The sequence below is a fragment of the Rhinatrema bivittatum genome, chromosome 5 (genome assembly GCF_901001135.1).
Source record: "Rhinatrema bivittatum chromosome 5, aRhiBiv1.1, whole genome shotgun sequence".
Classification (NCBI taxonomy): Eukaryota; Metazoa; Chordata; class Amphibia; order Gymnophiona; family Rhinatrematidae; genus Rhinatrema; species Rhinatrema bivittatum.
Genome location: NC_042619.1, coordinates 325,885,409 through 325,957,497, shown reverse-complemented (window position 1 = coordinate 325,957,497; position 72,089 = coordinate 325,885,409).

Here is a 72,089-nt window from a genome sequence, read left to right as displayed (position 1 = left end):
CACTTCCCCCCATTCCCAATCCCCAGCCACTATAACTGACTGATATAAAAAAAAAAGATTTTGTTTTTCAGCCTCAGATAATATATACTACTGTACTGGCCGTGCCAAGAGATATATTATTTCCTACCTAGACCACTACTTGTTGCTGCCTCCGTCCTTCTCTGATGACAGCTCTGCCTCCCACTAGGCCCAGGAAGCCCCACCTCGTCCCTGCCTGGGTGTGGTTCTGTACAAGACAAATCAAAATTCAGAGAACAACAGTTAGAATTTTAAAAACAAGAATGAGATCAGACACAATGATTCATTCACTGTTATAGTAAAGAAACATTTTTAAACACAAATTCCATTACAATTAATTGAATACTTGTGTAATGTGTGTTGTTCTTGTGTAGTATTCTGAAAACAACTTACCAGGCACGGAACGGGCCAAGGTTCGGCGGATCTCCTTCAGCCACCTACCCTCGTGCAATCGCAGATGGCGACCTGAAAATTAGAGGAATATACAGGAAAAAGAATAACATTGATTAATTTTTACAACATGCCCATGTTTTGCCTTGACCTACTAGATTATTTTTTATGCAACATACAAAAGTTAGTTATACATAAATACTATTTTATTTATATTTCAATGTGGCTTTCAAAAAAATCCCAAATACCACCATTTCAAAACGATAAATATAAATATCAATAATATACCACAGATAATTTTATTTCCTTTCTAGTCTAGTTATTAAGTATTAATACTAGTATAGTATAGGGTAAGGGTGGTACACTAGTAGCTAGCTAGCTAGTAGCTAGCTACTAGTATTTCTGTTTTTTTAAAATATATTTACTTAACATTATAACTTTTATTACTTATAGTAGTTAATTATTACATTATAATTATATAACTCACTGTATGCTACTAGTAGCTACTGTAGCTAGTATTACTATCATACTCTATTTAATTTTCAATGACAAAATAATATACATAATTTATAATTGAATAATATGATCAACATTATTATTTCTCACCTTTCTTTTTCAGGTCTTCCACCTCACGAGGGTAGGAGGCCCGCCGGCAAAACTCCTCCTGGAGAGAGGCCCAGGCAGCAGTCTCCCTTTGCAGGTTAGGCCTGCTGCCTGGGGGGGTGTAAAGGTTCCTCTCATCCAGGAGCATGAGCCGGGCCAGGAGGTCCACGTCGGCCTGGGTAAAGCGGGGCTTCCTGGACCTTGCTGCCACCTTGGAGGAGGATGGTGGGGAGGAGTCGGACTCCCTCCCCCTGTCACCACCAGACTCCCTTTCACGTTCCATCCTACCATGAGAAAATAAAAAAGAAGATGAAAAAAAGTATGTGCTATAGGACAGCTGTTTGTTCAGAAGCTCACACACTAATGCAGGGAGGAGCTAGGCAGCTCCCCCCTGTCTGTGAAGCCAGCCCTCAGCCCTCACCCACACAGTGACAGTACACTATTCAGTTCAGTGTCTGGGACATGGGGGGAGGGGAGGAGTGAGGGTCAGGCAGCTGAGCTCCCCCCCCCTGTCTGTGAAGCCAGCCAGCCTCTCACTACGTAATGCAGGCAGGGAGGGAGCTGTCTCAGCCCTCACCCTCACAGTGACAGTACACTATTCAGTTCAGTGGCAGGGACATGGGGGGAGGGGAGGAGTGAGGGTCAGGCAGCTGAGCTCCCCCCCCCCCCTGTCTGTGAAGCCAGCCAGCCTCTCACTACGTAATGCAGGCAGGGAGGGAGCTGTCTCAGCCCTCACCCTCACAGTGACAGTACACTATTCAGTTCAGTGGCTGGGACATTGGGGGGGGGGGAGGAGTGAGGGTCAGGCAGCTGAGCTCCCCCCCCCCCTGTCTGTGAAGCCAGCCAGCCTCTCACTACGTAATGCAGGCAGGAAGGGAGCTGTCTCAGCCCTCACCCTCACAGTGACAGTACACTATTCAGTTCAGTGGCAGAGACATGGGGGGAGGGGAGGAGTGAGGGTCAGGCAGCTGAGCTCCCCCCCCCCCCCCCCTGTCTGTGAAGCCAGCCAGCCTCTCACTACATAATGCAGGCAGGGAGGGAGCTGTCTCAGCCCCCACCCTCACAGTGACAGTACACTATTCAGTTCAGTGGCTGGGACATGGGGGGGGGAGGAGTGAGGGTCAGGCAGCTGAGCTCCCCCCCCCCCCTGTCTGTGAAGCCAGCCAGCCTCTCATGCAGGGAGGGAGCTGTCTGACACTGACAATCTCTGTTAAACTTTTTTTTCACTAAATTAGCATAACATTAAATGAAGTACTTTTGTGTGTTAAACTTTTAATTTCCCCTAATGTAAGTAACTTCATTTAATATTATTTTTATATTATTTTATGCTACTTCACCGAAAAAAAGTGCATTAACTATTTAACTTAACCAACTAAGTAACTACTAGTAAAGTAATACTGTATAAAAACTAAAACAAAATCTTATATATTTATTATATTATACACTTACAGTGGTAGAGTTGATGATAATGTGGTAATGAATCAACGATAACGTTGTACTGTTGATTACTGTTGATTTGCTGTGTACTACTGCTCAGCTCACTGCTCAGCTCACTCAGCTCTGTCAGAGACAGCACGTAGTAAGAAAATAATTATTAGTGCGTGTATTTTAAGCAAAATGGCCTCTGGGGACCTCACAGAGCATGCTCAAGGTAGCGCGCACTAATCCGCGGTAGTGCGCACTACCCAGCGGTAGTGCGCACTAACTACGGATGAGTTAAAATACTGATTCTACATTCCCATTGTCTGTTTTCCAGGTGGTGCGAACCAGTTGGAGCCCAGAACCGTACATTTAGCTAACGAACTCCTTAAAAATTGATACGTTTTACTTAAAAGTTGCAATTTTAGGTAGTGCGCACTAGCATTAGTTGGTGCGCACTAACGGGAAAACTGGGCGCACTAACCCCGGTAGTGCGCACTAACCACGGATGAGTTAAAATACTGATTCTACATTCCCATTGTCTGTTTTCCAGGTGGTGCGAACCAGTTGGAGCCCAGAACCGTACATTTAGCTAACGAACTCCTTAAAAATTGATACGTTTTACTTAAAAGTTGCAATTTTTGGTAGTGCGCACTACCATTCGTTAGTGCGCACTAACGGGAACCTTGGGCGCACTAACCCCGTTAGTGCGCACTAACTCCGTTCATAAAAAAAAACCAAACCACACGCGAAAAACTAAACTTTTAAACGAATCGGTCGACCGAAGCCCGACCCGATTCCTAAAAACGAAGCACATCTCTACTCGGCGCTGGAACTGGCCAACCTCTTTACCCAGCATGTATTTCGTTTCCATGGTTTACCATTGCATATCTCTTCCGACCGTGGGCCGCAGTTTACGGCTAAGTACTGGAGATCCTTGTGCAGGAAATTTGGGATATGCTTGGATCTTACTACAGCCTTCCACCCACAGGCCAATGGCCAGGTTGAGCGGACCAATCGGACATTGAAGGCTTTTCTTCGAGCATTTGTTGGGGACTTGCAGAATGATTGGGTCACCCTCCTACCTTGGGCCGAATTCTCATATAATCGTCATAAACATTCAGCTACCAGCCAGTCTCCATTTCAACTGGTTTATGGAAAGACCCCTAGGCCTCCTCTACCGTTGTCTCTTTCAGTCTCCTCTCCGGCAGCCCAGCTCACTGCCCAGCAGCTACACTCCTTGTGGACTTCCACCCAAGAGAAGCTCCAACTTGCCTCTGCTAAAGCGAAGAAATATGCCGACCGCCGAAGACGGCCAGCTCCAGTCTTCCTCCCAGGCAGTAAAGTTTGGTTAAGTACCAGGAATCTTCACCTACTGCTCCCGTCCATGCGCTTAGCTCCCAGGTTTGTGGGTCCATTCACGGTTTTGGAACGGGTAGGGGCAGTATCCTACCGTCTACGTTTACCTTCCACGCTGAGGATACATAATGTATTTCACGTATCCTTGCTTAAACCGTTGGTGCTTTCCTCCTTCCATGACAGAACCCCAGTGCCTACCACCACTGAAGCTGAAGCAGACAGCATTTATACAGTAAAGGAGGTTTTGGATGTCCGGTTTCATCATCGCCGGTGGGAGTACCTACTCTCCTGGGAGGGGTACGGGCCTGAGGAGAATTCCTGGGAGCCATCCTCCAATATTCTGGACAGGAATCTTCTCCACCAGTTCCATCTCGACCACCCAAGTAAACCCCGGCCTCCTGGGAGGGGGCATAGGAGAGGGGGTACTGTTGCGGTCCCGGGCTGTGCCCCAGTCCCTCCACCTACCTCGGGGGCATCCCGGGCCGTTTCGGGTCTTCCCCGGGCCTGCAGGCCCTCCAGCATGTCTCTCCTTCCCCGGGAGAGACGTCGACGACTCGGCACGGCTGGCCCCGCCCCCTGACGTGCACACGCGGGGAGGAGCCTTTCTTAAAGGGGCCAGCACGGGAAAATCTGCTGAGCAGCTGGGGATGACATCAGACGCCTTCAGCCTTAAGTATCTTGCTTCTAGGAGCCTCCAGTGCCTTGCAACAAGGTTCCTGGACTTGTCCTGTGTTTGCTGCATTCCTGGTTGTCTTCGTCCCGCCTCTGCCTGCTCCCCTTGCTGTGGATTCTTCTGGTATTGACCTCTGGACTGGCTTTGGATCGCTCTCTGGCTCTGACCCCCGGACTGGCTTTGGATCGCTTTCTGGCTCTGACCCCTGGACTGGCTTTGGATCGCTCACTGGCTCTGACCCTGGACTGGCTGTGGACTGCTCTCTGGATACCGACCCCTGGACTAGCTGCGGATCATCCTCGGACCCTGACTCCTGGACTGACTTCAGGATTTCCTACGACCTGCTGGAGGCGCCAGCCGTCCGGAACCACGACCTGCAGGAGGCGCCTGCATCCGTACCATCCACATCATCAGGAAGTCGCCTAAGTCCCAGCGGCCGTGTCCCTATGGGCTCTTCCTGGGGGGACTTCGGCTTCCAGGGTGAATCTCCTAAAGTCCCAGCGGCTGGACTCCTAAGGGCTCCTCCCGGGGGAGTGCCGGTCTCCAGGGTGAAGACTCTTCTTCCTCTCCGGTCCAACACCGTCCATCCATCCAGGGAGGGTCTTGTCCTTGGTCGCAAAGGACTTCACCGTAGACCAGAGCGTCAGCCAGCACCGAGCTCCTGTACCGCCTCCTGGTTGGGACATTCGCTGTGGACTTCCACAGCACTCCATCTCCTGTCCCAACCAGCCCAAGGGTCCACGAACATAACATTCAGTTCCTCTGAATCATCCCCTTTGAATATCATTTATAGCATAGGTAAAGCTTTTTCATCTTCTTCAGTGAATACTGAAGCAAATAATTAATTTAGACTCTCTGCTATGGCTTTATCATCCATAAGTGCTCCTTTTACTCATTGATCATCTAATGGTCCAAATGAGTCCCTCGCAAGCTTTTTTTTACCTTGAATATACCTGAAAAACTTTTTATTATGAGTTTTTGCTTCCATGGCAAGCTTCTTTCCAAATTCTCTCTTTGCCTTCCTTATCAATGCTTTGCATCTGACTTTCCAGTGCTTATGCTGTTTCCTGTTTTCTTCATTCAGATATATTTTCCATTTCTTTAAAGATGTTCTTTTAGATACTATAGCCTCTCTCACCTCACCTTTCAATCATGCCAGTAGTCATTTAGCCTTCTTTCCACCTTTTCTAATGCATGGAATACATCTGTTCTGGGCTTCTAAGATGGTATTTTTAAACAATATCTATGCATGAGTTGCTCCTTTCAGTTTTTTCCTAACCGTTTCTCTCATTTTATCATAGTCACCGTTTTGAAAGTTAACCTTCATACTACCAAATGGGGTACAATTGGACCCCATGCACTAATGTGCTTCCACTATATAAATACAATAAATTATTTTCATCTGCCATTTTAGGAATTTGTCACTTAGCCTATGGTAAGTCTGATTCAAATGTTTCTAAACTATTCTACTTTATTCTTCCTACAGCAGCTGTTTTGGGGTCCAAAAAGACTCCAGAATTTGCTACTTTAAATTAAGCACGTTTAAAAATGTATAATTACTGATTCTTTGCATGTTCAGTTGGTAAAAATGTCTACAAGAAGGTCTTCTAGGCAGAAATATGCTTGGTATTCTACTGTAGATGTTCTGAAAGCAATTTTCAAGGATAACGATGACTCTGATTTTGAAGATACAGACAACTCTGATGATGAGGTTGATGGACTCTCTACCTAGGTAACATCAAGCTAGGTTGAGAGAACATTGTACAAATCTCAGCTTTGTTGAGTTTCCTCACTCCAAAGGACATTAAATCTTCACAAGAGTGTACTGTTCTATTCGTATGTCTCACTCTGAATGTCAAAGTGGCCCCTAACCCCTATACTACTACCTAACCTCACCTCGAGTAACTAGGTGAGCCTCATATAGAGGTATAAAGAAGGGCCTTATAGCTAGGTGCTCTCTCTCTCTCCCCCCCCCCCCCCCCCCAGTGGTTGTAGTTAGGAATTGCAACAATTGTGGAACTTATCGTGAGAAAGGTATCCCACTCTGCAGTAATACCTATGTGAAGCACTAAGATAGCACACTTTGCGATAAATAGGTTATTACCATAAAACACACCCCTCTTTCTATCGCATGCAATAGCTTGATGAATCCTGGCCTAAGTTTGCAATTGAGCATATTTTATTTATTTTATTTATTTATTTATTAAGGCTTTTATATACCGACTTTCTTGATACAAATCAAATCAATTCGGTTTACAATGAACTAAGTAGAATATACAATTAACCAATCAACAAGAGATACAGAGCATACAGTTACATTATAACAAGGAAGCCTTAACTTGGAGTAGGAAAAAAAGAAGGGGTGAGCGGAGCAATAAATATATAAAGTGCAATAAAATAGAATAAATACTATATACAGAGGAGGGGGCAAAGAGCCAACCTCTCTTTAATGGATATTATGCATGAAAATTTGGAAAGTTTTGTTTACAGAGATGTGCGGTGTACAATTCTAGATCAGGGAATGGAGTTTGTAGTGGGGAAGGCTTGGCTGAACAGCCATGTCTTTAGTTTCTTTTTAAAAGTTGTTAGACAAGTCTCCAGTCTGAGGTCCGGAGGCATGGCGTTCCACATGGAAGGGCCTGCAGTAGAGAATGACTGGTCTCTGATGTTTGCGTGGTGCACTAATTTGATTGTAGGAACGTGTAAAGATCCCTTGTAAGCATCCCTTAAAGGCCTGGCTGTCGAGTGCAGTCTGAGAGGATGAGACAGATCAAGCGGGGTTTGATGGTGGATATTTTTATGAATGATTGTGAGAGATTTATGGAGGATCCGGAAGTTTACTGGGAGCCAGTGGAGATCTTTTAGAATAGGAGAAATATGCTCTCTCCGATTGGTATTTGTCAGGATCCTTGCCGCTGCATTTTGTAGCAGCTGGAGCGGTTTAATGGTAGAGGCTGGAAGACCATGCAGAATGGAGTTGCAATAGTCGATCTTAGAGAACAGAATGGCTTGGAGGACAGATCTGAAATCGTAGTGGAATAGGAGCGGTTTGAGTTTTTTGAGTACTTGTAACTTGTAGAAGCACTCCTTAGTAGTGTGTTTTATAAAATGCTTTAGGTTCAGGTGACTGTCGATTAGGACTCCAAGATCTCTGGCGTGTGATATATGTGGAATATTTTGTGATTGGAGAAGTATGGGACTACCTTCTGGAGTAATTAGTAAGAGTTCGGTTTTAGAAGTGTTGAGCACAAGGTTGAGGCTGGATAAGTAGTGGTTTATAGTTTGTAGATGAGCGTTCCATAACCTGAGTGTTGAGTCCAATGATTTGGATATAGGGATTAAAATTTGAAGGTCATCTGCGTAAATATAACATGGCATAAAGTGACTTGCCCAAGGAGCAACAGTGGGACTTGAACCTTGCTCTTGTGGTTTGTAGCCCACTGCTCTATCCACTAGGCTAGTCCATTGCAGGTAGTTTTGTTATGTTCATGAAACCTTGGGCCAGCTAAGACTTCAGGTGTCGTGCTGTGGATACCCACAGTGGGCATCACAGCTGGGAGGCAGCACTGAGGAGAGATTTTGAAGACGGCTTCACCACTGGAAGCCCGAGGTCCCCCCAGGAGGAGCCCGTAGGGACCCGGGCCTTTTGGTCTTAGGTGGATCCTATGCAACCAAGGATCATAAGACCAGCCTGCCGAGGTAATCCAATGATAAGATGGCATCCAGGAAGTCAGGAGAGACTTCACCCTTGGAAGCCCGCGGTCCCCCCGGGAGGAGCCCGTGAGCACCCGAGCCACTGGGGCTTAGGAAAACCCTCTGGGTGGGGATGAACAAGTACCTGCAGCAGTGGGAAGAGATGAAACCGAAGTCCAGGAACAAGCCAAGATCGGGAGCCAGAAGTCAGATATCGGATGCCAAAACCAGGGACGGAAGCAGGAGCCGGAGTCAAAGAACGAATCAAGGTCAGGAGTCAGGAATCAGACGTCAGATGCCAAAACCAGGGACGGAAGCAGAAGCCAGAGTCGAAGAACAAAGCAAGGTCAGGAGCTAGGAATCAGATGTCAGTTCCTGACATCTGATTCCTAGCAGGAACCGGGAAGCAGGAAGCACAACTATCCACTCCGAAGAGTCAGCCTCATTGCAAGGCACTGGCTAGCTGTGGCTGCTGGGTTTAAATAACCCGACAGCATCTGACGTCAGCACAGAGGCGTCCTCTGTTTTCCCACACTGGGTCCTTTAAATAGAGAGTCCCTGCACGTGCGCGCGCCTAAGGGGCAGGGCCAGCAGCAGATCGCCGACGACATCTCCCTCGCAGGGGGGACGCCACAGTAGGCCATTTCTCAGGCCTGGGTGGCCACATCTTGGGTTTGGCGGGCCAGAGGGGGCTTCCGCAGACAGAGCGGACCGGGTGGTGAGTGGAGATCCCGGGGTACGACCCGGGATCGCAACAGTTTAGAAACAAACACTGAACAACACTAGTGTTTTATTTATTTTTTCAAAATGAAATGCTAAATTTCATGTCTAAGTCAATTTTATTTGTTTTGTTTATAATTTGTGAATAAGAAATGAACAGATTTCTCTTGTCATGTTAATAATATTTAGAAAAATTGGTCAAAACTTTCTTTTTGTGTTTTCCATATTGAAATAAATAATAAAGCATGATCGATGACAATGATTTTCAAGGTCAATCAACAAAACTGCATGGGGTCCATTTGGACCCCAGGTGGTAAGATTGTGATGTAAAATATGTTGGTAGGATGAAGGTTAAATGCTGTTGTTAGGTAAAGGCACTCTTTCTACATTTCTTTACCCGAGTTTCAGCCTTAGAAGCCCAAGGTTCTTTCCCTAAATAAAGTAAAAAAAAAATAGGAACAACATCATATCATGCTTTCCCTTCCCTTTTTATTCCACACCCTAAGAAGGTGGAAGGAGGAAGGATAAACAATGGTACACTGTGAAAGCAGGATACAAATTATATTGAAATGATAGGATGGATCAAATTGGTGAAGGGGTGACACTATATGTTAAAGAGAGAAATGAGTCAAACAGAAAAAAAGTTCTGCAGGAAAAAAAATGCAAAGTTGAATCTTTATGGATAGAAATTCCAGGTGAAAAAGGGAATAAAATATTAATGGGGTTATATTACCATCTACCTGGCCAGAATGAACTAACAGACAATGAAATGCTAAAAGAAATTAGGGAAGTTAACATAATCAGCAGCACAGTAATAATGAATGATTTCAAGTATCCCAGTATTGACTGGGTGAATGTTACATCAGGACATTCTTGAGAAGTAAAGTATCTAGATGAAATAAATTACTGATTCATGGAACAGCTGGTACAAGAACTAACAAGAGCAGGAACTTTTATAAATCTAGTCCTTAGTGGAACACAGGATTTGGTACAAGAGGTAATAGTGTTGGAGCCACTTAGTAATAGTGATAACAACATTATTAGATTTGATTTAATAACTGGAGAGAATGCAAAAAATAAATCTACTAGGACAGAATTTAACCTTCAAAAAGGTGACTATGATAAAATGAGGAAAATGGTTAGGGACAAATTGAAAGGAGCAAAGGAAAAAGTTTACTTCAGGCATGGATATTGTTTAAAAATACCATCTTGGAAGCCCAAAACAGATATATTCCACACATTTGAAAAAGTATTAAGAAGGCTAAATGACTACTGGCATGGTTGTAAGGTGAGATGAAAGAGGTTATAATATCTAAAAGAACATCTTTCAAGAAATGGAAAAGGGATCCAAATGAAGAAAACAGGAAACAGCATAAGCACTGGCAAGTCAGATGCAAAGCAAATAATTTGAAAAGAAGCATTCCGCAGAAGCAAAAACTAATAATAAAACCTTTTTCAGGTATATTTGAGGTAAAAAGCCTGTGAGGGAGCCACTTGGATCATTAGATGATCAAGGGGTAAAAGGAGCACTTAGGGATGTCAAAGCAATAGCAGAGAATCTAAACAAATTCTTTGCTTCTATATTCACTGTGGAAGATGTAAGAGATATACCCATGTCAGAAATGATATTCAAAGTTGATGATTCAGAGGAAATGAAACAAATCTCAGTGAATGTAGAAAATGTACTAGGCTAAATTGACAAACTAAAAACTAGCAAATACCTGGACCAGATGGTATACATCCCAGAGTGCTGAAAGAATTGAGAAATTAAACTGTGACTTGGTTTTGGAAATTTGTAAACTATCAATAACATCATTTATGGTACCTGAAGACTTGAGGTTTGCCTAAGTAATGCCAATTTTTAAAAAGGGATCAAGGGGTGATCCAGGAAATTACAGAACAGTGAGTCTGACTACCAGGCAAAATGGTAGAAACTATCAGAAAGAACAAAATTTCTGAACATATACATAAACATAATTTAATGGGACAAAGATAACATGGATTTAGTCAAGGGAAGTTTTTCCTCACAAATTTGCCACATTTTTTTGAGGGCTTAAATAAACATGTGGATAAAGGTGAGCCAGTTGATATAGTGTATCTGGATTTCTAGAAAGCATTTGACAAAGTCCCTCATGAGAGACTTCTTAAGAAATTAGACAGTCATGGGATAGGTGGCAGTGTCCTATTTTAGATTGCCAACTGGTTAAAAGATAGAAAACAGAGAGTAGGACTAAATGGTAAATTTTCCCAATGGAAAAAGGTGAATAGAAGAGTGCCCTAAGAATCTGTTCTGGGACTGATACTTTTTAATATATTTATAAATGACCTGGAAATGGGAACATCAAGTGAGGTGATCCAATTTGCCAATGACACAAAATTATTCAAAATTGCCAAAATTACCAACATTCCTCACAGGAGACTTGTAAGAAATTGCAAGTTAATATTGCAAAACTGGGAGACTAGGCATGAAAATGGCAAATGAAATTTAATGTAAACAAGTGCAAAGTGATACACTTAGGAAAGAATAACCACTCAGGGAAAGGATCTAAGTGTCATCATTGAAAATACTTGAAATCTTCTGCTCAGTGTGCAGCAGCAGCCAAGAAAGCAAATAGAATGCTGGGGATTATTAGGAAAGGAAGGGAGAACAAAACAGAGAATATCATAATGGCCTCTCTATCGATCCATGGTACGACCTCATCTTGAGTATTGTGTTCAGTTCTGGTAACCACATCTCAAGAAAGATATAGCAGAATTAGAAAAGGTACAGAGAAGGGCGGCCAAGATGATAAAGGGAATTGAACAATTCTCCTATGAAGAAAGGCTAAAGAAGTTAGGACTATTCATCTTGGAGAAGAGACAGCTGAGGGGAGATATGATAGAGGTCTATAAAATAACGAGTACAAGTTAATTGGTTGTTTACTATTTTGAAAAGTACAAAGACTCTATTAAGCTAACTAGTAATATATTTAAAACTAATAAGATAAAATATTCTTTTACTCAGCACATAATTAAGCTCTGGAATTCATTGCCAGATGATGTGGTAAAAGCTATTAGTTTAGCTGTGTTTAAAAAAGGTTTCAACAAGTTCCTGAAGGAAATGTTCATTAACAATTATTAAGGTAGAGTTGCAGAAATCCACCACTTATTCTTGGGATAAGAAGCTTGGACTCTATCTACCCCTTGGTATCCTGTCAGGGTTTTGTGACCTGGCTTGGCCATTGTTGGAAACAGGATGCTGGGCTTGATGAACCTTTGGTCTCACCCAGTATGGCAAGTCTTATGTTCTTATGTTGGTCCCCATGTGGGAGCTCACCATCTCAGGTTCCCAAATAGGGGAGTTACAACCCACAACCAGCTACTTCTTTTCCCCCATGAACCATAGAACATTCTTCTTAGTAGAGATCCTTTAGATTCTCTCACATACATCTCAGTAGTAGCTTGTAACAAAAGTGAATATTCACATTATAATATCTGCCCTTCTTCGTAATTGCTGAATACAATATCGGGGTCATGTTAATCTCTCCTCACCGTATTTTGGATGTTTTCACATTTCAAATACCAATCTGGTTTCATTACACACTAAGCAAACTGTGACTCAGTTCTGAATATAGTTGCATCTATGGATTCTGAGATAGTGCGGGAGGTAGCCTATGGAATTTGAAAAATAATGACTCAGCTGCAAAATTGTTACTTAATAAAGGGTGATGAAAGGTTAGTTGTATCATATGCTGGGTGTTCTTTTGACATATCTTCCAATATACTGAGTGCAAAGCTTTCTTCTCATGATAACTGCTTGACTAATAGAACTAATACTTACTATAAAGGGCCTCTTTATCTTTAATTATGTAATATATATGCAGTGAAGTTAAACGAGGTCATGAATGTAATACCATCAAGTGTTCAGATGGTGAGAAATACCTCTTGAACTTTTATCTATAGCACACCAAATTATAGTTCAGTCAGATTAACAGCACTGTTTAGTGGCACTGTTTTTCACTTTTATATTAAGACTATAGCAAACTTTTCTTGTCAGTGTTTTATACTTCAAATGGCAAACTTATCACAGTGAGTTACAAAATAAACTTGCTGGTATTTGCCTATCATGCTTGTGATAAAGTTGGCAAAAATATGTACAAATGAAATGAATGCCAGGCCAGCAAGAAATGGTGTTCATAATTGTTATATGCATATGTACACATTGCTTCGGCTCCCAGAACTAGGGAAAAATACAGTACTGCTGGGTTCCCATCAACCTACATAGCTACCTAGGAGGACAGCAGTAATCCCACTACTGCATAAGAGCATGTCTGAAGGGCTTATTTATTTATTTATTTATTTGTTTGTTTGTTTGTTTATCCATTTATTTATTTATTTTGTATTTTTATATACCGATGGTCGTTGGGAACATCCCATCGGTTTACATTTGAACACAATATCACAACAGGCTTTACATAGAACAATAACATGAGAAATTGTAGGGAGGAATAGGAGGAGTAGAAGGTTCAATCCAACGACAGTAACTACAAATATAATACTCAGAAACAGTAATCATAACCAATATATGTATAAAGAGAGGCATCATGAGGATATTAGGATATTAGTGAAAACATTGCTTTATGAGCTGAATTTTTGTTTGTTGACTTTTTCTTTCTCTCTTTTTTCCTTCTTTGTTAAGAGTATGTCTTGTAATGAATATGCAATGTGCCAGGTTGAAAGAAAAGAGTACACATGATTAACAATAAACCTTCCCTATTCTATCCTATTAAGGTTCAACAACCAAGTTCTGGAAAAGAAAAACTGTTGTGTAAGTTTAATTATAGTCATACCAGTCTATTATAAACTGCCCTGAATTATCTCATGTAATATCCAGAATTGCCAATGGGTGGGGCTGAACGTCCATGAGTATGTGATACCATGAGCAGACTTTAGCTTGCCTGAGGACAGATTCAAGCTGGATTCTGGCTATTCTCTCAGAAACTCTTTTTTGGTTACAGAACAATAAACAGCAGTTTTCAAAAGCAAAAGTCACAAATGCAACTCATAGTAAGGCAGTGTTAGCCTTCCCTAGACTTCTGGGGGCTATTCTCACCCTCTGGGCCCTGGCAGCTTATTCCTCTCCTCAGGGGAACTGACCCTCAACCAGGATTCCCTTATGGCTGTCTTAAAGTGGCCTGGACCTTTAAGGAGGGTCTAATGTACACTCCTTTACAGGGTAATTTAGTAACATCTGATGGCAAATACATCGATAAATTGCACCAATTTTCAAAGTGGGCTTACTGGCAGAAGTCTACTTTGAATAGTATCCCACCAAATAAACCTGCATACAATTACACCTGCTAAAACATCCCACAAATGTGCCAAGATTATTTATGCACATACTGCACTTTTGAAAATCCAGAAGTTTCATATAAGTGGAAAATACACGTCAACTCCATTCCCAGAAATGCTTTTGCTTATTCCAGGTAAATGTATGCATATACACATATGTCTATCCACATACTGGGCAGAAAATTTAGAGAAGACCATTACTGTGAGTAAAAAAAGCACAGAAATGTTTTTCTTAAATTACTTTCTGTATGACAGATAGACATATTGTACCCCCACTGCTATCATGCTGAGCAATGCACTCTCTCCCCCATCACTTTTCTATTGATTTAAATTGTCACTATAATTAGAGGTCTATTTAGCAAACCATTATTTATGATAACATGTGTTAACATGTGTAATTAATAAAAAGATCCCATTGCAAATAATAGGAACTGCAGTAAATAATTCTTTTTAACATGTGTCAGTCAGTGTAGTCGGTGTGTACAGGCATATTTTCTAGACTTCTAAGTTAATTTAATGGCTAAAATATTCTCTATACCAAAGCATAAAATGTTCACCAAAATCAATAGCTGCTTAGAAAAAGCATAACTATCAGGATACACTGTGCTTTCTGTGGAAATTTGCTGGGAACATGTGCTAGCCTTCATGCCCCCTGCTAGGGACAATTTATGAACCATACAGTAAATCATTCTTTTTAACTTACTTTCCTTGAAAATTGGGATGTACAGTGTATCTATGTTGCTTGTGGCAATAACCATCATTTCAGAATTCTGTAGAATTAAATGTATCCAGATAGTGCAGAGTCCAGTAGATGCACTAGTCTTGGAGAAAACTGGATTCCTTGCCATGATTAATATTTTTTAATAGATCAAAATAAGACTTTCCTTCAAGGTCAGGAAGACCACTCTCATTTTCAGGATATTAATTTGCAGAGTCCTGTTCTCTACAGACTAGAGTTACTCCTTTGGCTCGTGGGGAAGGGTTGCTTCCCAGATCCAGAGCCTTAAGTAGTGATCTGTATTTCATGAGTTCATATTCTCTCTGAACAGACACCAACATAAGGAATCCTTGATCTCATGTGTAATATGATTTGGTCAATATGGCAATCCAGTTTTACAGGCAGGACTCCTCAGTTAGTTAACATTGTAAATTCTGGCCTGAGTGTTTAAATGGTCTTTTCAACCCAGTTTATTTTACAACATAGAAATGAAAGAAGACGCCAACAAAATACATAGTTTCCTCAGTGCACTACTTAAACAACTGAACAACCAAGCTGACCTGGTAGGGCTGAACCTGTATCAATAATGCAGGAACAATTTCAATAGAAACATTTTCCAAACAAAACCACAGTAGTTACAAACAGACCACCAGACATACAGCTTTTCACTCTGATGTTCCATGTCTTTATTGCAAAACAGAGTAGAAAATTTCTTTTAAAATATTTTGTATCTAATTAGCTAGAACTGGTAAGGATTAAATCTGTACCTGACAGACCATTTCCTCAGATACTAAAGCAGAGGTATTTAATCTCACTCAAATATTCCTTCTCACCCACCCTAACCCATATCACTTTGTTCCAGGGTCTGTCTGCACCACAGTTAGAATGTCGCCAATAGCATTCTACTTACCAGGTCATGGCTGTAACTTAAACAAGAATGGTTGGAGAGTAAGAAACTATCTCATTACTCAGGCATTTGACACCTTGATTTTGTGCATCTATTTTAAAGGTGCATGGTCTGATTCCACGTCAAATTGTGATCCAGAGATTGTCTTGCCCATTTTATTGCCAAACATCCATGTTCTAGGACTGAGTAATTAACCTCAGAGAGAAGAAGTTGTATACTTACATTTAAAAATGGAAAATCCCTTTTTTTCAAGCAATTAAATAATTACACCTTAGCTGCATCAGTCTGCAAGATAAACATGGGGATGGTAACTTTTAAATCGATGTGCAGAAGCACACTTTCACACATTTGTCGGCCCGTGCCCAGGGATGTGGCTACTTTATAACATACGCGTATATATGTGCCTGTTATAAAATAGCTTGACCGCATGCACATGTGCAGTCAATTTTAAGTGGAAATGCGCTTGTGTGCACAAATGCCACTTCTACTGCATAAGTGGGAGGGATTTTAAAAGGCACGCGCACCGATGCCATTGCCAGTTTTCCCAATTCATTCTCATTCCATCCAGTTTAGGGATAGAACTACCAAAATCCCCTAATTTGGGTAATTGCCAGGTTCTTGTGGCCTGGTTTGGCCTCTGTTGGAAACAGGATGCTGGGCTTGATGGACCCTTGGTCTGACCCAGCATGGCATGTTCTTATGTTCTTAATAGCCTCCCTTCCCCTCTGGTAGTCCCGACCTTTAAAACCCTGCTGATGTGCCTAGATTTTATTGTTTTATAAGTTACATATCATCCATAGCAGAAGTAAAGTTTTGCAGCAGGGAACTCCAGCTCGCTCCAGTGCGTGTAAGAATTAATGTGCAATTTTTAGGTTAAAATCCTGGGACGTCCATGCCCCATGCAGACCATGCCCTTGCCTCGCCCAGATTATGCCGATGCTCCTTTTTATAAGCTTTTCATTTGTGAACATAGTGGCATTTATGTGCATATACAGGCGGCTTTTAAAACCCACCCAGCATGCGCCAGCCCACATATTCACACATCCCCTAATTTTGAAACATAGAAACATAGAAATGACAGTAGAAAAGGACCAAATGATCCACCCAGTTGGCCCAGCAAGTACATGCCAGTATACACTGCACTGTGCAGGTTACCCTCGTGCTTATCAGTTTACCAGACTGTAAAAGTCAGGGCCCTGGAATGCTGTTTGAATCCAATTTCCCTTAATTGTTGCCATGAAAGCAGAGAGAATGTGGGAGTTGTATCAAAAGTATCAGGCTGAGTGATTAAGGGGCAGATTTTCAAAGGGTTACGTGCGTAACTTACGCCCGTAACCCTGAAAACCTGCTCCTGCGCGTGCCAAGTCTATTGCATAGGCTCTGTGACGCCTGCAAGCCCCAGGACGCGCATATGTCCCGGGGCTTTGAAAAAGGGGTGGGAAGGGGGCAGGGCAGGGGGGGGGGCGGTCTGGGGGCGGTCCCGAGTCCTCCAGCACAGCGGCCGTGCCGGGGGATGGCACGCCAGCCGCTGGCCAGCGCACGCAAGTTACGCCTGCCAGAGGCAGGTGTAACTCCTGAAATAAAGGTAGGGGGGGATTTAGGTAGGGCTGGGGGGTGGGTTAGATTGGGGAAGGGAGGGGAAGGTGGGGTGGAGCGGAGGGAATGGGGAAAGCCATCGGGGCTCCCCTAGGGATCGGCACGCGCAAGGTGCTTGCGTGCGCAGACCCTGGATTTTGTAACATGCCCGCGGCTATGTGCACATGTTATAAAATCAGGCGTACATTTGTGCATGCTGGTTAGCACGCACAAATGTAGGCCGCGTGCACAGGTTATAAAATCTGCCCCTAAGTGTATAGTCCTGGGGGAATTCTGTGCTACTGTGTATAGAGAGGTGTGTGTGTGAGAGGGGAGGAGGAGGGGGCTGTGAGAGAGAGGAGGGGATGTGGGGGAGGAGAGTGAGAGAGCAGAGAGGGGGAGGGAATGTGAGGGGGAGGGGAGAGCGGAGGAGGAGGGGGAGGGCAGGGGGAGGGAAGAGGAGGAGGGGAGGGGGTATGAGAGAGAAAGAGCAGGGGAGTGAGCTGGAGGGTGTGAGAGAGAGAGCAGGGAAGGTGAGAGAGACCAGGGTGGGTAAGCAGGGGGGGGGGGGGTGAGAGAGAGTGTAGAAGGAGTGAGAGAGATCAGGGGGGGGTGCTTGAGTGTGAGTGCCAGAGAGAGGGAGCCTATATGAGGAGATTGTGAAGAGTATGTGTGTGAGAGATCGGGAGCTGGTGTATAGAGATGTGAATCGGAACCGGAATCGGTTCTGATTCCGGTTCCGATTCACATCGTGTTTTTTTTTTCGTCCAGCCCGATCGTGGTTTTGTTTATCAGCTGCGCCCGAGCCGATAAACAAAAAAACCCACCCCGACCCTTTAAAACTAATCCCTTAGCTTCCCCCACCCTCCCGACCCCCCCAAAAACTATTTACAGGTACCTGGTGGTCCAGTGGGGGTCCCGGGAGCGATCTCCCGCTCTCGGGCCGTCGGCTGCCACTAATCAAAATGGCGCCAATGGCCTTTGCCCTTACCATGTGACAGGGTATTTGTGCCATTGGCTGGCCCCTGTCACATGGAGGGAGAACTGGATGGCCGGCACCATCTTTAAAAATGGCGCGGGCCATCCAGTGCTCCTACCATGTGTCACATGGTAAGGGCAAAGGGCCATCGGCGCCATTTTGATTAGTGGCAGCCAATGACCCGGGAGCGGGAGATCGCTCCCGGGACCCCCACTGGACCACCAGGTACCTGTGAAAAGTTTTTTGGGGGGTCGGGAGGGTGGGGGAAGCTAAGGGATTAGTTTTAAAGGGTCGGGGTGGGTTTAGGGGTTATTTTTGTGTGCCGTTTTTCCCACCCTCCCCCAAAATGATAAGAGAAACCCCACGAACAATATCGTGGGGTTTCCCATCATTTTGGGGAAGCCCCCGATTTCTGATGATTTTGAAAATATCGTATGATATTTTCAATCATCCGAAGCCCGATTCACATTCTTAGAATTCAGGCTCTTCCATTTCTTGATTTTCTGGGCTATGGCAGGTAGGCACATGGCAGCAAGTCCCCTATGGTGGAGTTATGGCTATGGCAGGTAGCAATGAGGCAGATGTAGTGTATTTGGATTTTCAGAAAGCATTTGACAAAGTCCCTCATGAGAGGCTTCTAAGAAAACTAAAAAGTTATGGGATAGGAGACAATGTCCTTTTGTGGATTACAAACTGGTTAAAAGACAGGAAACAGAATAAGATTAAATGGTCAATTTTCTGAGTGGAAAAGGATAAACACTGGAGTGCCTCAGGGATCTGTATTGGGACCCTTACTTTTCAATATATTTATAAATGATCTGGAAAGGAATACGACGAGTGAGGTAATCAAATCTGCAGATGATACAAAATTATTCAGAGTAGTTAAATCACAAGCAGATTGTGATAAATTGCAGGAAGACCTTGTGAGACTGAAAGATTGGGTATCCAAATGGCAGTTGAAATTTAATATGGACAAGTGCAAGGTGTTGCATATAGGAAAAAATTACCCATGCTGTAGTTACACAATGTTAGGTTCCAAATTAGGAGCTACCAACCAGGAAAGAGATCTAGGCATCATAATGGATAATAGAGATGTGAATCGGAACCGGAATCGGTTCCGGTTTCGGATTCATGGACCATCGGGAAATTATTTTTCTCGTGGTCCAATCGTTGCGCCAAGCCGATAACCCAAAAACGCAGCCTGACCCTTTAAAATTAGTTCTTTAGTATCCCCCTACCCTCCGGATCCCTCCAATCCCCCCCCCCCAAAAGATTTTTAAGTACCTGGTGGCCCAGTGGGGGTCCCGGGAGCATTCTCCTGCTCTTGGGCCGTCGACTGCCAGTAAACAAAATGGCGCCGATGGCCCTTTGACCTTAGCATGTGACAGGGTATCAGTGCCATTGGCCGGCCCCTGTCATATGGTAGGAGCAATGGATGGCCATCGCCATCACTGTCTAATAAAAGATCTAAACTGTGTGTGTGTCCTAAGCTGAGCCTGACCTGTGGCCCCTCACGGACCTTTCCCCGTGGGTGTGGTCATCTGCCACAGAGTCCAGGGGTCCACCCAAAATCCTTACAAACAATAACATGGACCCTTGGTCTGACCTAGTATGACAATGTTTTTTGTTCTTACACATGGCAGGTAGGCATGGACAACAAGTCCCCTATGATGGTATTGGGGGTATGGCAGGTAACAGTATCCTCCTAGAACAATGTCTACGGAAGAAATGCATGGTACATCTCATGCTCAGCCTTTAAGATCACATCACTGAATCTGGAGAATAGCAATAGGCTGGATCACTGTGATATGTTGTTTCTGTGCTGAGGACTCCTTGACAACAGCTCATAGCCTCACTCATGAGTCTCTGGGAAGGGCTGGCTATAACTTGTTACATAGTTACAATTACTGACTGACTTCAATGTCCCATAGAAATGAATGGGGAACAAAATGAATGGGTTGAATACAATTTGTTTAATTTTTGGGATTCCCCTCCATTCATTTCAGGTCCCACAAAAGAAACAAACAGGCTCCCATTCATTTAAAAATCCCAATTCATTTTAAATCAATGCAATTCCTAGTCCTGATTGGTCCAGCAGTGGGGCTTTTGTATATCTGCCTCACATTGGCCTAGCTCCAGTGCTACTTCAATGTATTGTCATTGTTTTTCTGATCTTTTTCCTGTCTAGTCATTACTGCTTTGTTTCTTTCAAAGATCCAGCCTTGCTTGCCATAAGTTACTATTGTTGGATCATGTATTTTGACTTTGCTTTGTTTGGACTTGTTTTGTTTTGCTTTTAAGATTCAATACATTAAATTACCTTATTCAGCTTTCTTGCTGTGTTCAGTCTTGGTTTTTCCAGATTTTCCTGCAATAAATCACTGGACTTCCCTAGGCTATGTGTGCAGTTTAAAGCTTACCCCAGGGTGATCCTGTTAGAGCCCTGACAGATTTCTCCTTAGTAGATTTCTCAAAAGGTCTTATAAGATCTACAGAAACCTTCAAAAAGGGTTTCTAATTATAGGTCATATCATGACTGGTACTGTAAGCATGGGTTTTTGGACTGGTAGTTGACATACTGACTATGGCTTATAAAAATCTTCTAGGCCCTAATATTCAAAGATATCAGTCTATGAAATTTAGCCTGATAAGACATGCCCAGAAACTTATATGGGATATTCAGCAGCACGACTATGCTGATGAATATCCCAGTAAAAATTAGGGATGTGAATCATTTTTTGACGATTTAAAATATCGTCCGATATATTTTAAATCGTCAAAAATCGTTAGAGCCGCGATACAATAACAATTCCCCAGATTTATCGTCAAAAAATCGTAAATCGGGGGAAGGGGGAGGGCTAAAAAATCAGCACACTAAAAAAACCCTAAAACCCACCCCGACCCTTTAAAATAAATCCCCCACCCTCCCGAACCCCCCCCCAAAATGCCTTAAATTACCTGGGGTCCAGAGGAAGGGTCCCGCTGTGATCTTCCACTCTCGGACCTCCGGTGCTTGTAGAAATGGCGCCGGCGCTACCTTTGGTTTTTCCGTGTTGTCTACGGCCGGCGCCATTTTGCGCGATTTTGCGCAAAATGGCACCGGCCGTAGACAACACGATTCGACTGCAGGAGGTCGTTCCGGACCCCCGCTGGACTTTTGGCAAGTCTTGTGGGGGTCAGGAGGTCCCCCCAAGCTGGCCAAAAGTCCCTGGGGATCCAGCGGGGGTCCGGGAACGACTTCCTGCATGCGAATCATTTTTACATCCTGGAGCATCCATCCGGGAGCGTACGGGAGCGTCCGTCCGGGAGCAATCTCCTGCCGCAAATCGTTTTTCCATACGGAAAAACGATTCGCATGCAGGAAGTCGTTCCCGGACCCCCGCTGGACCCCCAGGGACTTTTGGCCAGCTTGGGGGGGCCTCTTGACCCCCACAAGACTTGCCAAAAGTCCCTGGGGGTCCAGCGGGGGTCTGGGCGCGATCTCCTGCCGCGAATCGTTTTTCCGTACATAAAAACCAAAGGTAGCACCAGCGCCATTTCTACAAGCATCGGAGGTCTGAGAGTGGAAGATCACAGCGGGACCCTTCCTCTGGACCCCAGGTAATTTAAGGCATTTTGGGGGGGTTCGGGAGGGTGGGGGATTTATTTTAAAGGGTCGGGGTGGGTTTTAGGGATGTTTTAGTGTGCTGGTTTTCGATTTTCACGATTTTCACGATTTTCACGATATTTTAAAAACCCCAAACGGCGACGATCCGATTCCCTCCCCCTCCCAGCCGAAATCGATCGTTAAGACGATCGATCACACGATTCACATCTCTAGTAAAAATTAGCACTTAGCCAGGTAATTCTTGGCTGGCTAATTTTAGACCTGCTATAGAGCAGGTCTAACTTAGCCAGTTAACTTAATCAGATATGTCAAATATCATCATTTATCTGGCTGTTAAACTGGATAAATAACTTCTCTCAGAAATGCCCATTGCGTACCCCCTATACATCCAGCTAACTACTTAGTCAGATAAGTACTTATCCAGCTAACTGGTGTCCAGGCAGGTGCAATGCAGAAGGCTTGCCTAGGGAGCCTGATCCCCTTGCACCGGCCCTGGGTGTCCACTGAACATAGCCGGATATTCATGGGTTGAAAAGAAATATACAGGGTCCCATTCATTTAAAAATCCCAATTCATTTTAAATCAATTCAATTCCTAGTCCTGATTGGTCCAGCAGTGGGGCTTTTGTATATCTGGATCAATATGGCCATTTTTAAAGATGGCACCGGCCATCTAGTGCTCCCTCCATGTGACAGGGGCCGGCCAATGGCACGGATACCCTGCCACATGGTAAAGGCAAAGGCCATTGGCGCCATTTTGATTAGTGGCAGCCGACGGCCCAAGAGCGGGAGATCGCTCCCTGGACCCCCACTGGACCACCAGGTACCTGTAAAATGTTTTTTTGGGGGGTCAGGAGGGTGGGGGAAGCAAAGGGATTAGTTTTAAAGGGTCGTGGTGGGTTTTTTGTTTATCGGCTTGGGTGCAGCCGATAAACAAAACCGCGATTGGGCCTGATGAAAAAAAACCCACATGTGAATCGAAACCAGAATCCGAACCGATTCCGGTTCCAATTCACATCTCTATACTGTATCATTACCTGACTACCTGTTATAGCTGGATTTCATCTTCTACAATATATGCCCTTATTCTTCTCTGCCCCTCACCAATTCATTTTACTGTATATTGTTATAATACAGTTAGCTATTTACCTTCTCTCTACTCACCTTTAAGCTTCACCGGACTTTCTGTGATTCATCTTACCTGAAATATTGTAATTTTGCATTTTAATGTTGAGATGTAATTTCTTTTTCTCATGTTAATTTTCCATGTGTTTATACCTGTTCTCTGTAAACCGATGTGATGTGCAAATGAACATCGGTATAAAAAAGCTATAAAATAAATACTTCACAGCACACACAAAGCCTAGTAGCAGTATCAAGCATTATACAAGTAAAAGAAAAAATGTGTTAGTAAATTTTTCATGTCCTCTTCTCTTTCAGTTCCCCCCCCCCCCCCCCCCATTCTTACATTTCACTTCTTCTCATTAACTTGTTTGGTTGTCTGTGTAAAATTCCACTTCCAATCCAAGATCTTTGTTTTTGCTTAACAAAGTTTTTCTAGGTTCTGATCTTCTTCTATCTAATCTTACCTCTCACTATTCCCCCACTCAATTTCTCTGCTCCTCTTTTCAAACTGTTCTCTGTGTACCTCACATCAGGAAGTCTTCTTCTTATTTTGGGTCTTCATTGTCTTTGTACCTCATCTATGAAACAAGCTTCTTCTTCTCGTCCATGATTTCCCCATATTTATTATATTAAAATCCTAGCTAAAGACTTGTTTTACCAGTTACACTTTGGTTAATCAGTTACTTATTATTTCAGTCACTAGTTCTTTTAATATGTACGACCCATCTGCTATTTCTATACACCTCAATAAGGTCCCTAGAAAAGGCTTTATGTTAAATGCAGAAATAATACAGAATCTAAGAGTAATCTTTTTAATCTGGATCTGGAAATGAGGTACTGTATCATTGTAGGCCACAATCATAGCTATGAGAAGCTGATTTCCACAGCATGCTCATTGCTCACCTCCCATGCTCACCTCCCTCTTCCCTCTTTTTTCCAAATTAATTTTACCCCTTCTTTCCTCCAATTTTCTTTAAAACAATATTTTGATAGCTTCATTGCATCTTCTGAATGCAAATTGTTCTTCTTTTCTTGCTTCCCTAACTCTCTGTATTTCTTTCTCTCAGCACAAAGCACTGCTTTGACATAATCAGTGGGACTGGGCTGAGCAAGCTAAGAGGCATAAACAGAAGTGATTGTCTCTGTGGTATTTCAGTATGGACCAGCAGCACAAAGTTTGCGATTCACAGATCTAATTTTTAGTGATATGTTCCTTCCATATCATTTGTGAATTGCAATCCTCTAAATTTTTGAGATTGAAGGGGACAGATTTCTTTTTTTAAGTAGGCCTATTTCTTGTAATCCACATTTTTTTTTTGTATAACTGAATCTCTGTTGTAACTTTGCCAATTGTACATGAGGTGTTCTGTATTGCTTTTTTCTATTTCCTGTGTACTTCTGCTATTCCTATATTTTTTTACTTGGCAGTTTCTTCTTGCTTTTTTTTGTATTTCCAATTCAATCAGAACCAGCGCTGAGATCTAGAACCATAAGCCTTCATTCAGAACTACCCAAAGATTGTTGCCTTGTTTTATATTCCCTCCTCTCTTCACTACTCTACTCTAAAATGCTTAGTCTGGTCATTGCAGTGATGGCCTTGGGTCAGGGGAAATGCAGCAGGGCTCCTTCTGGAATGCTGTAATCATTGCCCTGAACGCAGTCACTAGGTATAACCTTTGAGCAATTACCATGACTCTATCCACCCCAGGGGCTGAAAATGTTACCTCCATAGCATCCCAATCCCAGCAAATCTGAAAGCAGAAAACCCAACTCAGAGATGAAAACAGGGACCTTCCATACGGCATTGTATAGCATTCCACTGGGTTGGCTCATCCCAATTTTTCATGGTATTCAGAATTTCATACCAAAATTCCCCAAAAATCTAAATAACAGTTTTTGAAAATAGAATATTGTTACCTCACTCACTGTATATCATTGCCTTTGAACATTGCTCATTTCTATACATGAATTTCATTATGTTAATACCAACTTGGTGAGGTCTCACCTGGAGTACTGTGTTCAGTTTTGGAGACCATATCTCAAAAGGGACAGAGACAGGATGAAGGCAGTTCAGAGAAGGGCGACCAAAATGGTGGAGGTCTTCATCAAATGACTTATGAGAAGATGTTGAAGGACCTACATATATATACCCTGGAGGAAAGGAGGTGCAGGGGAGATATGATACATACTTTCAGATACCTGAAAGATTTTAATGATGCACAATTGTCAAATCTTTTCCATTGGATAGAACTAGGGGTCATGAAATGAAAGTCCAGGGAGGATGACTCAGGACCAACATCAGAAAATATTTCTTCACAGAGAGGGTGGTGGATGCCTGGAATGCCCTTCAGGGGAAAGATTTCAAAGGGGCATGGGATAAACACTGTGGATCCCTAAAGGTTAGAGGATGGAAATGAGGAAAAGAGTGCATGGAGGTAACTTGCTGGTGTGGCAGTTACTACCCTTAACCAATAAGCCTCCATACTGTTGATGCAACTCTTTATTGCTCTCTGTTTTAATGGCAGGGGAAAAGAGGAAAAGGGGAATTAGTTTCGGACAGCAAACTACAAGGACATTGAATTTTACAGTCTGGGAAAAAAAATAAGCATGGGGGTAACTTGCAGATGCGACTGTTACCACCCTTAATCATTAAGCCTTAAACCTGTGATGTAACTCCAACATTGCTCTCTGCATCAATAGCAAAAGATAAGAGCTAATGGGGAATTTGACTCAGGCAGCAACCTACAATGGCCCTGACTTTAATGGTTTGGGAAACTAAGTATGGGGGTAATTTGTATGCCACGACAGATGCCACTCCCTGATACTATCATTATAGGGAAGACCTGTATGCCGTAGCTGATGCTACTATAAGTTTGCTGGGCAAACTGGATGGACAATTTGGTCCTTTTTTGCCGTTATTTCTATGTTTCTATGTAACTTGATTCAAATGCTTTACTTTTATTGACTTGGTGAGCTTTCTATTTTTAGGGAAACTCAACTTAAAATCATTTCTTACATTGTTTATTTGCAGTATGAGAGTTTGAGCAAGTGGAAACTTGGGCAAATATGTCCTGCCTTATTATCAACAATATTATTGAAAGTTTTGAGTTCCTAAAAAAGAAGTGATATGAAAGGCACCTATACAGGAGATTAATGGAGCAGCATACTCAGCTATATCATGACAGAAAGAACCTTATACTGAAAAGGATTCAGTGGATCCTCAACTCTCAGTATACCCATGAATGTTTAATACAGCACACCAAGGAACATCAAGTAATGCTGAAACTGAAGCAACTTTGATTGATAGAGTGGTATCTGTGTGTCCCAATAGCTTCATACCAATGCACCTGACAACATTATTCAATGACTATTTTTCTCTGGAAGTGAGCCATGTTTGTTAGAAAAGGAAAAAATCAGGAATGTAAGCTACAGAATGTCAGCATATATAATGCAGTTTTCAAAATTTGTCTAAACTCTCTACTACCAAAGATATTTTTGTGCAAGCTTTATTTATATGCAAATTATATTCTCCAGGGAATTACATCTCAGGAGACAGGCTCACCATTGAGGGAGAGCCATGGGATTGGAATGCTAAAATACTACAGGGCTATCTTTGATTTATTTTCATTTTTTATAACAAATTTTGCCTTTGGGTAGCCAGTGCTGTTTTCACTCTGTGCTATCTTTGTTATGAGAATGTTATCATGGGAAACAAGAACCTGATCTACTTTGTCGATTAAAGAACTGAACTATATAGCATAATATTGCAGACATTTGACAAATCTGACCTTTTCATTATTCCATATGCAGTGCTATTCTCCATGATATCATTCTACCATACCCCCATAGGCATATTCTGAAATATCATAGCTGATAAAAATAACAATTACCTATTCTTGCACTTACTGAGATATTTTAATTTCCAACCTCACTAATTCCTACAAAACAATAGAATAGGTAACCACATCAAAGCATATAGGGCACAGTTACTGAGGATATTTTCAGTTACTACAAAGCTACATGAAATATATTCTAAGTCATTAGATTTGATAGATCAGGTAGTAGGAAGGGGAACTGTGGGGCTATCAAAAGTATCCAGTGATTTGATTTTGGGCAGGAGGATGGAATGGGAGGGGGTGCATTGTTGGGAAGATATTTAGATTTTACATATTGGGCAGGCGAGAAGGGGGATCAAGAATGCTGTTGGGGGTGATATTTAAATTTAATAAATTGGATGGAAGGGAATAAGATTCATAGGCTGGGAGGTAGCTGATTTTCAGTTGGGTTCCTAGAATGTGTAGGCATTTCAGCATGGAGCTACCATATATTAAATTTTCAGTAAGCCATTCAGTGGCCAGAAAGCCAGCTAAATATTTAACAACTAGGTTAAGTTAGGATAACTTTCAGCCACAAACTAGCTGGCAGTCTTCCTGAAAACCCATCTGTATTTGGAAGGATCAATAAAAAAAAAAAAACACTCAGTGCTTAGCTTAGGCACCCAAGGTAGATGCCTGAAAATTTTCCAAAATTTAGGAACCTAAGATAAGTGCCTACTGCTGAAAATCAATGCTAGAACCCAACTTTTTTCCACAAACCAATAGCTGCTTTCCTTTTGGGCACCTAAATTTAGGGTTCAACCCTTAACAGTTATCAAATAGACTGATTTAGGTGCATAACTGCCTAGAAGCCTAACTTTCAAACCTATCCTCAGTACAGCATGGGCACATGGAGATTTATGCTAGTATTTTATAAACTGTGTGGCAGGAGCTTCACAATTTATAAAATGCAGAGTAGTTCTGTTCCAAAAATATATGTTTGTGTTTTAGCACACGCAGATATTTCCACCAGTTCACCCACAGCTCCCACACATTAACTGCAGACAATTTCCCTTGCACCAGTCCATTAGTAGGTGTAAACGTGTACAAATAAATTCAGTAATGTATACATGTATAGCTCTTACTAATAAGTAACTACTTTGTATACTTTTGAACTCCACCTTGGAATTTTTATTTATTTATTTATTTATAGGTTTTTATATACCGATAGCCGTTTGCACATCGTATCGGTTTACAGATAACTAAAACTTTTTGACAGTGTCATTATACAGAACTTTTGGCACTGCCATTACATAGAACAGTAAACTTTGCATACAAGAAATAAACATCAACAAACAGTAACTGGGTAACTATTTACAGGGTAACTATTTACAGGGAACTATTTACAGGGAACGAATTCTCGTAGCCCACCCCTTTTTTCCACTGGTAAAATGTACACATAAATAAAAAATATGCGCGTACTCTCATAAGTGAATTTTCAAAAGGATTTACACTGTTGTGGCGCCTGGCCGGGGCAACCCCCGAACAGGCCCCCTACCTCCTGCGGTCGCCCGGTGCGGCGGTCCCCTCGCCATGGCAGGCAGCACACGGTCAGCTGCGCAGTTCCTCCTGTGTCCAACCTTCAGCTGGCGGTGGGGCCTCCCTTGACGCGTGCGTGCGCGGGAGGCCCCGCCTCTTAAAGGGGCCGCGGCGCGAAAACCAGCCCAGCCCCAGAAGATGATGTCCTGCCTACTGGGGTATTTAAACCCCACAGCTGATTCTGGGGATTGCCTTTGCAACAGGTCTCCTCTGTTGCAGCTTGGCTGCCTTGCCTTCGGATTCCTGCCTCACCTTGCCTCTGAGTTCCTGCCTCACATTGCCTCCGTGATACGGTCCTGCTCCAGTTCCTGTCTTCGTTCCCGTATCCAGTATTCAGCTTGATCACCGTCTCTGATCGCCCACTGCCCATCCTGACCCTTGGCCTGTGACTTCATCCACCTCTTCGCTGTCTACTCCGGATCTTCTGGCTGGACTCCATCTGCTTCTTCGTGGAGGTTCAGTTCCTTTCTCGCTGGGTGAACTCTCTGAGTACCCACTCCTCAGGGGCTCCTCCGCATTCATAGGCTATCCACTCCTCGGAGGGCCATCCTGCCTGATCTCTGGAACCATCCCATGGGGAGTTCTTCTCTTCACCAGCTCCACCTCCCGGAGACGAGTTCCATTGGGGGCAAACCCTCGGTGATCACCACCGCTCGCTCCTGCTCAAGGGTCCACAACTATAACATATACATGTAAATATAACTACTGTTGTAGCAATTTTCAAAAACATTTACATGGATAAAGTGCATTTACACATGTGAAAACCATTTTTAAGCATGTAAATGCTTTTGAAAATCAGGCTATAATAATTACAAAATAGCATAGGCACACATACATGCTACTTATGTATATATATTAGGGATGTGCGAAGTCTGAACCTATTGGTTCGGGCTTCGTTTTCAGCCCGCTGCGGATCAGACCTTTAAAATTCAGGGAGACCCGGATTTCATTTTAGTGCTTGCTAACATTTTTACGTTAGCACGCACTATCGGGAGTTAGTGTGCACTAAACCCGAAAACAAATTTTTCACTAAAATCAGGAAAAATTCCTTCGGGTTTCAGGCTCCCCGAATAGGACGAATGCACATCCCTAATATATATTCCATTTTTACATGCGAAAGCCTTTTGAAAATTTACTTGAGTGTTAATGGACTAAATCTTTTGAAAATCAACCCCCTAGTTCATTTCCTAATAATCCTGTTATCAGGGAATCAATATTAGCATTAGACAAACTGTTTTCACAACAAAAACATCACACAGAAAAAGCTGTTGGAATGAAAGGAGAGTTAATAATTATCACAAAAAAGCAATATATAGTTCAAAGCAGCTTCAACAGGGAGCATCATGGTGAGACCGCACCTTGAATACTGTGTACAATTCTGGTCGCCGCATCTCAAAAAAGATATAATTGCGATGGAGAAGGTACAGAGAAGGGCTACCAAAATGATAAAGGGAATGGAACAGCTCCCCTATGAGGAAAGACTAAAGAGGTTAGGACTTTTCAGCTTGGAGAAGAGACGACTGAGGGGGGATATGATAGAGGTGTTTAAAATCATGAGAGGTCTAGAACGGGTAGATGTGAATCGGTTATTTACTCTTTCGGATAGTAGAAAGACTAGGGGGCACTCCATGAAGTTAGCATGGGGCACATTTAAAACTAATCGGAGAAAGTTCTTTTTTACTCAACGCACAATTAAACTCTGGAATTTGTTGCCAGAGAATGTGGTTCGTGCAGTTAGTATAGCTGTGTTTAAAAAAGGATTGGATAAGTTCTTGGAGGAGAAGTCCATTACCTGCTATTAAGTTCACTTAGAGAATAGCCACTGCCATTAGCAATGGTTACATGGAATAGACTTAGTTTTTGGGTACTTGCCAGGTTCTTGTGGCCTGGATTGGCCACTGTTGGAAACAGGATGCTGGGCTTGATGGATCCTTGGTCTGACCCAGTATGGCATTTTCTTATGTTCTTATGTTCTTATTATTCACAGATTGCTGTGTTATCCTGTAACCAGTTTCTTTCACCCAGTAAACTCTCACCTGCTCTTTGCCTGTTTCACTCAAAACAACTCCCATAGCAACCCCAGAGCAAGCTCAAACAGTCACACAATGTGCTGTCCGGATATAAAGCAATTGCTTTTAATGTATAATTTAATCTGTATATTAATTGTTCACAAATAGCATACAGGAATATATTCAGATTCCAAAAATGTTCAATTCTGTAATGTTAGATGTTTCAGTTACAAATGAACATGAAGAAGAATTGGCTGTTTTTCCAAGAACAAATACTTCTTTTTGACTTCTCCAACTGCCTATATTTTCAATGGTATATTCCATACTGGCTTATTCTGTGATAAGTGTTACGAGAGTCTCTGTTTAGTGGACCCTTGGGCCGACCTGCAGGAGACTGGGAAAGGTGTTCAAAAGTCTCTAGTATACCACAGGCCGGGAGGCAGATGTTCAGGCAGGACGTAGAGGTGCTCTTCACCCTGGAAGCTGGTACTCCCCCGGGAGGAGCCCGTAGGAGCATAACCGCTGGGACTTAGGTGGTTTCACCCTTGGAAGCCAAAGGCCCCCCAGGAGGAGCCTGTAGGGGCCCAGCCGCTGGGTCTTAGGCGGTGGTGGATCAGGACTGGGAACTGGAACCAGACTAGGACAGTAGGTCAGTACTGAAACGGGGCTCGGGTTCTGGAACCAGGCAGGAACTGTAGCAAGACTCGGGTACTGGAACCAGGCAGGAACTGTAGCAAGTAAACAGGAACCAGGCAGGTCCTGTAGCAGGTAAGCAGGAACAGAGCGATTAGTAAAGCAGAACGCTCCGGGGCACAGCGCAACAGGGATCCTGTAGGTAAGCCCGTTGCAAGGCAAAGACTGGGTGACCGCGGCGAGCTTATCAAGGCCGCAGCGTCTGACGTCCAGAATTGGGCTGAGTCACCACTGGCGGGAAACGGCCTAGAAAAGCGCCCAAGTGGCGCGTGCCTAGAGACAGGGCGTCCATGGAAGGCTTGCCGGCGGCGCGGCCCTCCCAGAGACGCCACCGAACAGGACAGGAACTAGGCCAGCGAAAGCGGGAACAGGGCCAAAACCCCGGAGGTAAGGGTCTGGTCGCGACACTCGCGGCCAGAACCGCAACAATAGGAGCTTTGCTGAGGATGATTGCTCACTGACGTGCTCAGAGAAACTGCTAATTCCATTGGCCACCAGGTCTGTAAGTCAGTCATCACACCCACACTGACATTGTTGAATGAAAGGACAATTCTAAGTGGCTCTTTCACCCACACACTTTATAAAATAAACTGTTTGCCTCCCTTGTCCTCTATCAGCTCATTACTTTCCAGCTGCAGCAGGGACAGGGAAAGTGTTTCCTCTCATCATTCTCTAAATAATTCTAGTGAGGACGAGCTTTAATTCTAAGTGACAATGGGGGCAACAGCAAAACAAAAACCAAAAAAGAAAATGGAAATCCTCTAATGCAATGCTTTTTTCTGTCTTCAAGTCTGTTTTATTTTTCTGTTTAATTAATTAATTTATTTTTTTGATGCAAGGTAGTTTTCAAACTTCCTACCTTGGTGAAAGGTCTGCAGGTCTTTTTATCATGGCCTGCTCCACAGGAGGGCAGGGATGCGGTACCATTCCTGTGCAGGGGCTTACCTCAGAAAGGCCAGGCACTCTGCAGCAGGTGTTTTTCTGCCTCAAGCAGCCAATGTACCATGTGAGTTGGGCCTTTAGGTACAGGCAACCACCAGGCCCTACCAGGTGGAAGCTTAAAACAGTCAAAAGGCAGGAATCTGGAATGGAGCAGGAGCCAAGAATGGAGCCGAGGACCAGGAACGGAACAGGAACCATTAACAAGCAGGAAGCAAGGCAGGCAAACAGGTTCCCTATTGGACCAGAATTAGGTGTGTCCCAAATTAAGGGCTGGATATAAGGGGCCCTAGCCTGATACATTTCTATGAGCAAAATCTATGAGGACTATTTGACCAGCAAGATTATATCAGGAAAGGGCTCCTTACATCCAGCCCTCAATTTGGGACACACCTATTGCTGGTCCAATAGGGAGCCTCTGGAGGTGGGTCTCCCTAATTCTGCTTAGCTTGATGTACCAGAGTTCATGTGTCTCCACTGCAGGAGTTCCTGGCCTTGAATAATTGGAGCTGTATGTTCAATCCCCAGTGACCTTGTCAGAATACTATCCCTCCCAATAGCCCTCCTGGGGCTCTCATTCTTAGTTTTTTTGTATTTTCTCAGTAAACTTGGGCCAATAATTCTTTGGCATGGACATTATGGGCCAGTTCCCAGTTGCAGTCCTCTGGGTTCTTCCCTTTCCAATCCACAAAATAATGCAAGTGGCTTTTGATAAATCTGGTGGAAAATGAATTTTTGGTGCCTTTTTTGTGATTAGCACTAGAGGAGGGTACCATCTCCCTGGGAATGGATTAGGTTTATAGGACTTCAAGAGGATCACAAGGAAAACCAGGTGAACATGCAAATAGACTGGAAGCTCAAGCCAATTTATTTGTTCCTGAATCAGAAACAGACCCATAAACTTCTACTCAGGTTTATTCATGGGTTTCTTTCTCATGAATTTTGTGAAGATCCAGACTGTATCTCCTATCATGAATTGTAAGGCTACCTGGCATTGCCTGTTGGAAAATCTTTCTGTAACTATTTAGCCCTTTCCAAATTCACATTGGGCTTGCACATGTACCTTAGTTAAGGCATTTACTGACTTCACCACTGTGAGGATCCTGGACTGCCGACCATCCCCCAAGTAGAAAAGAGAATGGATGCCATAGCTTGAGAAGAATGGTGAGGCCTAAGTTCCTGAGTGCTCGGAATTATTATACAGGAACTCCATCACAGGTAATAACTGTGCCTAGTTCATCTGGTGAAAATTACAAATGAGCAGTAATCTGAAAACCATTTTGTCTATCTGTCAGATTACTGGGTGATATTCTGAAGACAAATGGACTTCAAAAAGTTTAGTTAAGTCCTGGGATCCCTGGTCAGATGATATGAGTTGGCAGGCCATGCAGACACATGATTTCTCAAACTAGCAGGTCTGCCATTTAATGAGAAGAGAATTGACTGGTAGTGACTATTAAATGGGCATCTTGGTGAATGAATTCACCACCACAAAAATTGTGGTCTTTTCTTGTGAAGATGGTAAATTGATAATGAAGTCCATTGATACCCATTCCCACATTCTTGAGGGTACTAGTAACAGCAATAGTAATCCATGAAGATAGTGACATGGCACCTTGTTACGAGTGCATACTTCAGAAAGAGTGACATACTTTGTTACATCTCTCTGGTCCATCCTAGCCACCAGAATTTACCTGCAACTAGTTCCTTAATCTTATGGAAACCAGGATGAACTGCCAACAGGGAGTCATGGCAGTTTTGAAGAGCCTACAAATATTAAGTGTCTTTGGGTACATAAAGTCCCTTCTCCAGATCCTGTAGCCAGGCCTGTACAAACTCATCTTGCTGCAGGTTTCCACATATTACCACCATCAGATCAGGATTCCTTGCTCTGTGGGCAAAGTTTTCTAGTCAAAGGAACATGGTGGGAGCTTCCTGTTCCACTGTTTCTTCTCATTCCCTCTGGAAGAGATCATTTGCCTTTCTGTTCTTGTAACCTGGTCGGTATGTTAATATAAAGTTGAATCAAGGTAAGAAAAGAGAGCACCAAGCTTGCCTGAAACTCATATTGCATATGGACTTAAGGAATTCTAAGTTTTTGTTGTCCATGAAAACCATGGCATAGCTTCCATAGTGCACAGTGGTGCACAGGTACTACCAACTTTAAAATGGGATGTGCTATGAACCACCAACTTGGGAAGCTATTGCACCTTTCCAGGCTCTCCCCCCAGAACAACAGTGCTGCTGACCACCACCACTAATGTTCCCTCTAAGCTGCACACATGCACGGGAAAGTTCTGCACTCACACATGTGTGCAGCTCTAAGCTGCACATGTGCTCTTGTGCACAATTTTTCCTGCAGGCGCGCACACCACGCCCCTTCCCAGTGCAGGAAACTTGGCTTGGCCATGGCATATGCCATCCTTCCATGGCCCAAAGTGACCTAGAGGGCCATGGCAGACTCCATCACACCATGACCCGAAGTGAAGAGGAGGCTGGTGGAGCCATTTCGGACTCCATCCCACCATGGTCCAAAGTGACGAGGAGCCTGCCAGGGCCATGGAGGACTCTGTCCCACCATGGCCTGAGGTGAAGAAGAGGTCAGTGGGGCTGTGGCAGACTCCATCCTGCCACAGCTCAAAGTGAAGAGGATGCCAGTGCGGCTTACATCGTGGAAGGTTCCCAATACTGCCAGTGCGGCTTCCATCGTGAAGGTTCCCAATACTGCCAGTGCGGCTTCCATCGTGATGGTTCCCAATACTGTTAGAAAATTCAAAATGAAGACTCTGATGAGGCCTGCTCCGAGGGGCACCCTCCACAGCCAACCAAGGCCAGGCACGGACCACATCGATGGAACAAGTTCTAGGATAGAGTTAATTCGTGATAATGAAGGCAGGTTACATGAAGACATCTGGTGGTGAAGTTCAGGATGTGAAGACATCAGAGGAGGAGGGTCAAGATACGTGAAGACATTGGGCGGTGAAGATCAGGATGAGACAAAAGACCAAGGAACAAAGAACACCTAGACAAAGACAAGGGATCCCACATGGAGCGAAGCCTTGAGAAGCTGGAAGATGAAAGCCCTAAGGAGGACTAGCTCCTTGCGAAGGCAAGATTGAAGTGAAGACTGGAGCTTTTTATGCTGAAGAGAAGGTGACTCCCACATGACATCATTGATGGACCTCCTCCCTCGCTGACCCTTTAAGAAGGGAGAAGAGGCGCAGCTTCGCCCCCTAGGAGAGGGAGCAGGACCACGGACAGCAGCACTGCTGTGATGCTAGGCTGCAGGAGCAGGGCCGGGCCACAAACCAGACTCCGCTGTGGCAGTCGGCTTCCCTGCCATGAAGGATCAGCTGAGGAGAGCCCGCGGATTAGGCCCCTCCCCACAGAGGGGAAAAGGTAGGACTGGCAGCCACCAGGCCACATGAAAATGGTGTTGGCGGCCTCCTGCCACATAAAGATAGCAGCGTGGCCCCAGCCACATGGAGAAGATGGACGGCCTCCGAGCCATGCTAAAAATAGTAGCGCAGTTCCTGCCACTAGGAGGGAGCGGCACGGCTCCAGCTGCGTGAGAACACCGGCTGCCTCCAGGCCGCAAGAGGAGCGGTAGCGCGGCTCCTGCTGCGTATGCAGACTCGGCATGGCTCCAGCCGTGCTGAAAAATGTCAGCAGCCTCCGGACTGCTGAAGAAGGCAGAGGAAAAAGGTGGAGAAGCTGCCCAGGAGGGCAGATTCGCAACAATCTCTTCCTCATTTCTATTTTAAGTAGAAGTTTGCTCTTTATTAATTTCACTTGCATACAGAAAGCAGTTTTGAATGTTCCTGCAGAAAATATTTTTTCATTCACATATTTTATTGTAACAGATGTTACTAGATTATGTGTTTATTTTAAGGGAATAGCTAATGTTTCCTCTAAGGATTGAGTTGATGTGAGTATAAATATGATACACTTTTTGCATCAAAAAATGTAGTGCTCACAGGGTGAAGTAGGAGGGTGTACTGTGTTCTAGGGCACATAGAAGCAGCAAATTTTCTAATGCACCACCAACATCAGCAGTCACCCTATGCCTCTGGTGAAACCCCAACTTGATGATGGGCCCCTTTCAGAAGGTGATTCCATTCCTCAACAGCATTTTATGGCCAGGAATTCCTTGTCATAATCATGATGGCTCTTCTCCGCAGCTGCACGTTTACAAGCATTTAAGGCATATGGTTTAAAGAGGTGTTTAGGTTACCTTCTTTGAGATAATATTGTTCCAATAGCTACCCTAGATACATCTGCCTTCACAGTAAATAGCTGCTATGAATCTGAGTGTTCCAGGATCAGGGCCATCATGAAGAACTTTTTCAGATGATCAAAAGCTAATTGCTGCTCATGGGCCCACTTAAAATAAGTTCTCTTCATAAAAACCTCCATTAGTGGAGCTGCCAACTTGGAAAATATCAGTATAAAGTGAACCCCAAAAAGCATTGTATTTCCTTAACAGTTTTTGAGTAGGTCATTGGACCACAAATAAAATAGATAAGGAGAAATTATGTGCTCCAGGAATTTATCAATGATTTGTCAAATTCACATTCCTTGAACTTGGTATGTAATCTGTGTTTACGGAGACGGCCCAGAACCTGACAGATCTTTTGATCATATTCCACTGGATCTTCGAAATATATCATGATGAAATACAGGTATATGACTATGCTCTGATCCTGATTCTCTCAAAATATTTTGGTCACCAGGTTTTGAAAAATAGCAGGAGCATTTCTTAGTCTAAACAAAATCAACAGGAATTCAAAAATGGTGATATTATACTTGAAATTCTGTATTCAACTCATCTTCTTCCTAATCCGGACATTCTATGCTCCCTCAAATCAAGCTTAGTAAATATTTGGGCTTCCTAGAGGCATTCTAAGAGCTCATTAATAAGGGGCAGGGGATAGTGATTACTAATAGTTACAGTGTAAAGGGCTCGATAGTCAATAGATGGTCAGAGGGAACCATCATTTTTTGGCACAAAGAAGATGGGCACCCCTACTGGTAAAGTTGAATGTTGAATAAATCCTCTCTGCAATTGTCCTTTAAGTATTCTTGGAGGGCCTTCACTTCCAACTCAGATAGAGAACAGATTATTCCAAAAGAAATATCTACCCCGGCTGAAAATCTATTGGGCAGTCATATGGTCCATAGACCATATGACTCCACATATGGAGGGAATGTGACTGCTCCTTTTTATCAGACATACTGGCATATACTTTTCTAGCAGTTTTCCTATCCTGTCTACAAGTTCAAAACAGTATGAATTGCCTAGATTCTATTGTTGAGCCCTACATGCTGGGCTTTTTCATTTGGCGTGAAATTCTGCTGGCAATATGTTGAGGGGCAACTAACAAGACAACCAGAAAGTGAAACTAGATTTTTTTAGATCTGTTGGTAGATATTATAAATACAAAGAAATACACCAACACTCATACATTGCTCCTACCATGTGACAGGGGCTGGCCAATGGCACCGGTAGCCCCTGTGACATAGTAGGTCAAAGGCTATCAGTGCCATTTTGATGCGAGGCAGGCCCGACAGCCCGAGGGCACGGAGGGAGAAATTGCTCATGGGACCCCGCTGGACCACCAGGGATCTTAATAAGTCTTGGGGAGGGATCAGGATGGTGGGGGGGGGCTGTATTATAGTAAATTCTAATGCTTCGAGTGGTTTTTTTTATTTAAAAAAAAAATGTGCCCCTTCCCCCGTACAAACCCAAAAAACTAATTTTCCCTGAAGGTCAGGGAAAATCCATTTCGGGGTTCAGGGCCCACAACGAATTAGGCAAGTTCATTGAAATTGCCTAATTCGTGATAAACAAATGCACATCTCTAGTGCACACCATACACATTACATTAGTGCATAGCAAGGCACTGTGACAGTGGGCAGTGGGTAGTTTAGCAGACTGAACTTTATTATTGGAATAGTCTGTGCAGTGAAATCTCCAGTCTGCCTCTTTTGTGCTTACAAGCAAACTGTGTGTGTGTGCACACCACACACGATACATTAGTGCATAGCAAGGCACTGTGACAGTGGGCAGTGGGTAGTTTAGCAGACTGAACTTTATTATGGGGGCAGTCTGTGCAGTGAAATCCCCAGGCTGCCTCTTTTGTGCTTACAAACAAGCTGTGTGTGTGTGTGCACACCACACACATTACATTCGTGCATAGCAAGGCACTGTGACAGTGGGCAGCCAGTAGGCACTAGGCAATGAGATTAAATCCATAATGTCAGGGAAAGCTAGATGTGGTCGAGTGATTGGGACTGGCAGAGGAGGCACTTCAAAAGGCACTAGTGCCAGTCCCCCATCACCACCATCACCACCATCTGTTTCTGACCATGTAGTTTTGGAGGTGAGGGAAGGGGAGGCTGAGTCATGCCAGACAAAATGTCGACACCCAAAAGCAGCAGTTGGACAGAAGTCTCGACTAAGACTTAGCGTTGACAATGTAGCGCAGTCACTGTTTGCTTTTGATTCAGATGAAAAATCATCTTGTGTGGGATTCTCATCAGAAATGGAAGAAGTAATAGCTGACGAAGCTTTAGGAGGATCAGAGTCTTGTCTTAGCCTCCACTTCAGTGCAGCAGGGGAGAGATGAAACTGATGAGGAGGAGGAAGAACAGTCAATGCAGGCACAGAGGGTGACTGAGGCCCCTGGCATTTCTTCTCAGGGTGCATGCACTACTTCAGCTCCAGTGCCAGCATCCACCCCTAAGGCTTTAGAGAAGGGAGGATCATAAAAGACATCTGCGATCTGGAGCCACTTTAAAGTGACGGATGACCCACGTTTTGCTCGGTGTAATTATTGTGGCAGGGATATTAGCAGAGGCAAGCAAATGGGACATCTATCTAATTTTGGCATGACGCATCATATGAAGAGGCAACACCCAACAACAGTACTGCCATCTGGGGATGGTGGCAGTACCAGTCAGGGGACCCCTTCCAAGCAGCGTAAAGTGGTTCAAAAGCAGCAGAGTCAGCCTACGCCTTCATTACCTTCTAGCAGTCAGATGGCAGGCTAGCAACCCCCTGACATGTGGCAGAAGCGACAATCCACCATGGAGGAAATGGAATTGAGTGCGGTAATGCTATCCCGAGGTAGGAGGCAGGCAATCTCAAAAGTTGTAACCAGGAGCATTGGGGAAATGATTGCCCTTGATGACCAGCCCTTGCAGTTAGTGGAGATTGTGGGTTTCAAGCATTTTCTGAAGGTCGTAGTTCCAAATTACAAAGTCCCCTCCAGAACCACATTTAGCAGAAAGGTCATCCCCAGCCTATACAAACAGCTTCACAGTCGCATGCAAGCGCTGCTAGCTAAGGCAGAGGGGAGAGTGCATTTCACCTGCAATACCTGGACTGCCATGAATGCTGCACACTCTTACCTCTCCCTGATAGCACACTGGTGGGACCTGGCTGAGGCAGGGGCAGGCAGCATCTCTATTACTGAACAAGTATCAGGGTGGAGGTGGGCTTTACTGCACACCCACCTGACAGACCAGGCCCATACCGCAGCCAATATTCTAGCATGCATCAGACAGATGCTGGAGGGCTGGCAACTACACCAGCAAGCAGGAATCCTCAGGCAGGGTTCTTTGTCACAGACAATGGTGCAAACATGGTTAAGGCAATAAACGATGGACTCTTTAAGAACATCCGATGTTTTGTACACACTCTGCACCTGGTAGTGAAGTCAGCTCTGGGGTTGGATTCCAATGACAAAGAGAATGAATACCTGCATAGGTTAATACAGAAGTGCAGGAACATAGCAGTGCACTTCCACAGACGTGTGAAGGTGGGGCAGGTTCTCCAACAAAAGCAGACTGATTTGGAGATGCCTCACAAGCGTCTCATTCAAGACATTGCCACCTGGTGGAATTCCACCTTTATGATGCTCGAGAGGTTAGTGGAACTGCAGACACCCCTTCATGAACTTTCTGGTACAATGGACATAGGTGTGCAGAATCCCCTAGGGCATCATGATTGGTTAGTCCTGAGTCAGCTGGTAAAAATCCTGCAGCCCTTCAAGGATGACACGGAGGAGCTGAGTTCCAGAAGTGCCACCTTGGCTGACATCATCCCTATAGTTAATTTCCTGGATGGACATTTGGAGGCCTTTAAACAGGAAGAGGGAATGACAGTTGAGGTGCTGCATTGTCTGGATGTTTTGCAGCAGCAGGTGGAAAAGAGATTAAGGCCTTTAACAGAACAGAACACATACATGCTCGCCAAAGTCTGTGATCCCTGTGTGAAAGGGAAACTCACCCTACAGTATGTCACAGGAGTCGACCGCCTCTATGACATAGTGAGGGCAAAGGTAGCGCCGGCGTCATTTTGAATACTGGCAATACGGCCTGAGTGCAGGAGGTCGCTCCCGGACCTCCGCTGGACTTTTGGCAAGTCTTGTGGGGGTCAGGAGGCCCCCCCAAGCTTGCCAAAAGTCCCTGGGGGTCCAGCGGGGGTCCAGGAGCGATCTCCTGTACTCGGGCCGTATTGCCAATATTCAAAATGGCGCCGGTGCTACCTTTGCCCTGTCACATGGTAAGGGCCAAGGGCCATCGGCGCCATTTTTTTTTAGAGCAGCTGATGGCCTGGGAATGGGAGATCGCTGTCCGCGGCCCTCCTGGACCACCAGGTATGTGTAAAAAGTTTTTTGGAGAGTCAGGAGAGTGGGGGTGGCTAAGGGGGTAATTTTAAAGGGTTGGGTGGGGTGTTTTTTATCGGGCCATCGGCGCCATTTATATTAGTGGCAGCCAAAATGGCGCCAATGGCCCGAGAGCGGGAGATCGCGCCAGGACCCCCCCACTGGACCACCAGGGAATTTAAAACATTTTGGGGGAGTTCGGGAGGGTGAGGGATTTGTTTTAAAGGGTCGGGGTGGGTTTAGGGGTTGTTTTGGTGTGCCAGTTTTCCCGCCCTCCCCCCTCCCCCGATTTACGATTTTTCACGATAAATCGGGGGAATTTCTATTGTATCGCGACTCTAACGATTTTTGATGATTTAAAAATTATCTGACGATTTTTTTAAATTGTCAAAAAATGATTCACATCCCTAGATGCCAATAGAAACACCCCACTCTAGGGGTGAACCCATTCTAGGGAGCCCTTTCCTGCACAAAGGAAAGGGAATTCTCCCCATGTGTAGCAGCCTGTATCTACCCTCTGCCTCTGTGCCTTGCTGCCATACACCAGATGACTCACTCAACTCCTTGTGGTATTCTGGCCACTATCATGGTTGCTCAGTGTGTTGATTCTAGTCTTTCTGCTTGCTATGTTCCCCCATCATTGTGCTGTAGGATGTTGATGCCACTTGTCTTGCCGCTTTGCCTGTCGTGCTGCTTTCGAGGGTTCATGTATCTGTTAGGGGTGTGCATTCGTTTTGAACTTAAATGTAAAACGCTACTTTTTTTTTTTTTAACAAAAAAGTGATGAGGCGAAAACGATCGGATGAGGCGAAAACGATCGGATTTCCAACTTATTCGCGATTGTTGATCCAAAATAAAAATTTAAACCCCTCACCTTCCTTAATCCCCTCCCAAAGACTTACCACAACTCCCTGGTGGTCCAGCGAGGAGTCAGGACGCCATTTCTGCCATTTCTGAACTCCTTTGCGAGGAGCACGTGACGTCGGCGCTACGTCGGAGTGACGCGGCGTCACGTGATTCCCCGCGCGATCGCTCCGGGACCCTCCGTTCGACCCAAAAGGAACTTTTGGCCAGCTTGGGGGTGTCAGGAGGGTGTATGTTGTGCACCTTTACATTTTTTTTTTAAGTCAAGACTTTTTTTTGCATGGTGTTGCTTTGTGTGGTTCTTCCTAAGTAGGAGGAACCACAGAAAAGCAGTTTTTATTGTTTTTGCGTCCTTGATATACGGGAAGACTTTACGCCTGCTCCAAGCAAGTGTAAAATTTATAGGTTAATAAGTGCATCTTCGGCTCACAGGGATATTTTGCATTGCGGGAAATTAGCTAATAGCCTCATCTACATGGCATTTACATGTGATGAGCGCTATTAACTAAGCCTTTGTTTGGACGCATATTTTGGATGTGCGGATCCCCTTATTACATCATTGGTTATGGATGCACAACCAAAATGTGCATCAAACCGCTTGTTAAGCTATGTGCTAGGCTGGGCACACTTTATTTCATTGATCTGAAGGTGAATAAGGCCTCCAGATTGGCTGTGGGTTCTAGCAGAGCCAATTTGTCCTTCATGTGGGCCACTTGACCCCACCAGATGTGAGCACACAGGGCCAGTTCATTCCTTTGCAGGTTATTTGCTAACTGGTTAAAAGCCATGGCATATTTAGTTATGCTCCATGGTGCCTAAAAGAGCCCCAACATCTTGATTTCCACCAACTGAACATGATCTGGGTCACCAAAAGTCTGGGAGAGGGCAGCCACAAGCATGTCTATTTGGTTCAAGATTGAATGACTTCATTCCAAAAATATAGAGAAAAAAGCCTTAATGAGCAATACGATTTAACAAACACAAAAAGTTAATTAACTTAAAAAAAATGGGGAAGTAGTGCACTTTAAAATTCTTAAAAATTTTTGCAAAAATGTTTCAAAAAAATGTAAAAAATTTGGACCAGTGATTAAAAGAATACCCCTTTGATTTATTGATAGAGCATAACGTAAGGCTCTAAAAGATATCAAAGTGAGGGGTCTGTATGAAGGTCCCTTAAGATTATTCTCATAATTTTTGGTGGATACATCTTTTTGTGTTTCATTCCAAAAATGGCATTACCCAGACCAGAGCTGTTTTTGTGAATAGGCTAATCATAAAACCCACCTTGAAAGGTTCAACAGAAACAAGTGCAAGTGTTTGTGAAACAATAGCTTACATTGGTTCAGGAAACTCTGTGACTTCTATTTCCACCAAACGTCTCAGGAGGAACTGCCAACTACATGTTTCTGTAGTTGGCAGTTCCATTCAGACCTGCTCACTCAGAATAGTGGTAGGGCCCTGGTATCCACCTTCAGTTGTAGTGCATGAAGCTGAGACTGAATCCTTTGTAGTGCCTCCATAATGTACTTCAGATATTTTGGGTCTGAAGGGGGCTGCTCCATTTTAGCCATGCCTTTGTTTTGAGCTGGCCATCATGGCCCACTCCATTGAGAGCAGAGGCATATCTCAGAGAGACCAGACATTCTGCAGCAGGCATTCTTCTGCCTGAAGGAGCACCATTCTCTGTGGATGCATGTGGCCACTAGGACTTACCAGCTGGAAGCTGGAAACAGGCAGAAGGTAAGGAGCTGGAAAAAAAAGCAGGAACAAGAAACAGAGTAAAAAATGAATAGAACAGGAACCAGGAACAAGCAGGAAACAGGTCAAATGAACTGTGGTATCACAGAGCAAACTTTATGAGAACTGTTGGACCAGCAAGGGTATGTCAGGCTGGTGCTCCTTATATCCAGTAGGGCTGTGCATTCGTTTTGAACTTAAATGTAAAACGCAACTTTTTTTTTTTTTTAACTTAAAAAAGTGATGAGGCGTAAACGATCGGATTTCCAACGTATTCAACATAGCTATGTTGAATACGTTGGGGGGGCCTCCTGACCCCCCCCAAGCTGGCCAAAAGTGCCTTTTGGGCCCAACGAGGGGTCCGGGAGCGGACCCGCGGGGAATCACGTGACGCTGACCTCACGTGCTCCTTGCAAAGGAGTTCAGAAATGGCGTCCTGACCCCGCTGGACCACCAGGGAGTTTTGGTAAGTCTTGGGGGGGGGGGGATTAAGGCAGGTGAGGGGTTTAAATTTTTAATTGCACATATGGACATAGACTCAACTTATGGAATTCTCCATATGTCCATATTGACCGCAAATGACCCCCCCTTTCGACTTATGGACTTATGAACTTAAACTTTTGGTCTGCACATCCCTAATATCCAGTCCTCAATTTGGGACATACCTAATACTGGTCCAATAGGGAGCCGCCTGAAATAGGTTGCCCTAACTCTGCTTATCTTGATATTTCCTACAGGAAATTTGATGAGCCTAACTTCTTGTGGATCTACTACAGGATCCCCTGAAGGGCCAGTGGTAGCATTAGGAAGACTAGGTGGCCAACTAGAGTGCGACTAGGTTTGGGGGCGGCCACCTAGTACTTCTACCAGCCTTATTGAGACATCACCTTTAGGAAGCTGAGCAACCTCAGGACTCTAGGTTGGTGGCAGGATTGTGATAATTGAACTTCCTTCTTCCCACCCCCTCAGCCAGAAAAGAAAGTTATATTGCTTGGGCCATGGGAGTGGGAAGATAAGGTCCAATCACAGCAGCACTAAGGAGCAGGAAGGGCATTGGAGCAGCTTCAACCAGGCCTGCATGGCCGAAGAGAGCAATGGCAGAAGAGGAGTATTGAACAGGAACAGTGTCAGCTGCCTGGGCAGCCCAAGAGAGGAGCTGAGCCTACACAGCAGTGGCAGAAGAGAAGCATTGAACAGGAGTAAGAGTGGCTTTGGTGGTCTGGGCGGTCTAAGAGTCACACGGCAGAGTACTGAACAGGAGTAGTGTTGACTGATCTTGTGTGGCTGCAAATAGGAGACAAATTGGGATAGTGGGTCCTGCACAAGGTGAGACTGCTAATGCTGCTGCTTAAGCATTCTGGGAGTGGGGAGAATGTGGGAGAGAGAGAGAGAGAGAGTGTAAAACATGAACATGGGTCTGTGGGTGTGAATGAGCAAGCAGGAGTGTGAGAGCATACATGTGTGTGTATGTGTGTTAGAGATGTGCAATCGTTTTTCACGATTTAGTCAATGCCAACGACATTGTCTAAATCGTCATTGTTGGGGAAGTTGGGAAAAAGAATCAAAATTCCACGAATTTTCGGGTTAAAGTCGGTTTTTTATTACTGCGCACTAACGGATGTTAGTGCGCATGGACTATCCGTTAGCGCGCAGTCGCTGGACGTAGTGCGCAGTACATGGCGCCTCACCATACTGCGCACTAACGGATTATTAGTGCGCACTCGGTACATGGCAGTGCGCGGTGATATATGTTAGTGCGCACTAACGTAAATTGATACTAAATTGACACTTTTTTTTAAATTGAAGGTTGAATATGTATTCCTATTGGGTGTCTTCTTGTTTTTTATTCATTACCAAGGTTACCAACAGCCAAGGTGCTGTTTTTTACAGATTGTTTTATATGGGGGATGGGGAATGGGAATGGGGGATAGAGCTATTAGCTTGAAGTTCTAATCCTACTGTAGTAGTGTGTCTGTGGATATTGTGATTAGGTCATCAATCATGTGACTAGAATTTGTTTGATATATTATGCATAATATTCATTTGCATCATTTTTGAATTGGCCACTTAAATTAATAGGTTTATTTTCCCTCCTACTTTTAGTCAATAGGTAGCTATAATAGCTATATAATAAGGGGTGCTCTGCTTATGTGTTGCTTTTGTTTTGTGGGTTTGAGGAGAAAACATCAGTCAATCAGTCATTATAGCTAGCTGCAGCTGTTGATTGATAGCTAATATTATACAGCCTTTATTGTTATTAATAAGGGGTAGCTGCTAGCTGGCTTAGCTGCTAGCTGATACTAGTATCAGCCTATGATACTAGCCAGCCAGCCAGCCAGCCAGTAGCCATTGCCACTAGCCACAGTAGCATATAGCTACTGCTAGCAGCCAAGTACCACTAGCCAAAATAGCCAATAGCCACAACCAGTGAGCTGAGCTGAGCTCTACTCTTTTTTTCTGTTTCTTGAGTGAGCTCTTCGTTCGCAGCATTCCTAGCCTAGGCATAGGCAGGCACCAGCACTCCAGTCCAGCAGCAGTGCTTGCTTATAAAGGACAAGGTAGGTGCTTTGACTGCTTTCTGAACATTGTAGCAGTAGAGTTTTAATAGATTTATAAATATATAAAATTATATAATATTATATTTATCAATATTATATAGATGTATGTGTAATCTACTAGATTTATCACTAATAGTGTTATAGCTAGCTAGCCATAGCCAGTGACACTAGGCTAATAGCTAGCTTGGCTATTAGCCTAGTGTCACTGGCTATGGCTAGCTATTAAAGCCAGTGAGTCACTACTATCAAATCAATTCTACTACTAAACCTATAATTGGCCAATAGTCTGTCCAATATCCTATATTATGTTTCTTGTGCTTGGCTTAAGGCTTCTGCTCCTGTGTGTGAGATTTGTGGGTAAGACTTGAAGTGGGAGGGAGAAGTTATTTTAGTCCAAAGAACAGAATAGGCCTGAAAAGGATATGAAAAAATAAGAATAGGACTTCTCTAACCTCAATGCTTGGCTTGCATGTAGTATTAACAGAAAAGCCTAGCCAGTCCTGCCAGGAGGCTAATGTAATGAGTGAACTGAAGTATTGCAGCCTAGTTTCAGTCTCAGTCTGCTGCAGTTTGATGCTCTGGCCAATGCATGGTATAAATTGCAATATAATATATTAGTAAGTATACTATATCAAATTATCAATTGTCAGTGTCACTCACTGACTAATAAAAAATAATCACTATATCCTTCTTTGTCCTGTGGTCTGGGGGTAGCCTTAGCAAGCAATAGCTAGCTAGCTAGCTAATGCTATTAGCTCAATAAAGTTTTAAATATGAATACCAAACTAATTTATTAACTTGTTTAATGTACTATATTTATTATATATTTCTTTGACCACAGGATCATAATGCCCCTACCAGTACCCCTCTGGAAAAAAAACGTGTTGCTAGTGATAGTGCTACTGGAAAGAGCTGTCTGCCAGTCCCTAGGAAAAAACTGCGATTTTTTGAGAAGAAAGAGGATGTAGAAGTGCAAGGAAACTTGTTGCAAGGGAAGGAACGAGCAAAATTTGAGGGAAAGGTGAAAAGATTAGATGAAAGAATGGTGATACAGAAAATATTTGATGATGATGAAGAATCAGATATTGAGGAGGAGGAGGAGGAGGAGGAGGAGGAGGATGATCAGGAGTTTTTGGCTAGTAAACATTCAGAGGAGAAGGAGGAGGAGGAGAACAGAAGCAATGACAATGTTAGTCAGATTGCAAAACAAACAACTACTGCCAGTGCCAGCAGTATTGCTGGTACCCTGTCCCCTACACCATTTGAACATCCACGTGTGACTACTACTACTACTACTACTATTTCTACTACTAGTATGAAAATGACAAGTATCCAGCCTAGAGTAAGGAACAGTACAAGGACATCAAAGATTTGGAATCATTATCATGTTGTGGCTGACCAGAGATTTGGACAATGTATCCATTGTAAAAAGATGGTGAGCCGTGGAAGAATTATTGGACATCTTACTAACAGCAACATGAAATATCACCTTGAAAGAGAACATAGAGCACTGTTGCTTGCAGAAGAAGCTGGTCCCACCGTGCTTGCCCAGGCTTCAAGTAAAGCAACAGGGAAGCAGCCACAGAAGGAAAGTAGTAGTACTAAAGAAGATACAGATTGTGTGCATCTGCAGAAGCAGCAGTCTCCTCTTCCTCATCCCCAGCAGCAGCGGCAAGCTACCATGGAGCAGATGGGGTGGTGTTCTTCTGCAATGTCACAGAGCAGGAAGCAGGCAATGTCTAAAGTGGGTACACGACATATTGCTCTAATGATTGCTTTGGATGATCAGCCACTGCAGATTGTAGAAAATGAGGGATTTAAGCGGATGCTCCATTATTTCGCCCCTTACTACAAACTTCCTTCAAGAAGTACATTTAGCCGTCAGGTGCTTCCTTCCCTATACAGAAAATGTCGTGCTGAAATGCAGATTATGATGGCAAGGGCAAAGGGGAGGAGCATCCATCTCACCACTGATGTTTGGACTAGTATGAATGCAATGCATGCATATTTGTCTCTAACAGCACATTGGTGGCAGCTGGATGAGGCATTAATACCTGTAAGCACTAGCAGCATTGGCAGTGGCAGTGGCAGCAGCTCCAAAAAGGTTTCGCCAGGATACCATTGGGCTTTACTGCATGCTCAAGTGCTAGACAAGAGACATACTTCAGAAAATATCTTACACGCAATTCAGGGGATGATGGAAAAATGGAATGGGCTCCTTAGAAGCAGTGATATGGAATGCTTAAATGGATTTTTCATTACTGACAATGGTTCCAATATTATTAAGGCTCTGGCTGATGGCAGATTCAGCGGCATCCGATGCTTTGCACATACCCTGCATCTGATAGTGAGGGATGCTTTGGGGCTTAGTGGCAAGGAAGGTGGTACTACTACTAGTTGTAGTAGTCAACTCCTGAAGCGGTTGATTGAAAAGTGTCGCAAAATAGCTGGGCATTTCAATCGTAGTGTAAAAAGTGGGAAGCAACTCAGAAAGAGGCAAATAGCAGTTGGCGCACCTTTGCACAACCTTCTTCAGGATGTGCCTACCAGATGGAATTCCACCTATCTTATGTTGGAGAGGTTGTCTGAACAGCAGACACCTCTTCATGATTTGGCAATGGCAACTGAAATTGGATTGGAAAATCCTCTTGGATGTCAGGACTGGACAAACATTGCACACATGGTGCATGTCCTCAAGCCTTTCAAAGTATATACTGATGCATTGAGTTCAGCTAATGCCACTTTGGGTGGTGTCATCCCTGTAATAAACTATCTGGAGGAGGTATTACAGGAATTTCTGCATCATCCAGATTTCTCTAAGGAAGTGTTAATGCTTGTTAAATGCTTAAAAGAGCAAGTTGAAAAAAGATTGAAACCTCTCATGCAAAGGGATTGCTATATGTTAGCCACGATGTGTGACCCACGTGTGAAAGGCAGTATTGCTCTCAAGAACAATGCTCTTACACATTGGAAAAAAAAGTTGATTAAAATGGTTGAAAACATAATGTCTAACAGGGTCTGTTCCACTGGTAACGATGAAAAAGAATTAGTATTATCCTCTCAGTCTCCAACTCCATCCTGCTCAAGTACTAGTATGATCAGCTGCTCCCCTACCCCTTCCATAACACATCAAAATATGAGTCATTCCACATTTAATGAACTGCCTGCCATGTCACAAGCAATCGCATCAGCTGTTGGCAGAAGAGTTACTACTACTGAGTCCTACCTGCAGGAGAATGTTTCAGAACTGCATGTTAAGAGTTTTCTGTCTGAGCCAATTCAGAGCATGGACTCAGATCCCTTGAGATATTGGGCACAGAAAGCTTCAATGTGGCCTGATCTTGCAATACTAGCACAGCACTTTCTTTCCTGCCCGCCAACAAGTGTGCAAAGTGAAAGAGTATTTTCAATGACAGGGAACATAGTGAGTCCACACCGTGCACGTTTGTCTCCAGACTTAGTCGAGCAATTGGTTTTTATCAAAACGAACTTTCCACAGCTTGGGTATCCGAACTTTCCCTGTGACTGGGAGGAGTGAGCCTCTTGTCGAGGGCCGAGATCCAAGGTCAAGGGGTGGAAGAGAGGCTTGGCTCTATGCAGCTGTGCTCCCCGCATCGCTTGCTGGGGTGCCCGGCCACAAGAGGCAGCAGCGGCCACAACACTGCCGCTGCTGCCTCTTGTGGCCCACAGGAGAAGCCAGTCTGGGAGTCACAAGACATGAACACTCTGTCCTGCTGCGTCTCCAACACAGGCTTCTCACTCCCAGGCTCCTTTCCCCCAGTGTCCACCTCTGAGGCAGGCAAGTCCTCGCTGGGTTCTTCTGCCTCAGCGTCCATCTCCGACAGCATGATTGTGTGAATGAAGTATGAAAGAATTTCAGGCCAATACAATATTAAATTGCACTTACAGTGCACAGAGAGGTTGATACTCTAACTAAGTAGCTAGTGGCTGTACTAGTAGTAGCTAGCTACTAGCTAGTAGCTACTGGATATCCAAGTACTAGCTACTACTTGGATATCCAGTTTATATCCAACTAGTAGCTGCTACTACTACTAGCTACTAGTTGGATATAAACTGTTACTGTCTGTTATATCCACTACTGTAACAATATATTGATTAACCAAATATATACAGACACCCTTGAGTGTAATAAAAAGAGAAAACTGAGCACCCAGAAGTTGTACATTTCTGAAGGATTTTTTGTTCATGAGTCTGCTTTCTCCTAGTCCTTACTCCTACTTTAGTATCACAAGCATTACATTTTTTGCTTCAAATGGCTGTCTTGGTCATGGAGCAATTTTTGGCATTGACGTGTGAGTCATTGCAGTAGCTTGAGTGCTGCACACACTGCCCACAGTGCACAATATTGTATTGGCCAGGTTGAAAGATGTGTGAATGGTCAGTAGCCACGGTTGAAGCCTTGACGTTGGCGCTACTGCTCACAAGTATACAACTTGTGCTAATTCAGCCAGACTGAATGTTGTATGGAAGTGTATGACTAACTTAGTTACTACTACTAAAACAATGAAATGTGTTGGATTATAATAGACATACATCCGTACATGTCTGCTCTTTGTAATTTAGTAGTACCATACTATATTATTTTGGAATAATAATTATTAGTTAAATGACTAATAAAATAATATATAAAAAAGAACAAGCAAACATTTCCAATATAAACAAATTTATTAACATTTATATTTCACACCACCACCACCACAGTACATGCACACATTTAAAAAAAAAAACAAAACAAAAAAAAAAAACCCAGGCCAGCAGCCCAGGTCAAGGCGAAATATGATGCCTTGACTTCATCATGTTGCAGCAGGGTCAGGCTCATGTGGAGAGGAGGGTGTCGCCACTGGAGAAACCTCCTCTGAAGCAGAGGGAACTGGCACCTCCTCCTCATGAGGCATCTCATGAGGAGGAGAAGCCATTTCCCTCTGCTCCTGAGGGGCCTCCTCCAGGGCTAACAACCTCCTCTCCACATTGCTGACACTGGCCTGCACCTCTCCGACCCTCTGCTGCAACATCATGAAGTCGGCATCATATTTCGCCTTGAACTGCCGTACTTCCTGCAGGATCTCCTCCAACTTTGAATATTGTGCACAGCAGCACTTACATGTTGGAGGAGATCCTGGAGGAAGTACGGCAGTGCTGGTGCTGGTGCTGGCACTGGCGCTGGCGCTGGTGGTGGTGCTGGTGGTGGTGCTGGTGGTGGTGCTGGTGGCAGTGGTGGGCCGCTGGCTCCTGGCAGCTTTTTCTGGTGGTCCTATAAAGAAATTAAAATAAATAATAATTCAACATGAGACACAGAACTATACATTATACATACATTACATAGTCAGATATGACAAATAAAAAAGCAAATACTACTGGATGCGTGTGAGCAAGTTTATAAAATAATCTACCCCTTATTTAGTTTATTGACCTTGAGGATTATAGAAAAATGAGGAGTCCATTGCAGGGGAGAAGGAGTGAGGGGGAGAGTGGAGGGATATCAATCTATCAACATAGATTAGAGAGAATACATAATTTGAAGGATTGGAAGGAGAAATAATAGTCAATCTCAGGTTACACAGAATATGATGGTAGGAGATACACTACAAACCTCTTCTTTTTTTTCACCTTCAATTCTTTAGTTTACTATCATAGCCACTCAGTGTCATTTAATATATACAAATAAATAAATACACACATCCCCCCATTCCCAATCCCCAGCCACTATAACTGACTGATATAAAAAAAAAAAGATTTTGTTTTTCAGCCTCAGATAATATATACTACTGTACTGGCTGTGCCAAGATATATTATTTCCTACCTAGACCACTTGTTGTTGCTGCCTCCGTCCTCCTCTGGTGACAGCTCTGCCTCCCACTAGGCCCAGGAAGCCCCGCCTCGTCCCTACCTGGGTGTTGTTCTGTACAAGACAAATCAAAATTCAGAGAACAACAGTTAGAATTTTAAAAACAAGAATGAGATCAGACACAATGATTCATTCACTGTTATAGTAAAGAAACATTTTTAACACAAATTCCATTACAATTAATTGAATAGTTGTGTAATGTGTGTTGTTCTTGTGTAGTATTCTGAAAACAACTTACCAGGCACGGAACGGGGCAAGGTTTGGCGGACCTCCTCGAGCCACCTACCCTCGTGTAATCGCAGATGGCGACCTGAAAATTAGAGGAATATACAGGAAAAAGAATAACATTGATTAATTTTTACAACATGCCCATGTTTTGCCTTGACCTACTAGATTATTTTTTATGCAACATACAAAAGTTAGTTATACATAAATACTATTTTATTTATATTTCAATGTGGCTTTCAAAAAAATCCCAAATACCACCATTTCAAAAAGATAAATATAAATATCAATAATATACCACAGATAATTTTATTTCCTTTGTAGTCTAGTTATTAAGTATTAATACTAGTATGGTATAGGGTAAGGGTGGTACACTAGTAGCTAGCTAGCTAGTAGCTAGCTACTAGTATTTCTGTTTTTTTAAAATATATTTACTTAACATTATAACTTTTATTACTTATAGTAGTTAATTATTACATTATAATTATATAACTCACTGTATGCTACTAGTAGCTGCTACTGTAGCTAGTATTACTATCATACTCTATTTAATTTTCAATGACAAAATAATATACATAATTTATAATTGAATAATATGATCAACATTATTATTTCTCACCTTTCTTTTTGAGGTCTTCCACCTCACGAGGGTAGGAGGCCCGCCGGCAAAACTCCTCCTGGAGAGAGGCCCAGGCAGCAGTCTCCCTTTGCAGGTTAGGCCTGCTGCCTGAGGGGGTGTACAGGTTCCTCTCATCCAGGAGCATGAGCCGGGCCAGGAGGTCCACGTCGCCCTGGGTAAAGCGGGGCTTCCTGGACCTTGCTGCCACCTTGGAGGAGGACGGTGGGGAGGAGTCAGACTCCCTCCCCCTGTCCTCACCGGACTCCCTTTCACGTTCCATCCTACCATGAGAAAATAAAAAAGAAGATGAAAAAAAGTATGTGCTATAGGACAGCTGTTTGTTCAGAAGCTCACACACTAATGCAGGGAGGGGCTAGGCAGCTCCCCCCTGTCTGTGAAGCCAGCCCTCAGCCCTCACCCTCACAGTGACAGTACACTATTCAGTTCAGTGGCAGGGACATGGGGGGAGGGGAGGAGTGAGGGTCAGGCAGCTGAGCTCCCCCCCCCCCCTGTCTGTGAAGCCAGCCAGCCTCTCACTACGTAATGCAGGCAGGGAGGGAGCTGTCTCGGCCCTCACCCTCACAGTGACAGTACACTATTCAGTTCAGTGGCAGGGACATGGGGGGAGGGGAGGAGTGAGGGTCAGGCAGCTGAGCTCCCCCCCCCCTGCCTGTGAAGCCAGCCAGCCTCTCACTACGTAATGCAGGCAGGGAGGGAGCTGTCTCGGCCCTCACCCTCACAGTGACAGACACTAGTACGCTATTCAGTTCAGTGGCAGGGACATGGGGGGAGGGGAGGAGTGAGGGTCAGGCAGCTGAGCTCCCCCCCCCCCTGTCTGTGAAGCCAGCCAGCCTCTCACTACGTAATGCAGGCAGGGAGGGAGCTGTCTCGGCCCTCACCCTCACAGTGACAGTACACTATTCAGTTCAGTGGCAGGGACATGGGGGGAGGGGAGGAGTGAGGGTCAGGCAGCTGAGCTCCCCCCCCCCCCCTGTCTGTGAAGCCAGCCAGCCTCTCACTACGTAATGCAGGCAGGGAGGGAGCTGTCTCGGCCCTCACCCTCACAGTGACAGACAGTACGCTATTCAGTTCAGTGGCAGGGACATGGGGGGAGGGGAGGAGTGAGGGTCAGGCAGCTGAGCTCCCCCCCCCCTGTCTGTGAAGCCAGCCAGCCTCTCACTAGGTAATGCAGGCAGGGAGGGAGCTGTCTCGGCCCTCACCCTCACAGTGACAGACAGTACGCTATTCAGTTCAGTGGCAGGGACATGGGGGGAGGGGAGGAGTGAGGGTCAGGCAGCTGAGCTCCCCCCCCCCCTGTCTGTGAAGCCAGCCAGCCTCTCACTACGTAATGCAGGCAGGGAGGGAGCTGTCTCGGCCCTCACCCTCACAGTGACAGTACACTATTCAGTTCAGTGGCAGGGACATGGGGGGAGGGGAGGAGTGAGGGTCAGGCAGCTGAGCTCCCCCCCCCCCTGTCTGTGAAGCCAGCCAGCCTCTCACTACGTAATGCAGGCAGGGAGGGAGCTGTCTCGGCCCTCACCCTCACAGTGACAGACAGTACGCTATTCAGTTCAGTGGCAGGGACATGGGGGGAGGGGAGGAGTGAGGGTCAGGCAGCTGAGCTCCCCCCCCCTGTCTGTGAAGCCAGCCAGCCCCTCACTACGTAATGCAGGCAGGGAGGGAGCTGTCTCGGCCCCCACCCTCACAGTGACAGTACACTATTCAGTTCAGTGGCAGGGACATGGGGGGAGGGGAGGAGTGAGGGTCAGGCAGCTGAGCTCCCCCCCCCCCTGTCTGTGAAGCCAGCCAGCCTCTCACTACGTAATGCAGGCAGGGAGGGGAGCTGTCTCGGCCCTCACCCTCACAGTGACAGTACACTATTCAGTTCAGTGGCAGGGACATGGGGGGAGGGGAGGAGTGAGGGTCAGGCAGCTGAGCTCCCCCCCCCCCTGTCTGTGAAGCCAGCCAGCCTCTCACTACGTAATACAGGCAGGGAGGGAGCTGTCTCGGCCCTCACCCTCACAGTGACAGTACACTATTCAGTTCAGTGGCAGGGACATGGGGGGAGGGGAGGAGTGAGGGTCAGGCAGCTGAGCTCCCCCCCCCTGTCTGTGAAGCCAGCCAGCCTCTCACTACGTAATGCAGGCAGGGAGGGAGCTGTCTGTGTGACACTGACAATCTCTGTTAAACTTTTTTTTCACTAAATTAGCATAAAATTAAATGAAGTACTTTTGTGTGTTAAACTTTTAATTTCCCCTAATGTAAGTAACTTCATTTAATATTATTTTTATATTATTTTATGCTATTTCACCGAAAAAAAAAGTGCATTAACTATTTAACTTAACCTACTAAGTAACTAATAGTAAAGTAATACTGTATAAACTAAAACAAAATCTTATATATTTATTATATTATACACTTACAGTGGTAAAGTTGTTGATGATAGCTCAAAGAAACACTATCAGGCTGAGGCTCAGCTTGCTTCTCAGTCAGAACAAACGGCACTGCTGCTGCTCTGCCTGACTCAGACAACACGTAGTAAGAAAATAATTATTAGTGCGTGCAGCAAAATGGCCTCTGGGGACCTCACAGAGCATGCTCAAGGGAGCGCGCACTAATCCGCGTTTGTGCGCACTAACCAGCGGTAGTGCGCACTATCCAGCGGTAGTGCGCACTAACTACGGATGAGTTAAAATACTGATTCTACATTCCCATTGGCTGTTTTCCAGGTGGTGCGAACCAGTGGGAGCCCAGAACCGTACATTTAGCTAACGAACTCCTTAAAAATTGATACGTTTTACTTAAAAGTTGCAATTTTTGGTAGTGCGCACTAGCATTAGTTAGTGCGCACTAATGGGAACTTTGGGCGCACTAACCCCGTTAGTGCGCACTAACTCTGTTCGTAAAAAAAAACCAAATCACACGCGAAAACTAAACTTTTAAACGAATCGGTCGACCGAAGCCCGATCCGATTCCTAAACACGAAGCACATCTCTAATGTGTGTTGTATGTGAGAGAGAGCATGAGTGTGCCTGTGTGTCTGAGTGTATGAATATGTGTGTATGAGAGAGAAGAGAAAATTTGTGCTTTCCTCCACCAGTTATTAATGAACATTAGCTTTTATATTGGTGGTTGTTTATTATATTTATTATGTCTGCTTGAATGCCCAGGTCTATAGGTGTGAGTCCAGCTGCCCCTGGCAAATTTTTATCCACAGACTTTGCATCAAATTTTTAAAGGAAAGCACACTCCTACTTTCACTTTGAAAACTGCCACAGATACAAAATATTGCACCTGCTTTTAGTGAATGCCAACTTTTTCCAGAAAATAATGTCCTTGGATTTGAAACATCAATCTATGGCCCTCATTTTCCAATATCGCAGTGGTAACGCATGAGGGGGCGTGTCCCATGCAAATAAGGCAAATCGCGAAAACATCGTGCACCGCAATAAAACAACCAATGAATCTTCGCAGTACACGAAAGTGTCCAAACAGCCTATTTCCACTCTTAGATGCTGCAAGCAACATGTTATATGAAACTGAGCAATTGTCTTCTTGGAGTGAGGAAACTCACTCCAAGAAGAGATTTGGGCAACATTCTCTCAACCTAGCTTGATGGACACTCTACCTGGGCAACAACAAGCTAGGTTGAAAGAATGTTGCCCAAATCTCTTTTTGGAGTGAGTTTCCTCACTCCGACGGCCAGCTAATCTTCACTAGAGACCACTGTTCTTTCCATACGTCTCATGTTGAATGTGAAAGTGGCCCCTAACCCCCTACGCTCATACCTAATCTCCACCTCGAGTTACTAGGTGGCCCTCCCATAGGGATACAAATACTTGTTCTCTCTCTCTCTCTTCTCTCTTTCTCTCTCTTTTTACTGGCCTCTAGCGCACAATGTAACACGAATGAAAGGGTTGTAGCTAGGAGCTGCGCTAACACTGCGGCTGTTTCGTGGCACACGATAAATTGTTTCCTGCTTTACATATGCTCCACCCCAACCCTGCCCCCTGAATACCAAATCACAAATTTGCATTCGCAAATCGCGTTAATGGCTGTTAGCGCGATTTGTGAATTTATCTCCCGCGGTAACTCCTTGGAAAATGACCCCCTATGTGTATTATTTTTCAGAAACCACCCATAACCCACCCCAAGTAACTGCTCCCCTAGTCTGGCTAAAATTTAGTGTGTTGTAGAAGGAAGACAATTTTCAGACAACTAATTTACCCTGGTAAACGGTAATTTACCCTGGTAAATCTGTATTTGATTTTTTTTTTTTTAATTCAGATGGAACTGATGTGTTTATAACAAATATTTGTGAGGTATTCCACTGCTGAAGACAGAAATACTAATTCCAGCTACTCCATTCCTTAGTGGCATGTGCATGAGTCATTATCATCATCATCATAATTATCATCATTGCCATCATTATCAGTGATGTGCTACCAATTTCTTTTCATGAAGCTCTCACCACTTGCTGAAAATATCTCTATTCTCATACAGTACTTTAAGAAGAGGTTCCCAAGAGTCTCCTAGAGGCACCCTCTAGCCCGGGGGTGAGGAAGGAGAGGCATCTCCAAAATATAATTATTTTTAAAATGTTTCTCATCTTCATTAGGCATTTTAGTCCGGGATGCTTCTATTTAACTTTGCTTGCTTATTTGTACCTTCCTTCTACTAACGCTAAATGGATTTTTTTTTTAAATAATTTGTGAAAGTCAGGTATCTTATTCCACATATTCCCTGTACTATAACAGCTCACAGTGTCATGGCCCAGTCAAGAGGCTCCAGTTGAGCTTTAAATCCAAAATGAGCAAGAAGAAGCTGATGAGAAAAAAGAAAACAGAATAAAAAAACGTGAAGGTAGTTAAACACACAGCACGATTAATATTGACCTTAATGCTTCCTAACTCATTTCCTCGCTCTTGGCACTCATGTTGTCAAACTCAAGCATCAATGCTGGAGAACTTAATATTTTTGCCATTTTTTTTCTGAATAAAAATCAAAAGAACTTATAAACATAAAAAGTGTAATTGTTTCTTATTCTTATAGGAAAAATCATAGTATATGATTTCATTCTTGCTTTAATGTTTCCAAATTATAGTGTAATAGATTTGTACAAAAATGAGTACTGGATAGCACTTAAAAAGGAAAACTTTATTGTGTGTATATACAGTCTATATATATATATAGAGAGAGAGAGAGGGAGAGAGAGAGAGAGACAGGAACATTTTAAAAGCCATGTACCCAGGTAAATACTGATTTGCCTTGGTAAAAGGGCTGTCCACTCTTATTCTGGCTAAAAGTATGCACATGATTCCACAACACTCACAATTTTATTAGCATTATGAGGAAGCATTCTCTGGTGTGTGTTTATGTCGGGGGAAGAAAATAATGCATGTAGATTGTATTTTTAAATCTATGCACATTATATTCTATGCAAAAAGCATCCATAGAAAAACCAATGCAGGCATTTTTTAAAATTGCACCCCTAAAGTGTACTGTGCTGTAGCTCTCAATTACGTACAATTTTTCTTTAATTTTGTTGCAAGAATAAAATAATTTCAGATTGCAGTGCATAAAATATTAAAACAAGCATTGGGAAGAAACATATGACATGGTGTGAAGGAAACCTCAATAGACTTGTGAAATGTTTAAATAACACTAAAGAACAGGTTGGGCTGTACAAATGTAAATCTCCCTTCATTTGAAGCTTGCCATTTTCCTATTAAACAGAAGTCAGATTTTCTAGAGATAGGCTTTGAAGGGCCCAGCTGTATGTTGTTAGGTAAAAACATATATTTGACTGTGTCATTTATAGTGCTGAATGTCAGAAAGTGACATCTTAAATGGTAATAGGGTTGCTATGGAACTGCATGGAAAACTTTTTTTTAACTTTAATTTCCATTTGTACTATATATATAATCATTCAAGAAATATATCTTATTTGAAACAATGTAAGTAGAATTGAAATAATAGAAAGAAAAAGGAAAATAAAAGTAAAAAGACAAAATAAACCACACTACTTACAAAATCCAGTTCACAGTACAGAGGGGGATGAGAATCACAATTCAAGGAATACATCAATTGTCACTGTATCTATGTAGAATAGTTAGAGGTTATACCAGTATAACTTTTCAAGATCCTGAGAATCATCGCAGAAAGACTCCAAAAAAGTCCTCAAACAGTATTTATGCCCAATATAGTGTGTGTGTGTGAGGGGGGTTTTTCACATGTAACTGGAAAGAAATTCCACTTTAGTCATCTCCTGTTCATTTAATTAAACATGCTTGTACATTATAGCTAGAATGATTCCCATAGATATGTCATTCATACCCAGAATTCCAATTATTGATGTAGAATTTGTTTAGTTATTCTGCTAAATTCTAGGAGGTAGTATGTACTCAATGGCTTTTTCTCGGCTGACTTTCAAACTTATTTGTGGTACAGCATTTGCGTGTATAAGTGGATATATGGAGATTTGTCCTAGTATTTTATAAACTGTGCAGCAGAAACTGCAGTTTCTAAAATACCAGACAATTCTGCATGTTTCAGTAAATGTGAATATTTCCAAAGTAAAAAAAATGCTTACTTCCTCTATTTTATAAACGTGAGTGTATATTTTAGGCATAAAATATATAACATATACTCGTAATACCCTTGATTTATATGTGGAGGAATGTATTTTATGAGGTATGCTCAAATACCATTTTGGAAATATTTGCATGTGCACTTGAAATCATCGGTTTGCTAGTACCATCTCCAGTTCAGCTAGACTCTCTAGCTCTTTACTTGGAACCCCCCATCAATCTAGCCAGACTTCCCACCCAAAAATTGCAGACAACAGACAAGTTCTATTTCACGTGCATCAGTCAATTAGCAGGTGTAAAAATGTGCGAATAAGTTTGGTAATATATACGCATGCATCTTTAACACACTAGCAACCACTGCGCTTATTTCTGAACCCCACCCTTGAAATGTCCCTTTTTTCACTGGTAAAATGTACATGGACAATGGAAAATGAACACTTTTATAAAATAGATATCCATGAGCCCATGCTACTTACACGGGTCTATGCTATTTTTACACATGAAACTCATTGAAAATGCACTCTTCGGCAATGATACCATAGACCAAATATGAAAAATACCTTTTAGGACAATTTTCCCTTAATATGCTTCTGCCTCAGGCAGAAATAAATCATCTTGGCTGTTAATTGAAACCAAACAGTTCCATTCACATACTTTTATCTGCTTTCCTTCTTTATGCTCTCTATGCTTTACTTCCTGCATTACGTATCAGCCACTTTATATTTGTCCCCTCCCATGTATGTTGACTCCATACATAAAAATGTTGTTCTGGCACACCACCACCCACCTTAAGTCTTTCGTCTCCTTGGTCTTCTCTTCCCACACCATTTTGCATCTCCTTTATTCCTCTTCCTCTTTGCCTTTCCTGCCTTGCTTCTCTCCCTTTCAAAGTGCTTTCACTTGGATTGTGCTATCCGACCTTTTTTCAAGACAGGAGCCCTTGGTGACTGGTGAGACTTCTCCTATGAGATGAATCTTCAGCATCGATCCATGGCCAGCCATAGCAAAGGTTGTCGTCGACCCTGCCTCCATGGAATTGATTCTTTTGCCTCCTCAGTGTCCACAATTCCAGCTTGCCCCATCAGATAGGAGACTTGAACCCGAGGTGTCTATTAGGGGTGTGCATTCGTTTTGAACTTAAATGCAAAACGCAACTTATATTTGTTTTTTAACTTAAAAAAAAGATGAGGCGTATACGAGCGGATTTCCAACTTATTCGACATAGCTATGTTGAATACGTCGAACCGCGATGCGCACGCTTTCTCGCCGCCATTAGCTGCGAGCTCGGAGCCCCGGCTTACCTCAAAATGGCGGCGCCCCTGCGGTAACCATGCCAACCTGTGAGTCCCACCCATGTCCCACCCTCCCTGTGAGTCGCAGTGACTCACAGGTAAGGGTGGGACAGGTCTGCATGGATACCGGAATGCAGCGAATCTGCATTCACGTTTTCAGAGAAGCATCCTCAGAGAAGCACAGTGCTTCTCTGAGGATTTCCTGACGAGCCAGCACTATAAAAGCAGCAGCAGCACGAGGGCTGACGGACATTGTCAGCGATTCTGTGGGGAGGTGGGCTGGGTGGCAGGCAGGCGCAGGCAAGCAGAAATAGAAGCAGAACCAGATTTGATAGACAACACAGAACAGAGCCAGAACCAGAACCAGATTTGATAGACAACACAGAACGGATTTTGTGTTAGGCAAAAAAAAAAAAACATTGTCCTTGACTGGGTGGGGCAGTGCCACGGCTGGCAGTACTCTGCCTCATATCTACGTAAAAGCAAGCTACTTCTGTGTGCACTGCACACAAACAGAGACATTCAGTGCATTGCCAGGCAGGCAGTGAGGCAGTGGGCATTGTAAACACAGTGAACATTGGCCTTCGGCCAGTCTGTTGAATTTGTTATTTTTAAACAGACTTAACATTGTCCTTGAGTGGTTCTGAGCTGGGTGGGCAGTGCCAGGGCTGGCAGTACTCTGCCTCATATCTACGTGACTTGTGTGTGGACTGCACACAGACAGAGACATTCAGTGCATTGCCAGGCAGGCAGTGGGCATTGTAAACAGAGTGAACATTGGCCTTCGGCCAGTCTGTTGAATTTGCTATTTTTAAACAGACTTAACATTGTCCTTGAGTGGTTCTGAGCTGGGTGGGCAGTGCCAGGGCTGGCAGTACTCTGCCTCATATCTACGTGACTTGTGTGTGGACTGCACACAGACAGAGACATTCAGTGCATTGCCAGGCAGGCAGTGGGCATTGTAAACAGAGTGAATATTGGCCTTCGGCCAGTCTGTGGAATTTGCAATTTTTAAACAGACTTAACATTGTCCTTGAGTGGTTCTGAGCTGGGTGGGCAGTGCCAGGGCTGGCAGTACTCTGCCTCATATCTACGTGACTTGTGTGTGGACTGCACACAGACAGAGACATTCAGTGCATTGCCAGGCAGGCAGTGGGCATTGTAAACAGAGTGAACATTGGCCTTCGGCCAGTCTGTTGAATTTGTTATTTTTAAACAGACTTAACATTGTCCTTGAGTGGTTCTGAGCTAGGTGGGCAGTGCCAGGGCTGGCAGTACTCTGCCTCATATCTACGTGACTTGTGTGTGGACTGCACATAGACAGAGACATTCAGTGCATTGCCAGGCAGGCAGTGGGCATTGTAAACAGAGTGAACATTGGCCTTCGGCCAGTCTGTGGAATTTGCAATTTTTAAACAGACTTAACATTGTCCTTGAGTGGTTCTGAGCTGGGTGGGCAGTGCCAGGGCTGGCAGTACTCTGCCTCATATCTACGTGACTTGTGTGTGGACTGCACACAGACAGAGACATTCAGTGCATTGCCAGACAGGCAGTGGGCATTGTAAACAGAGTGAACATTGGCCTTCTGCCAGTCTGTTGAATTTGTTATTTTTAAACAGACTTAACATTGTCCTTGAGTGGTTCTGAGCTGGGTGGGCAGTGCCAGGGCTGGCAGTACTCTGCCTCATATCTACGTGACTTGTGTGTGGACTGCACACAGACAGAGACATTCAGTGCATTGCCAGGCAGGCAGTGGGCATTGTAAACAGAGTGAACATTGGCCTTCGGCCAGTCTGTTGAATTTGCTATTTTTAAACAGACTTAACATTGTCCTTGAGTGGTTCTGAGCTGGGTGGGCAGTGCCAGGGCTGGCAGTACTCTGCCTCATATCTACGTGACTTGTGTGTGGACTGCACACAGACAGAGACATTCAGTGCATTGCCAGGCAGGCAGTGGGCATTGTAAACAGAGTGAACATTGGACTTCGGCCAGTCTGTGGAATTTGCTATTTTTAAACAGACTTAACATTGTCCTTGAGTGGTTCTGAGCTGGGTGGGCAGTGCCAGGGCTGGCAGTACTCTGCCTCATATCTACGTGACTTGTGTGTGGACTGCACACAGACAGAGACATTCAGTGCATTGCCAGGCAGGCAGTGGGCATTGTAAACAGAGTGAACATTGGCCTTCGGCCAGTCTGTTGAATTTGTTATTTTTAAACAGACTTAACATTGTCCTTGAGTGGTTCTGAACTGGGTGGGCAGTGCCAGGGCTGGCAGTACTCTGCCTCATATCTACGTGACTTGTGTGTGGACTGCACACAGACAGAGACATTCAGTGCATTGCCAGGCAGGCAGTGGGCATTGTAAACAGAGTGAACATTGGCCTTTGGCCAGTCTGTGGAATTTGCTATTTTTAAACAGACTTAACATTGTCCTTGAGTGGTTCTGAGCTGGGTGGGCAGTGCCAGGGCTGGCAGTACTCTGCCTCATATCTACGTGACTTGTGTGTGGACTGCACACAGAGACATTCAGTGCATTGCCAGGCAGGCAGTGAGGCAGTGGGCATTGTAAACAGAGTGAACATTGGCCTTCAGCCAGTCTGTTGAATTTGCTATTTTTAAACAGACTTAACATTGTCCTTGAGCGGGTCTGTTAAATTTTGTTATTTTAAACAGACTGAGCATTCTTGAGTGGGTCTGTTCATTTTGTTATTTTAAACAGACTGAGCATTCTTGAGTGGGTCTGTTCATTTTGTTATTTTAAACAGACCGAACATTATTATTGTGGGACAGTGGGCAGTGTTACCACTAGTACTCATTGACATTAAATCCATAATGTCAGGGAAAGAGAGATGCAAGCGACTTAGTGGGAATGGCAGTGGAGGCACCGCAAAAAACACCAGTGCAACACCACCAGTACAGCTAAAAAGGCAACTGTCGCAATCAAACGTCTTTGTAGGGGATGGCAGTTCCATGGCAAAAAAAAAGAAATCAGACCATGAAACTTTGCTATCGCCACCACGTGTTTCTGGCCCTGTAGTTTTGGAGGAGAGTGAAGAGGAGGCAGAGTCTAGCCAGACAAAAGTTACACACCCAAGAGCAGCCAGGGGACAGAAGTGTCCTGCAAAACTTTGCGGTGACAAGGTAGCGCTGGCACTGTTAGCTTCTGATTCAGAAGAAGAATCTTCTTGGATGGGATTCTCATCAGAAACGGAAGATGTAATACCTGAGCAATCTTCGGTAGAATTGTCAGTTAGTCCTGTTTTAGCCTCCACCTCCAGAATTCTGCGGCAGGGGAGACATTCCACTGATATCGAGGAGGAGGAAGAGCTGTCAGAAGGGAGACAGAGGGTGACTGTTGCCCCCACTGGCATTGCTTCGCAGGGTGCAGTGGGTGCACCACCCACACCCAGTAGTACCTCAACTCCAGTGCCACCATCCACCCCCAGGGTGGGAAAGAGAGGAGGATCACAAAAGAAATCTGCGATCTGGGCACATTTTAAAGTGACGGAAGACCCGCGTTATGCTCGGTGTAATTACTGTGCCAGGGATATTAGCAGAGGCAAGCAAATGGGACATCTATCAAATTTTGGCATGGAGCATCATATAAAGAGGCAACACCCCACAAGATTACTGCCATCTGGCGATGGTGCCAGTTTCCGTCGGGGGACCCCTTCCCCTTCCAACCAGGGTGCAGTGGTAGGAAAGCAGCAGAGTCAGCCCTCGCCCTCATACCTTTCTAGCAGTCAGGCGGCAGGCCAGCAACCCACTGACACGTGGCAGAAGCGACAATGCACCATGGAGGAAATGGGGTGGAGTGCGGTAACGCTATCCCGGGGTAGGAGGCAGGCAGCCTCAAAAGTTGTAACCAGGAGCATTGGGGAAATGATTGCCCTTGATGACCAGCCCCTGCAGTTAGTGGAGAATGTGGGTTTCAAACGTTTTTTGAAGGTCGTACTTCCAAATTACAAAGTCCCCTCCAGAACCACATTTAGTAGAAAGGTCATCCCCAGCCTGTACAAGCACTGTCTCAGTCGCTTGCAAGCACTGCTAGGTAAGGCAGACGGAAGAGTGCATTTCACCTGCGATATCTGGACCGCCATGAACGCTGCACACTCTTACCTCTCTCTGACAGCACACTGGTGGGACATGGCAGAGGCAGGGGCAGCCAGCAGCTCTATTACTGAACAAGCATCAGGGTGGAGGTGGGCTTTACTGCACACCCACCTGACGGACCATGCCCATACCACTGCCAATATTCTAGCATGCATCTGAAAGATGCTGGCGAGCTGGCAAGTACACCAGCGAGACAGTAAAACGCGGGCAGGCTTTTTTGTCACAGACAACGGTGCAAACATGGTTAAGGCAATAAGCGATGGGCGGTTTAAGAACATCCGATGTTTTGCACACACTCTGCATCTGGTAGTGAAGTCAGGTCTGGGCTTGGAGTGCAAGGACAAGGAGACTGAATACCTGCGTAGGTTAATCCACAAGTGCAGGAACATAGCAGCACACTTCCACAGAAGTGTCAGGGCGGGGCAGGTTCTCCGAGAAAAGCAGACTGATTTGGATATGCCTCAGAAGCGTCTCATTCAAGACGTTGCCACCCGGTGGAATTCCACCTTTATGATGCTGGAGAGGTTACTGGAGCTGCAGACACCCCTTCATGAACTTTCTGGTACAATAGACATAGGTGTGCAGAATCCCCTAGGGCATCACGATTGGTTAGTCATGAGTCAGCTGGTAAAAATCCTGCAGCCCTTCAAGGATGTCACAGAGGAGCTGAGTTCCAGAAGTTCCACCTTGGCTGACATCATCCCTATAGTGAAATTCCTGGATGACCATTTGGAGGGCTTTAAATGGCAAGAGGGAATGACTGCTGAGGTGCTGCAGTGTGTGGACGTTTTGCAGCAGCAGGTGAAAGACAGATTAAGGCCTTTAACATAGGACAGCACATACATGCTCGCCTCTGTCTGTGATCCCCGTGTGAAAGGTAAACTCGCCCTACAGACCAATTGTCTGTCATATGTGAAGGAGCTGTTGTTAGCAAAGGTCCATGAACAGGAGCACCATAGGCGGAGACAGATTAGGCTTCAAGCAGAGGTGGAAACAACAGGCACGTCACAGAGTTGTGCTGCTGCTAGCCCTGGCAGGAGAAGCACTGTGTCAGCGACAGATACTACTATTAGTACCTCCTCCTCCACGTCAGAACGCCCAAGGCATGTCGGCCATAAAGATTCATCAGTTGTGCAACGGGCGAGAGAGAAAGTAACTGGATCGAGTGACTCTCAGCCCTCCCAAGCACAGGAGGAGACAGCAGCACAGCTGTCAGTGACACGGTATCTCTCAGAGCCGATAGAGAACACGCAGACAGATCCGCTGGCATATTGGGCACACAAGTCCACTGTCTGGCCACACCTAGCCAAAGTGGCTGAAGGATATCTGTCATGTCCACCAACCAGCGTGCCCAGTGAACGTGTCTTTTCAATGACAGGGGATATCATGAGCCCTCACCGCTCAAGGCTGTCACCAGACTTGATGGAAATGCTAGTGTTCTTGAAAGTAAACCTGCCATTGCTTGGCTTTCCAGATTTTCCTTGTGAATGGCAAGATGAATAAAAGCTATTGAAAGCCTTGCAGCAGCTCCAATTGCCTCCTATGCTCAAGATAATGTAAGCACTGCAGCACATGTTCTTGACATGAATCGCTGTGCCTGACCGGCGTCTACTGTGCAGCCCTTGTGTTCCTACAAGTGTTATACCTCCATTGCTGTGCCTGTTCATCCAGGCCTTGTGTTCCCACAGGTGTTTTAACCTAGTTCATGTGCCTGTTCATCCAGGCCTTGTGTTCCTACTGGTGTTTTAACTCCATTGATGTGCCTCACTGTTCATCCAGGGCTTGTGTTCCCCCAAGTGTTTTAACCTAGTTGCTGTGCCTGTTCATCCAGGCCTTGTGTTCCCAAAAGTGTTTTAACTCCATTGCTGTGCCTGCCTGTTCATCCAGGCCTTGTGTTCCTACTTGTGTTTTAACTCCATTGCTGTGCCAGCCTGTTGATCCAGGCCTTGTGTCCCTAGCTGGGATTGACCTCTGTCCTCGAATGATGTACCTGTTCCTCCAGGCCTTGTGTTCCCACAAGTGTTGGTTTTTTTTATATTAACCCTTTTTATTAAGACCAAATATATACATAAACATGTCAATGCGTGAGTAGCAGTCGTGCGGGTGAGAGTAGAACGTATAGTTTCTTCAAGATGGATATCTAGAGCGCCATGCATCCATGAGGCCCAGGCTATTCATAAGGGCCCTCAGGGATTTCCTGGCCTGTTTAGAATCAGTTCTTCACCCAGTTGAGTTGTCCAGGTTGGGCTGAAGAGTAATATTGGAATCTCCCCCTATAATGCATAAGCCTTCCTGCACATTAGTTAAACGTGTGTTTAACGAGGAATAAAACTCCTCTTTATGCGACTTGGGTCCATAAACTGATACAAGGGTGAGCAATTCCCCTCCCACCGAGATGAGCAGCATAAGATAACGCCCCTCCGGGTCTGGCACACACTGTTTAAGTTCAAAATGGAAATCTTTATGTATCAAGATACCCACCCCAGAATATAACTAATAATAATAACTAAGCTGCGACGAGTAGGAGGGCTGCCGCGGTGGGCACGGAAGCCCGGGCCAAGGGCCCGGGTGGAGCTGCCGCGGGTGCGGATCTTGGTGGTAGTAGCAAATATTCAAACGAGAACTTTGAAGGCCAAAGTGGAGAAGGGTTCCATGTGAACAGCAGTTCAACATGGGTCAGTCGGTCCTAAGATAGGCGAGCGCCGTTCGGAAGGGACGGGCGATGGCCTCCGTCGCTAATCTAAATTCGAAAAAATCAAGGTCTGTAAAACAGATCTAAAATCTTTAAAATTGAAGAATGGCTTTAACTTTCTTAAAGTGAATAGTTTAAAATAACCAATAACCATCTTTCAATTTGGCGGCAATTTAAACAGACTGAGCATTGTCCTTGAGTGGGTCTGTTCAATTTTCTTATTTTAAACAGACTGAGCATTGTCCTTCACAGTGGGTCCGTTCATTTTCTTATTTTAAACAGAGTGAGCATTGTCCTTCAGAGTGGGTCTGTTCATTTTCTTATTTTAAACAGACTGAGCATTGTCCTTCACAGTGGGTCCGTTCATTTTCTTATTTTAAACAGAGTAAGCATTGTCCTTCAGAGTGGGTCTGTTCATTTTCTTATTTTAAACAGACTGAGCATTGTCCTTCACAGTGGGTCCGTTCATTTTCTTATTTTAAACAGAGTGAGCATTGTCCTTCAGAGTGGGTCTGTTCATTTTATTATTTTAAACAGACTGAGCATTGTCCTTCACAGTGGGTCCGTTCATTTTCTTATTTTAAACAGAGTGAGCATTGTCCTTCAGAGTGGGTCTGTTCATTTTCTTATTTTAAACAGACTGAGCATTGTCCTTCACAGTGGGTCCGTTCATTTTCTTATTTTAAACAGAGTGAGCATTGTCCTTCAGAGTGGGTCTGTTCATTTTCTTATTTTAAACAGAGTGAGCATTGTCCTTCACAGTGGGTCCATTCATTTTCTTTTTTTAAACAGACTAAGCATTCTTCTTAAAGGCCGAAGTGGAGAAGGGTTCCATGTGAACAGCAGTTCAACATGGGTCAGTCGGTCCTAAGAGATAGGCGAGCGCCGTTCGGAAGGGACGGGCGATGGCCTCCGTCGTCCTCGGCTGATCGAAAGGGAGTCGGGTTCAGATCCCCGAACCCGGAGTGGCAGAGATTCGGCGCTGGGCTCTTCCCTCTTCACTCGCCGTTACTGAGGGAATCCTGGTTAGTTATTTCCTTTTACTCCGCGGCTTGTGTCCCTAGGTGGGATTGACCTCTGTCCTCGAATGATGTGCCTGTTCATCCAGACCTTGCGTTCCCACACGTATTCTTATTTCTGAGAGATTTTCCAATTCCTTTGTCATCAGCTGAAGTGCATAAGATGCGTTGATGAATAGTTTTGAAGATGACACATATGGCTTTATACATGATACGGAAGTGGACGGGTAGCCAATGTAACTCTTTCAGAATGGGAGATATGTGGTCTCTCTTTCTTGCGCCTGTTAGTAATCGGGCTGCTGAATTTTGAACCATCTGTAGTGGTTTGGAATAGGATGAGGGCAGACCTAGCAATAGGGAATTGCAGTAGTCTAATTTTGCAAAAATGACTGCTTGGATGATCGTTCTGAAGTCTTGAGCATGGAAAAGAGGTTTTATCCTCTTCAGAACCTGGAGTTTATAGAAGCAGTCTTTGGTTGTTTTGTTGATATGTGCCTTGAAGTTTAGCCGGTTGTCTATTATCACTCCTAAGTCTCTAACTTGTGTGGTAGGTAGGTTGGTGGGAAGAGTAGTGTTGGAGATATTGTTTTCAGGAGAGATGAGTAGGATTTCTGTCTTGGATGAGTTTAAGATGAGGTGTAGGTTGTTTAGTACTTGTTTGATTTTCTGGTGGCATGTTTCCCAGTAGTCAAGAGTTTTAGAGTATGTGTCTTTGATAGGGATGATGATTTGAATATCATCTGCGTAAAGGAAGTACTTTAGATTGAGGTCGGTAAGAAGTTGGCAGAGAGGAAGAAGATAGATATTAAATAGGGTCGGAGATAATGAAGAACCTTGAAGGACTCCTATGACAGTCAAATCTTGAGGATTCCTTGTTTTGGAGTTTAACTTTGTAACCTCTGTTATTGAGAAACGTTTTGAACCAGGATAGGACGGTGCCGCTGATTCCAATGGACGAAAGCTGGTTTAGGAGGATGGCGTGGTTGACCGTGTCGAACGCTGCGGAAAGGTCTAACAAGATCAATAGGAAAGAGTTTCCTTTGTCGAGGCCCATTAAGATATAATCTTATATCTTATAGTTGTGGTTTGGATCATATTCTTTAGGTGAAGACGGTTATCTATAATTACTCCAAGGTCTCTCACATGAGTGTGGGTGAGAAGGTGTTTGTGATGGATCTGAGATGGGAGGTTTTCTTGGTTGGAGGAAATGAAGAGGAGTTCAGTCTTAGAGGCATTGAGGACCAGGTTTAGACTGTTGAGGAGATTAGTGGTGGCTTGTAAGCTGTTGTTCCAAAGTGCGATGGCTTTGTTAATAGATTCTGTTATGGGAATAAGAATCTGAACATCGTCTGCATAGATGTAGTCAATGAGGTTAAGACAACTTAACAGTTGGCAAAGGGGAAGGAGGAAACGGTGGGGGAAACGGCGAAGCTGCTGCCAAGGGGGGCTATAACACGCGCCGCCGGAGCGGCGGGCCACCTGCCCCCCCTGGGCCTTCCCAGCCGACACGGAGCCGGTTGCGGCGCACCGCCGCGGAGGAAATGCGCCCTGCGGGGGCCGTGGCTGTCCGGGAGGCGTTCCCCGTCCCCCGCGAAAGGGGTGGGGGATCCGCCGAAACCCAGGTCTGACCGAACCCGCCGGGTTGAATCCTCCAGGCGGACTGCACGCACCCCACCCCACCCGTTTACCTCTTAACGGTTTTCCCGCCCTTTTGAACTCGCTCTTCAAAGTTCTTTTCAACTTTCCCTTACGTACTTATTGATTTTATTTATTTATTTTATTTATTTATACCGGCATTGCATCCTCTGTAGGCTTCCCTGGTCGGTCTTGTGCATTTGAATAAACGGAGAGGAATTTGTAGGTCGATTATGGTGTGTTGATGAATGATTTTTTATATCAAGGTGATGGATTTGTAAATGACTCTGAACTGAATTGGTAACCAGTGGAGGTCTTTTAGGACTGGGGAAATGTGGTCTCTTTTCCTAGTGTTTGTTAGTAGACGGGCTGCTGCGGTTTGAACCATTTGGAGTGGTTTTGTGTATGAGGAAGGGAGTCCAAGTAATGTAGAGTTGCAGTAGTCTAATTTAGAGAAAATGAGGGCTTGGAGGATGGTTCTGAAATCTTTGGCGTGGAAGAGTGGTCTTATCCTTTTTAAAACTGGCAGTTTAGAGAAGCAGTCTTTGGTGGTTTTATTGATGTGGGCTTTGAAGTTCAGTTAATTGTCGATTAGCACACCTAGATCCCTCACATGAGTAGTTTGTAGGTTGGTTGGGAGACAAGCTGTGAGATTGTTGTCAGGAGTTATGAGTAATTCTTCAGTTTTAGAGGAGTTTAGTACCAGATTTAGGCTGTTGAGGAGGCTTTTGATTTCTAGGTGACAGGAATCCCAGTATTCTAGGGTTTTTGAGTATGATTCTTTGATGGGGATCAGGATCTGGATGTCGTCTGCATAGAGAAAGTGTATTAAATTGAGGTTGGTAAGGAGTCGGCAGAGTGGTAGGAGGTATTAAAGAGTGAAGGGGATAAAGAGGAAACTTGTGGGACTCCGATGGCCGAGTCGTGGCGTGGTGATTCTTTGTTCTGGATTTTTACCTTATAACCTCTGTTGGTTAGAAACAATTTGAACCAGGCGAGCGCCAATCCAGAGATTCCTATTGCTACTAGCTGTTTGATCGGTCTCGTGCCGGTATTTAGACTTACATGCAGTTTACCACCCGCTTTGGGCTGCATTCCCAAACAACCCGACTCCGAGAAGACCCGGTCCCGGCGCGCCGGGGGCCACTACCGGCCTAACACCGTCCGCTGGCTGATCCACGATCAGAAGGACTTGGGCCCCCGAGTGGCGCCGGGGAAGCGGTCTTCCGTACGCCACATTTCCAGCGCCCACCGGACGGGCGGGGATTCGGCGCTGGGCTCTTCCCTCTTCACTCGCCGTTACTGAGGGAATCCTGGTTAGTTTCTTTTCCTCCATGGCTTGTGTCCCTAGGTGGGATTGATTGACCTCTGTCCTCGAATGATGTGCCTCTTCATCCAGGCCTTGTGTTCCTACTGGTGTTTTAAGTCCATTGCTGTGCCTGCCTGTTCATCCAGACCTTGTGTCCCCACACATATTATTATTTATGAGAGATCTTCCAATTCTTTTGTCATCAGATGAAGTGCATAGGGTAGCAAACTAGTAAATGAGAATATTGGAGGGGCGATATTATTTATAATATATTAATTATAATATTGGCAAGGCTTGTGTAAGCCTTGCCGATTTAATATAATTAATTATAATTAATTGCTATCTGTAATAATAAATATCGACAGCAGGTTGGTAAGGCAAGAGCGGTATTCAAACAGCAGGCGCTGGGCTATCAATATACAGACCCCTGTGTACTTGGTAGAGGTTTTGCTAGGAGTAAAAATGCCGGGGGAATCGGCGAAGCTGCTGCCGGGGGGGGGGGGGGGGGGGCTATAACACGCGCCACCGGAGCGGAGGGCCACCTACCCACCCTGGGCCTTCCCAGCCGACCCGGAGCCGGTCGCGGCACACCGCCACGGAGGAAATGCGCCCTGAGGGGGCCGTCCGGGAGGCGTTCCCCGCCCCACCCCACCCCCCGCGAAAGGGGTGGGGGATCCGCCGAAACCCCGGTCCGACCGAACCCTCCGGGTTGAATCCTCAGGGCGGA